Raw genomic sequence first — 65,206 nt, 5'->3', positions numbered from 1 at the left:
TAACAAGGTGCCCAAGTCTCGGTGTGGCCCCTGGTAGGTGCCTTTAAAAATGAAATAAAGATCCCATGGGTCGTAAGGAGAGTTGAACCCATCTGAATGCTGTGCCCAGTAACTCTCCAGTTCCTACAGGCTTCAAGAGACTAGAAACTTTCATGGGCCTTTGCAGAACAAAGACTTTCACTGGCAGCTCCACTAAGATAAACCCACCATCCTGCCCCAGCCAGGCAAAGGAAGCAAACACCATGAGCCTCACAGCCCCAGGATAGGACAGCGCTTTCCACTGTTTGCATAAGACAGAATATTTCCTGGTTTGCAGGGCGCGGCCAGGCAAGGGGAATGGTTCATTTGGTTTAATTAATTTTGGTGCTATTTGTATCTGCACTTTCTGTAACAGTTTCAGGTGCATTAGTTATCATGAATATCTGCTCCAAGGTGTAAGCAAGCAAAGTTCTCCATCTCTCTTCCCCTGTGGGGTTTTAAAACCTCTTCTCCCAGAAGAGGTACCAGGCCCTTTCCCACAGATGCTCTGCAGCAGAACTATTTTGATCACCAAAATACTATGACCACAAAAGCAGGAGGGGAGGGAAAAAAAGAGAAGAAAAATGCAAATAAAAGATAAAACCCCTTTCAAATCAAGTGGATAAGCCCAGGGAAAAAAATCCAGACTCAAATCAGGTCCCCCATCCATTTCATTAATGGCAATCCTCTCCAGAAACACCCAGCACAGCACAAACCTCTCTAAATGCCTTTTTACAGCTCCTGCAGCTGCCCCTGTCCTGCGGGATGTGGCTCTGGCTGGGTCCCCACAGAGGACAAAGCCGCCGCCGTCGGTGGGCAGGGGTGTGTGCAGAGCAGCCACACTCCCCAACTGGGGCCTTGCTCCAGCCAAGCTTTGGAGCAGACCAGATATTGTAGCAAAAGGAGCGGGACTGGTTGTGCTTTGAGATAAGATTGTCTGCAGGGCTTTGTTGGAGGCAGCCTTGCTGATGCAGGAAGGAAAACAAGCTGTAAAGATGGTAAAAGGAGAAGAAAAAAAATGCCCCGAGGGAAGGAGCACTGGCACAGGAGACCACAGCTCCTCAGCAGCACAGGGCACAGTAACAGAAACAAACATGAACAGCACAAGTCAAACAGCATCACATCCTGCCTGGGGAAGCCCCCCACCCTGCTTGTCTGCACCATTCCATATCTCCTGGGGCAGCTGGTGCTGGGACACGATGCCTGGTGCCTTGGCATGAGATAGGACAGCCTACCCATGTCCCAGCTGCTCTAGCCCACCTTGCCTGCAAACCATCCCAAAGCAAACAGCCAGGATGCTGGCTGGGAGGCCACCTACATGAGGAGCTGCTTACAGTGACAAAACCCACCCAGGAGACAAATTGTGGGGGCCGGTGTTTCCCAGGCAGGTTCAAGCTGCTGACCTGGCAGATATTTCTGGGTGGCAGAGAACAAGGACCTTCCCAGAGGGTCCATGGAGACTTAACAATTCCTTCTCAATGAGAGTTTTGCTGCTTGGATGCCCTGCCTCAAGGAGAGCAAGGATTCAGGGGGAAATCCTGGTTTCAGTTTAGCTTAAGCTGGTCCTACATGGCCCAGCCTTGTGCATCCCCTGACCAGAGGGTGTTTTGTGCAACTGATTTCCATATTTCCTTCCACCTGCTTCTCATCTTTTCTTTGTTGCCCCAAGCCACAAAAGGAGGATGTAGTCCAGCTGGACAGCAATGATGGTGTGAGGTGGGGAGTCCAGGAGCAGCTGGATTTTCCATGTGGACGTGGGGAACACACAATGTGCTGCACTGGTTCTCCATGGTCTGGAGGCTAAAACCAGCACCCACAATCCCACAGGAGCCCTGCTGAGCACACAGGGAGGAGCTGTGGGGTGGGAACTGGCACAGTCCTCTTTGTATAGAACCTGCTGGTGACAAACTCAAGTAAGCCAGACAAGACCTGAGACAAGATCTTCTGCAGCCATGATCTCTGGTACACACCCAACCTCAAGCACAGGAGCAGCAGTTGGAGGGTCCCCTCCTGGCCAGAGCCACACACCAGCAGCTGCGCAGCCCCAGGGACGCAGGGTAGTCAGGCTACTTTCAGCCAAGCAAGGGCTACTCCTTTGCCCCCTGAGGCTTGAGGTCTTTTTTTCCACAACAAGGAAAAGAGACTTGTGCTTAACACCTCAGTTTTAACCCACCATAGAGAAACAAAATCCTGAGAGGCTCAGAGCTCCAGTCTTTGCTCTATCAGGCTGATTTCTGGGTAAATAAACCATCAAAATTGAAGTCTCCACTGAAAACATCAAAACACACTAGCTGAAGCCGATACATAGTTACTGTTTGGCAAAGACAAAGCATGAATCCATGATTATTGTAAGATGAGTCACCTGGAAAAACCAGAGCAGCAGCCAAAAAAAAAAAAAAAACCACCTTTGAATAACTTAATGAGAGTGAAGATGCCTAAAACCACACACATTGGCAACAAGACACCGTCAGCCCTGTAGAGGACAAGCCCAGCTCTGTGGAGGACGTTGCAGACCCCCCTCAGTCACCTCTGCCAGAGGAGCCCATGCCCATCTCTCCAGAAGCCCATCCCTGGATACCAGGGCAGTCAAACACCCATATTGCCTCCGTGACTCACAGGACTGGAACAAGCCAGACTTTTGCAGACAACAAAAAAAGATAAAAATCATATTGCTTGGGGGAGTGCCAAGCTATTATTTCACCCAATTAGTGTCTTGAACTGCTGAAAGTTGAAAGGATTTCCTCTGGAAAGAACATTCCCCAGCCAGAAAGTCTCCAGAAAGGTACAGGAGCAATAACTCCTGGTGTTCAGCATTAGGAAATAAGCGTCTAGACAAAGGCTGCTTTTTTTTCTGTTTCGTCCTTGCTGACACATTTAAAGGATGCTGGAGTTCAGGTCCTGGAACTCGGGCTGCTATTTTTACACACTCTCTACCTGTGACAGATTCACACGTTCAGGACATGCTGGGGATGCCCTACACACCTTTGGCTATTTTCTTGAGCAACCACAGCCGGAAGGCTCTGCACCCCCGGGGTTAAACTGGACGGGTATCGCCATCGGGATGGATGTCACTGTTTGCATAGACGCACCAGTCACCAGCAACAGGAAACAAGAGCCGGCTGCACCCATCCCCAGAGCCGAAACTGCCTTCTCAGGAGACCATGTGTGCTTTAGGCCCCATGTCAGTCCTGCTTCAGAAACCTCAGCTGGATATGAGGAGTGCAAGGAGCTCCCACCACAGGGGTTGTGCGGGAAGATGCCCGACACCCTGGTGCAAAGCTCCGGAGCAGCATGGGGCACAGCAGGGTGCTGGGGATCCTCCCCCTGCCTGGCATCTCCTTTCCTGTGACTGCCTGCCTTCAGCTGAGCAAAACCGTGGAGAACAGTACCAAAGGGCAAGTGGTGTAGTTATGGTGTGCTGCTGTACCCAGGTGGGTGCTGACAGGCCCGCGTGGGGCGGAAGCGCGCTCCTTCGCCACGGCGCTGCTCATTATTGCTTCAGCATGTCGCAACACACCCGTTGTGTAACTGGCAATTCTATTGCATTTATCTTCACCTCCAGTGCTGCGTCCACAGCTGTATAAATAACAGCCCATCGCCCATGCACAGTGGTTTCCATTTTGCACGGCCTTGCTGATGCTGTGGCAGAGGCAGCCCCAAAGCCTGAGCTTGGCTTTCAGAGCTGGCCCCCACTGCCACACTGGTTTTAGAAGGACCATTTTAACATGTGTTTCCAGCAAACCTCTTCACTACCACCACGCAGAAGGAAGCATTACTTGTTTTGCTGCAGCCAGTTTTGATTCCTCCTGTGAGGAGGAAGAATTTAACATGGCTGCCCTGAGACTGGCTGCAGCTTTATCAAGAGAGACTTCATCGTGGACTTAGACAACCTCGCTTGCAGCCATTGTACTGTCAAACATGTTTCCTTCCTCTTCTTCACAACACTTCTACATCACATCCTAGTTAGAGCTCTTCCAGTGCTTCATAAATAATGCAATAGTAAGAGCCCCGCACACTTAAGGGATTTGGGAGGCATTATCTCAGTTTTAAGAGGTGGAATATGAAGATCAGAGATTAACAGTGGCAAACCCAATGGGCAGGTATCCAAACGGGAGTTTTCCTGTCTTGCTTCCTAGAGTCCTTCTTGGCTTCCCTGCTTCTGCCAGCACCGCTCTCCCACTTCTGTCCCAGCACTACCCCATCCTTTCTCGCCAGGGCGGCTTACAAGTCTCACACCAGCACACACCTTGTGTATTGCTTGGGGTCTGTAGGGATAAAAATGTGGTTTCCATTAGCCAGTAACTGGGATGAGGACTTGGAACACCAGAAAATCTGAAAACATGGAGTCATTGAACATCAAGATGCTCATTGCTATGAGAGAAATAGCCTGTCACTTAAGAAGTAAGGCAGAGCGTTAAGCAAGTGAAAAGAAAATGAATGCTCAGAGCTAGGGCTCACCTGTGGAGGATGGGGACTCAGCACAGAAGCTCCTGGATTTCTAACAGGGGTTAATTAATGAGTATAAACACAGATGGAGCCTTTGGCAGTAGTCTGTGCTAGCCAGTGGCAGCAGCCTCTTGTCTCTGGGCACCAGCAGCTCCACAGGAGCAAGGCTGAACCTTGTGCATCCCACTCTGTGGCTGGAGACATGGGGACCAAGCAAGATTTCTATTCCAAATTTTAAGCTGCTCCAGAAGATGACATGCTGCTGTGCTTCTCCCTGGGGAAGATGGGAAGCTACTGCTGAGCTGCCTGTCATTTATAATAAAATTACTCTTTTCCAGAGAAAGTGAAGCCTTGCTGCAGGGGCACGCCGGCACCAGGATGCAGCACAGACAGCAGGAAGCCGACTGGTGAGTTTTTCCATGTGCAGGAGAGAGAGCTGGAGGCTTTACCTGAAAAACAATGATTCTGTCCTTCCCCAGCAGGCAGCTTCGAAAGCCCAAGCAGCACCTCCCATGTCTCCCTGTCCATCTGAGCAGGCACCTCTCATTGCAGGGGCACATGAAAGCCCAGGCTGGCTCTGGGGAGCTCATCCCTGGAGCAGTGCAGGGTGCCCACCCATCCTGTTCCCTGAGGTGTGGGAAAACAGGGTCCCCTCTACTTGGCTTCCGATGCCCAACAAGGGCACGCTGCTTCACACAGGCACACATGTGGGGAAGATGTGCACAGGGTGTGTGTCTGTGGGTGGCAGGAACAAATTGTGGATGACTGGAGGAAGTGGGATGCCTGTGGGCAGCAGGAAATGCCTGAAAGGAAGCACACATCCTTACCATAAACACTGGGGCAGGGGACTGCTGCAGGCCAGCACAGGGCTGGGGCCCTGAACCCCCCAGCAGTCCCACGCAAGTCACCATGCACAGGGAACACCACCAGGCAAACTCCCAAGTAGCAGAATAAAGAAACCATAGAATTACAGTCTTAGCATGAAGAAAATACTTTCACAGCACCAAGCAGCTATGACAAACCCCAGATGATGTCTCTGCGGTTCAAAGGTGCCCCAGCAGGAACAGGCAGCAAGCAGCTCCTGTGCTTGCTGACATCCTCCCTGCATTGGGATTTTTCCCAATTCCAAAGCAGGAAAAAAACCCAGCAGAAAGCTCCACAAAAACAAACCAACCAGCCAACAAGAGACTTAAACACTGCTAGGCGCTCAGCTACTTGGATGCTGCAGCTGGAAGCCCAAAGCCAGCGCAGCTTTCCTTTGTGGTCAGCATGAACAGGGAGAGAAGCAGGTAAGAGCCCCTGGATCCAGGTTGTCACTAGCCTGGACAGAAGAGCTGTGCCATCACCAGACAAGCATCTGGCTGCTCCCCAAAGGCTTGGCTGGTAGTTGCTCCCCTTGCAGCATGATGGAGAAGCTGTGTGTAACCTCTCCCCCAGGAGGGATACAGCCTTTGCCTGGTATGGTCGGTAACCACAGAGTCAATGGGACTTTTGGCTACTGGTGAAGTATTAACCCAGGCTGGGAAGGAAGGCTGCCCCTCCAGCTCTCAACCGACACAGGACTGGATTTTCAAAAGCACTGTGAGCACCACCCCCGTTACATCCCAGGACAGCAGAATCCAGGACAGAGGGTTTGAGTGCTTAAGGAACCCATGCGAGAGACTTCCTCAACCACCCCTTCAAAACACCTTCATTCACCCTCTTCTGGGCTTCGCCTCAATTCATCAGCAATTTTTCACTATTACCTTTTAGAGTAACCCACACTACAGCCTCTAAGGACCATATAAAACCATTTTAGATGTTTTAACAGATCTCACTGTTTTTCTTCAGGTGCCACTGTCAGGCAGGCAGGCACAACAGGCTAGCTGTTCCTTCTGTACTCGGGTTAAAGCACCTATCCTTAATCAAACATCAATTTTGGTGTTTTGCTTTATCAATAAGACTCAAAATAATAGAATGTATTGGGTTGGAAGGGGCCTTTGAAGGTCATCTAGTCCAACCCCCCTGCAGTATGCAAGGACATCTTTACTAGAAAGCCATTTTTGGATGGATCAATTCCCTCACAAAGATTAGAGACCGATAGTACAGGCTCTACATAAATGTCCTGATTATTTCTTACAAACGAGAGTACAAGCCCCAGGATCGAAACTTCTACCAGTAAAGATCAAAAAGCTCAAGTCCCAATTAAGGAACTGTCCTACTTCTTGAGTAACCACCTCTGTGCAAAGAGCCTACAGTCCTTCCCAACTATACCTGTAGGTTTTGTTATTATTCTTTTAGGATGCAAATTGTAAACAGATGCCCAGGCTTTTTTATTTTGTGGAAAACCATTCTTAGCTGCTTGAACTGCTAAGCAACTTGGAATGGCTTACAATGACCAGGGTCCATCACCACTGTGTTTTTTCACCAATCATTCTTATACTTAGCCCTTGAGTTGAACACACTTAGCAGTGTTTCAGCAGCAGCCCTTTGGCATATGAAGCTCATTGTTTAAAAAAAGGAGTGCAACAGTTCAAACCAGAACCCAGAGTACTTATTGCCTTACCTGCTTAAAAGAGGTGGTGGCAAAAAAGCTTAAAACTGGCTTCCTTTCCTCTACCTAGTATTTCTGGGTCACACACATCAAGCTCTCAGTGCTTTTTCTCTTCAAAGCAGGTTTCATTCAGGAAAAAACCAAACCTACAGCATTTCAGAAATGTTGAAAGAGAATGAAGCAGCATCTCTAGTTAATTTGATACCAAAGCAAGCCCTCTAAGACTGGAGCAGGAGGAGAGGCAAAGACACGCTGCGGCGTGACTAAGCTCCAACGGGCTGCCCTGGAAGAGGGAAGCTGGCCTGCACTGGACACTGGCTTGCAATCAAAGCACTGAAACGTGCTCTGGGAGAAGAGGTGAAGCTTTTTCCCTTGTTACCAAAGGAGTAAGTGGCCATGCAAAAATAACTTCTCTCCATTTTGATCCCACTGATTAGACTTACTAAGCAACTGATGTTCATACAAATTTTCTGATTAGTGCAAATTATATAGGACAGTCTATGAGCAGCACATACATAATTTATCTGATACTTTTGAGGAAGCAAGTACATTAACAGTTCAGAAGAAACTGAACTCTCATGTCAGTAAGGATTTCTGTTTGAAAATGCATTTACAATAAAAGACTGAAGGCACTAATAGCCAAGTCTCCCATCTCTTTATGAAGAATTTTAACGCCTCTGCTGCCTGCTCAAACATTTCTGCTTAAATTCATCTTACAGTCTAGCAAAAAGCGGATTCACTGGAAGGGTCTCTCTAGTCCCAGAGAATCCAGAGCTCTGCATAGTAAAACATCAGTGGCTGCAGACAGTGCAACAGAAGGCTCCACAGGGAACACCTAGGACAAGAGGTGGCTGCAGTACGGAAGCACAGTCCCAATACGCTGTTTCAGGACACTCCTTGACCAGCCTCTCAATCACAGCTGTTAAACTCTCTGCAACCTTCCTCAGGAAAAGTGCAGCTCATTCCTGAGAGCAGCAGAACTGCATGAATAGGCACATTACCCATTTTGCCAGGGATTTGGTATATCCACTTACACCAACCAATGATCAAGCTGCAGGCAGTTACATACCAAGAGCTGGTAGTAAGCTGCATTCCACAAAGAAGCACCAGCTGCACTGCCTGCAGTTACCAGATCTTATGCAGCTATGGTCGTCATTCAGGTCTACCACTGCACCTAGAAAAGCACTTTGATATTAACCTGATAAGCATAGTTTAATAAAAGTGGTTTCCTTTTACAGCATAAAGCTTCAGGAGCTTTAGCATCTTGAACATTTGATGGTACTTCAGTGCATCTGCATCCCCTACAGAGAATGGCAGAATTGACAAATGGCTTATTTCTGCTACTAATAAAACACACTCGTCTTTTCAGCTTCATTATTGGATAGCTGAAGGAGTCACTTTGCCCTAGGCTTTCTTCTCCTCTCTAAAAACCAAGTGAAGAAAGTTGCCACTATCACCACAGAAGCAATTTGGAAGCTAATTCACATTAGTTCAAAACATGTGTCTAAATCTTGTCAGTCAGTGTGGCAAAGCCAAAAATGTTTGAGATGGTTAAAGAGAGCGCTCCCAGGAGAACTACAGTGCAGACTCAGCAATGCACCTCACCTGTTCAATGCATCTGGGATATTATGCAGAGATTTGTATCAATTCTGTGAAGAACTCAAGAATATGATCACCTTTGAATTCTTCAGAGAATAAACCACAACAGAACATCTACACATTTAATTTTTCCCCCCGATTATTTTTAAAAAAAAAATCTCAGCAATAGTGCTGACAGTGGTTAGAAAACCAGCAAACTTTGAGAGGCATAAAATTTCCATAAAAATGTTTTTATTCCTCATCAGTGGAGACTGCATGTGAAAAGAGGATTGATTATGAGCTTTTCAACAAAAGAAACCACCAAAACCCCAGCAATCCTCTTACGTGAGACACTGGGGTATGCTACTGCAGGGCAGAAGACAGCTATCAAATCCACCTCCTTGCTCTCTTGCAACACAAGTTACAGGTTTCAGCAAGAGGCTGAAGAAATTATGTCAAGAAATGCTACTCCGAAGCAGCTGCCCAAGGTCAATGTTTCCCCCCTGCTCCTCAGTCTTCATCCTCCTCTTTAGTTTTCTTCTTTTTCTTCTTCTTTTTCTCTGCATTCTGCAAACAAACAAACGTTGCTGTGAACAAACCATAATGGAGAAGCAAAGCAACACATGTAGCTAGGCAACCAAGCTCACACTTAAAGCATCACAGCAGCTGCCCTACTCAAAGCACAACCCAAGAGACGTCCTCATCCTCTACCACTAACATACTCAAAGTTTACAGCACGGTGGGGCCAGTGGGCCAGGGAAGCTGTGTCTCTGCCATACCACCAGCAGCTCAGCATGGCACTCAGACTGCTTCAGGCAGCGTAGCTGCCCTAAACAGAAGGGAGAAAATTAAATCCCACACTAAGAAAAGGATTTCTAAACTGCACAACTAGTTTGGTTTGGTGTCATCCACTCTGTCACAGCTTGGAGATATCAAATGGTGCTTTATCAATTCAGCAGCTATGGCCTCTGCTCCCTGTGAGTCCTGAACATTAGCCAGATGCCTGCGGATCAGCACCAAGGGACACTCTCCCCACTGGAAAAGGTGTAGAAACAGAGGACATTAAAGTGGGGGGGTTTTATTCTCTGATAAAATGATGCATTAGTCACAAGTTTCCCAGACCTTATTTTGCAATGCAAATCTTCCTGGACATTAGTGACAGATATCAAGAAACTAGAGCAAAACTGCCCTTGCACACCATGGGTTATACAGACAAGAATATTCCCCCCGCCCCATATGCTTTAGAGGATCCACTCCCACAATGGAACAGTTAGTTGTGCAATTCTGCCTCACCTCAGTTACGGGGGATTCCTCACTCAGTACCTCTTCTTCAGCTTGCTTTTCCTTATCCTTTTTCTTTTTCTTCTTTTTCACAGGTTCATTATCTTCTACAGCTGTCTCTTCTGCACCACAGGATTAAAAGTGAAAAGCAGGTTGTCAATTATTAGGGGTGTAAAAGGCAAAAGGAAAAGCTCTCTATGAGATAAGAGGATACAACAATGACAGAAAGAACCCAAAATACCAAACTGTCCCTTTCTTTATATCCTTCTACACCTATTTTCTCTCCACTTTGCCCTCACCTGCATGACTATTCCCTGCTATAATCAAAATATACAGCTACCCAAGACAGAAGTGACAACATTCAGACAGCACTATTCACATCTCCTGGAGCCAACGCTGCTCTACACACTGCTCACCAGAGTTTAAAACGAGCTTGCACATTTTCATTTGTCCACCACGTTATCTTTGAGTATTCTTTCTGAAAACAGACTCTCCACAGTTTGGCAACTATTTTCCCCAGCATCATGGGGGCAGTGGAAGGACTGTAACATCCACATTAGAAATGTCTCCAGCCAGCAGCAGCTTGTTGGCACACAATTTCCCTGCCTTGATGTTGGAAATCTGCTAAGAAGCAGACCAGTTTTCTTAACTGTTTAGACTGGCAAACACAAAGATCTCTTAATGCTGAGCTAACATAAAGCATTTAACACAGAAGCAGAAACTGTTTCCTGTCCTGGAAGACAGGAATTGAATTATTTATATATGCTGAGAGGAATGTTAACCCAAGGAAACATTTACTAATACCTCCTTGCATTTATTTTTCAGAACTGTTCATCGACCCTGGCCTATCTAATCACAGAGGTAAAGGCACTATGACTTACCACTCATTTTCTAGAATACATACCACAGTCTTAGGAATCTCTAGGTAAAGAAGCCAAGCAGAAATCATTACTAAGCTGACAGCCTAGGCAGTAGCCAGGCTGTTATTGGATCATGGCCAAGCTACATTATTTGCACAACTGAGTCAGTGCTGGATACCAAGTTCCTTAGTACTTTGTACTCCTGAGTTCATGACGTACCAACTATGGCCCTTCAGTAGCTACAAAAGTGAGATGCTGAAGCCAGTGGTGTTTGTGGTGTGTATGTTTGCTACTGGAGGTATGACTCAAGAAGTAATTTTCTCACTGCGTTCCCCCTAAAAGCCAAGGCAGTTTAATTCTGAAGCACACTTACCACTTACAACAAATACAGAAACAAAACCAGCGCAATTATAAAAAACCCCAAACACAGAACCTCCTAAGATCTTGACTGCACTTTGTCACAAATTTAGCTCCTCAAGGCAGCAGAAGGACTATGAGACAAAAACACACTTCAGTCTTTGCCTCTAACAAGCTTCAGACAAAAAAAAAGTTGGCTTCAGGGTAAAAAAATTTCTACACGTGTCTACAGGAAGATACAGCCAGCTAACACATGCAGTGTTCTGACATTAAAAAAAATGCCAGAGGCAAAACAGCAAAGGATTCCAGATAAAGGAACCTGTAAATATAATTTACGTGGATTCTACCATACACATTCACAGTGAACAGTGTGCAACCATAAGGCATTCAAAACACTTGTAAAAATAAATATCCTCACCTCCCTACGTTAGACACAGGGAAATAAAAGTAGCTGGAAAATAAGCACAAACTACATTTAAGTACAAGAGGAGCATACACATCACATTTTGCTATGCAACACATTTTCACTCAGCTGGATTGGTAAACTATGCATTTTCAAGTGAAATGTTGGGTGTAACCTTGGAAAAGGAGCTTCTTGTTATTACCCTATGTGTCATCAAGCCTGACACACCAGGCAGTGAAACCTGTCACAATTTACAACCGCAGATGATGCCCTGTGCACTCACAGGCACTGTCACTTCTCACAGCCAGCAGCACGCGCCTTCCTGAAGACTTCAGTTGCTGCTTTCTAGCAAAGCTCATCACAAGACTTCACTGCAGACTGAGGGTAAATGCTCCAGGGGTGCTGGTCTTTTCCCTCCAGGTGCAATACTTCTAAGCCACTTAAACCCAGTGGGGTTTCTTTGTGACACACAGCAGCTGACAAGCAAGCCAACATCTCTTACTGTCAGGCACCAAGGCACAGAAAGCAGCACTAGAAAAAGCAGGTCGACTGATGGCCCTGTGCAGTGCTGGAGGTCACCAGCAGTAGTTCCACTTGGCCATTTTCCAACAGTTGTTGCCCAGCTGTTACATACCACCAGTCTGATACCCTCCCTCCTCCACACAACGCTGGCAAGTACAGAATCAAGTCACGTTGCCTATCAGTAGAGACATGGTGTCCTGATACTGCCATCACACAAGGCTTTGTGTCTTGCAGGGTTCACTTCATTAATTTATGATGATAGTTATCTTCTCCAGAGAAGCCTTTCCAAGTGACTGGCTGCTACTACTTGCGTAAATTTAAGCTGAACACTTCACTGGGGGTGCTGGCTAGCCCTATTGGTGGTATGAATTCTGTCTAGTCACATTCTACTTCAAAGACTGCAGTCACAAAAGTACCTGTCCTATTCCCCCTTCTCCCACCATTAAAACTGGTTTTAAACAGAAAACTTAAGTTGATAACTTGCTTCAGGCACTACCCTTCCACTTGGGTTTCTCTTTAAGGGTAAAAGTGTCTGAAGTCATGCCTCACCCCTAAACTCCCTGCCACTTCCTATCCAAATCCTCCTATACATGCACCCCAAACAGGGAGAGAGAAAACACCACACAACTCATCTTGCAGTAGCATTTACATTTCAGGTTAGCACAGTTCAAAACACTGTCCTCCCCCTTTACAACAAATATTAAAGCAACAGTCTGACAAAACTTTCCAGCGGCAGCTTTCCAACTTGTTCCTGTCCCTTACCTTCCTCTCTCAGTACAAACCAGATTAAAGGTGATCTGGCTGAGAAATTCCCTTTTTCCCCTGCACTGCTTTTCCACCACCCCCATTTATCACAGAGCAGCAAAACAGCATGGGAAAGGAGAGGGCAGAGACTTCTTTCACAACGCTAGGTCTGGATGTGTAATCTCTGACCAGGGAAGAGCTCCACAGAGCACCGCACCAAAAGATACTGAGCCAAGAACAGCAGAAATTAAAGGCTCATCCGCATTCAAGTGGGCACACAACATACTTCCTAATGGTGGGACCTTGTCTACACTCCTCTGTGAATTCCACAGCTTACTGAACTCCTCAAGCTTCTCAGACCACCATCCCCTCAGCACACCATGCAGTCACACCAACTACACACGCTGGAAAAGAGCAAGATCACCGTCTGTCTCAGGGAAATCCATGTATTTGCTGGGGGGTCAAGTACAAGAATTTGCAAACATAGCGTCAGTGCTGTTTTGTAGGGTACAAGAGGACAGGCTGAAGGGATCAGTTCTGTTTGCAGGTGATATGAGATAAATAAGCCCTCTGAAAGCACTCCTGCCATAGCTGAAAACAACTGGCACAGTTCTAATGCGCAAGTACCCAAGTACAATGATCCTGTTCATGTGAAGAAAGGGGAAAGAGCAGGAACTATGAATCAGACATCTGAAGGGTGCTCTATTTTTATTTTTCTTTTCAGGAAGAAAAGCAGCATATCTGAGTCTTGCACTTGAGGTTTTGGAAAGTTAAAAAAACCACAACACAAACCCACCCCAAATAAAAACCCCCAAGCAAACAGAAAAAACAAAGCCAACAGCACAGATTACAGTAGTCCACAAGTATCCCAAACACCACCCACTGCTCAAATAGTTCTTGGTAGCTCAAGAATACCTGCTAAGCTCCATCCAATCCCTAAACCAGGGGGCATCAATGCCCAATAAAGCAAATGAAGCAAACAAGCAGGTTTGCATATAAAATCATGAACTGTGAAATAATATCTCTATGAAGAGAAATCTCATACTGCAAAGGACCAGGCTGGAAATGAATGTAATATTCCACCTGTGAGGAGCTTATGCCTGTGAGATGTCAACACTTGCTTTGATAACAGAAGAGAAGCCCAAGGGAACAGTTCTGAGACTACAGAAAGGGAAATTAGTTCAAAAGATTATCAAAAGCAGTAGCTGTAAGAACACCCATTCTCCAAAAAGCAACAGGCAAAGTTCAAGCCTCCAATGTGCTCATGTGTCCTTGTCTCATTGCGGTAAGTACAAGAGAACAAGCTGGGGCACAGATCTCAGCTTTCCAGCACAAAGGATTGTCCCTCTGGTGTATCTTTAATTCTCAGCTAAGTTTAAGTTCCTACAAGTTGCTCCATCTATGCACACCATGAACAAAACAGCATCTGGTTGGACCACACCACCTCTGCATCAGCTGAGCACGAAGGTACAGAACCAGCATCATTACAGTGATACCCTAGAGCAGAGGAGCACAGAGAAGGACAAAAAGGGAAGGCTCTGACAGCCCTCCCCTGCTGCAGGCAAGGGTAGGTGACAAATCTTGCTAGTAGTTCATACCCAGATCTGACTCAGGATCTCACAGAAGTGACCTAAAGTCACCTCCCTTTAGCTTTTTCTGTTTTCTTCAAAGTTACCCACTATAAGAGCAAGTGTCAGGCCAGCCATTCAGAGGTGCTGAAGTGCACACCGAAGAGATGCTTTTTCTTAAAACAAACCATACATAATGAGAAAACAGATTATTTTGAAGTCACAGTCCAAAATTTTTCTTCATAGTAACTTATCAGAGAAAGAAAGAACAACTGTAGCCACGGTTCAGTTTTAGGTCTCCAGAGAATAACAATTGTTCATGTATTACGTAAATTCAGTCAGAAATTTCCAAGTGTCATTTCACTTCAAATCCTGATGTTCAATGTTTCTATGTTGAAACATATCAGAAAGCATTTCTATACAAAAATAAAAGCTTTGGGGTTTTTTCTAAAGAAAATTGGGCAAGTTCTGGTTTTACTGAGAAAATTTCTTGCTCAGAATCTCAGCAAAGCTGCTGAGCAAGAAATTCTGCAAGAACAGCAGTAGGGTTTTTTTGTTTTAAATTATCTTATATGCTCACAACTGTCTAAAAACAGATATTTAAAGCAAATGGACTGCAACCTGGTGTCAGTCCATAAAGGATTCTTTTTTAAAATACGCCATAATTCCCAAGAATAACAACCAGGTATTGTGGCTGGCTGTAAACATTAAACCCCACTGTACGGTGCACACAGCAACATGCCAACAGCAGCGATGCAGCAACTAACCTTTCATCTCTGCTTTGAATTTCTTGGCTTTCACAGCAACCCCCGTGTCCTGGTCGTCCACCTCCTGAATCTTTCGTTTCTTTGAAACCGCAGGAAGCGTCGAGTCGCCAGACGGGTCAAACACTTTCACTTCACTGTGATGAAGAAAACAAGTCAGCTGAAGTAAGAGAAAGAAGAGCTAGCCCCCAGGTATTATCCTGCACTTGAGTATGAACTTTCCAACAACCTTCCAAAAACACTGGCAAGTCAATCTTGCTCAGCTAACAAAGCATCTACAGGTAGTGAGCTAGCCCCTTCTCAAATCTGCCAGTGGCTCAACAGCAACCCTGGCTGCAGGAATTACCCCACAAAGTGCAACTGTCTGATTTGAACAGAAGATACTAGTTAAATATGTTTGCTTCTGCTTTATATCTGCCTGAGGCTCTACAGAGCACTTCAAATTACCCATTAGATTGATCTCTCTGCTGCAGAAAGCCTGTATCATAGCTGCATAGTCACAAGGACATAGCTCCACACAGTTTGTAAAGTCCATGTAAGTCTACCCTAAGGGTAATATATATATATATAGGATTAGAAGTAGCTTTATTTTTGCATTTTCTGTGCTGCCTCTCCACCAGTATGTTTTACAGGGCACAACTCACAAGGCAGGGCAACACTACGACTCATCTCTGTATCACTTGGATCACTGACTTTATGGGACATGCAGATACCTAATCTGTGTCTGAAACTTTGTTCAGCTCCAACCTCCTCCACAGTCACCTTGCAACCTGGTGCTGTTTAGCTGGACCTTTCCAGGAGCAACTGAATCATCTACTAGCAATGATGCAATTTCTTTCTTTTTCTTATTCAGAGTAGAATTCCTACTGAAGGAGAAAGGAGCTTTACAGCTTTCAGTTATTCTGAACTATTCCCCCCAGCCACATATCAAGCATCCAACCTTCTCTGCAACAGGAATCTGAAGTAGCTACCTTGCACAGGTTACAAAAGCATCAGAAGTGACTAGACTGGGAAGCACATGGTAATGCTAGCAGACAGCACCATCAATTCATCCTCCAAGCATCAGAAATTATTCTTACAGGTACAAACACTGCATATTGCTTTGCAGAAATTGGTTATGCAGCCTTTTGCAAACATTGGACTCTGCTTAAGTTAAACTCAGGCAAGAGCTCATTGGCCTCCTTGTCATTGTCAAAATAATACTAATAAAGAAAACAATCAGTAAACAAACATGCCAAGGATAGGTAATGTATTCTCTCATCTTTTTTGGAAAGCATACCAAAATGTTTCACTTGAACCTCATCCCTAAACACTACACCACAATTAACTTCTGAAGCATTACTTTAATGTAGACAATTCATACAGGATCCATAGTTGCACACCAGACTAAGAAATTCTTGCTGATGTCCTTAAAACACAAGCTTAGCCCTTCCAACAACCACCACAGAGCAGCAATCCTACCATTTTTGTACTATAAGGACAATCTGACAGGGTCTGAGTCACTTTCCCATTTAGGCAGCCAGACTAAAGCCAAGCAGCCAGTAGTTATCTTCCCTCTCTCCCCCAAGCCTAGACACATTTGTAAAGCATGTCTAAGAAACAACATGTTCTGGCAGGATTTCATGACTCCATTTCAGTAGGTCAAAAACCTGCACGTATGACACCTCCCTCAACACCCTCCTGCCATAGCTGCTGCCTCCTTACATGTTCTGATGCTTCATTTACTGACACAGTCTTTTGCAAAAGCTGCTGCAGTAATCTCAGCCATCACTACAGTTTGAAATGCCTGGCATATGGAAACAAAAGCTACAACTAGGCTTGGGAAAGATGTTTGGGGACCACAGATGGGTGCTATTCCCCCCACCCCTCACATAACTCACACCCAGCACTGGTTTTGCCGAGCACTTGCCCTTTCTGCACTGAAGGCTCAGCAAAATAAGCAGGCCGAGCTAAGAAAGAAGTCTGCAACCAAATTAAGTGAAAAACCCAGATGTCACAGCTCAGACTAATAATAACCTGTTCCAATCTTTAAATCTTCAGCTGTCCCAGTTGCAGTTTACAGTGTCACTTCAGGCACCAGAAACCACACTACATGTCCAGAGTACAGACCTTGCCTATTCCTTAAGATACACACCACTCATATATGGGACCTAAACAATCAGCTGAAGCTTTGCTCAAAACAAACAGTGCTTTTTCTCAAGCCTGAGAAGGTCTGTAGGACCACTTCCATGTCAAAGAAGTTAATTCAAACCCTGACGCTGTCTTACTTATTCAGACTTGGATTAAATAAAGCTGCTACATATTAACTTCACAAACTATTTAGCTTTTCAGGCTGATAACATAGCATCTAAATATACTTATCTGATTACGTCAGTAATTCACTACTGGAAAAATCAGGGCTGTTTCTCTAGTTCACTGGCTTTACCACAACAGTAAAACGAAGGATAAAACAGAAAATGCCATTAACAGTGGGACTTGTCATCAAACTTTGAGAAAACATTTTCTGTACTCTTAATCTTGAGTCAAACTCAGCCCACAACCAAAAAGCTTCTCAGAAATGAAAACATGGAGTGTTATTTATACTCAGCCAAGCAGAAAGGAAAAAATATTCACCTCTTGTTTTGATACTTGTCTGTCCTGGCCAAGGCTTTTCCAGTGCCACTTATTCTTCTTATCTACAAGAAAAAATTAGACAATAAAACCAAATTACTCATAATGAAAACAAGTCACAACACAAGTTCTACAGCTCCTGAAAGGAAATAAAAAATGGAAAGATAGACGTATACTATTGGTCAGGCTCTTGTGTACATGTATGAGTCTTATACCTGGGACCAGATTGGTGATAGGGACGTAACTGAGATGAGAAAGGCATGTGCTTTTTTAATACTGCTTTTCAAGAGCCTAATTCAATTAAAGGGCATCTTCAGTTTAGCACTGCATCAAACATACCACAGCCACATGACATACATCATACCTCTGAATTCCCAACACCAGCTCAAATCTGTGTCATTTTCTTACTTCGCAAGACTAACTACATGTCAGGGCAGGTACCCTATGCCTGGCATAAAGCCAGCTTTAAAACCACAATACAGGCCCTGAACTGGATTTGAATTAAATTTGTACTTGTCAGATGATCAGTTTGTGTTTTGGCATTAACATGTCTCCTTGCCTTTGTTTCAATGGGAAGTATTACCTCCTATTAAATGCTCAAGGAGCAGCAGGCAGGTTTTTCTGGATTTTTCTTTTTTGTTCTAGCCATGTCAGTTCTACAGCATTAGTATCAGATCTTCTAGCTCGGACAGCTGAACCTAGTCATCATTTGTAAGCTCACATACAGCAGGAAAGCGAACCCCACGTTCTCCTGGCTTGCTGCGCCGACAGCAACAGATGGAACAGCAGATATAGAGAGACAGAATGTGCATTAGATGATGGGAGAACACCTTGCTTTAGCTACAGAGAAAGCTCCATAAGACTAAATATCACCAGTGTTCAGATTTTGGGGAGCCATGGGGGGGAAAAGTGCATGTGTGAATCCAAAATTGCACTTCCTTCTAAGCCGCAGAGAAAGAAACTATGAAATAATAAGCATATCTCTGCTGTTAATCCAGAAATGTAATAGAACATAAAGACATGGCCTCATTAACATCGATTAGACTCTAGATTTTTTCAGTGTAACTTAAATGAAGACAAGGGTATGTAAACAAGAAAAACTGACATACAAATGCATGGATGCAGGAGCCAGCTGACAAACCCCTTCTGCTCCGGCCAAGGTTGGGAGAAACAGGGATCACACAACTGAGTGAAGGGAAAAAGACTCAAAAAGCAGTGCATCAGAAAAGCCTACCATAAACAAGAACGTCAGCTTCACGCCACACTGTCAGACTTACCCCTCTCTCTTCCAAAAGCCTCATTCTTGTCTCCACTTTTAGTCTGTTCTCAGCTCCCATTTCAGCACTGGTATCCTCTCCAAGGGCGTCGTAACGGATAGTCAAGGCGGTCTTTGCTGCCAGCATTCGAGAGATCTAGAAAAACCAAAAGGAGTATTAACTGCCAAGACTTAACATAAGGTACCAATTCACTCTGATCTGAAACCATACCCACAAAAGAACACAGCAACCATTTACTACCATTGTTTCGTCAAAAAACACACAAGCCCAAACCCAGTTAGTACAACATTCTTTTAACTGTTAACATAATGCTTTATCTTCTTGATAAACAGAGGGAAGCATCTGAGACAGCAAGTTAGTTACACATATCCCACTCTAGCCCAGCCTTTAGGTTGGGTTAATTTCAGGTGTAATTTCCAGCTGAAAAGCTTTCTCCACAATTTGAACACAAATTCATCCACCTGCATTATTAAAGCCCATGTTCTTCAAAAGCAAGCCACAAACCATACTACACTTAACACAACAATAAGAGCCTGATTTTCTAGCAAAAGTAAAGCCCATAACACCTCAGTTTACTACCACGCAGAACAAAGTAGTAACATAGCCCTTGAGAAAGCTAGTATTCCATCATAAGCCAGCAGGAATGCATCTGTTATTACTCAGATGTGTCAAATCATAGAATCATAGAATGGTCTGGTTTGGAAGGGACCCCAAGGATCATAGAGCTCCAACCCCCCTGCCACAGGCAGGGACACCAACCTCCAGGGATGGGGAATCCACTACCTCTCTGGGCAGCCTGTTCCAGCACCTCACCACTCTTTCTGTAAAAAACTTCCCCCTAATATCTAATCTAAACCTTCCCTCATTTAGCTTTAGTCCATTCCCCCTTGTCCTGCCATTATCTGCTCTTTTAAAAAGTCGAATCCCCTCCTGCCTATAAGCTCCCTTCAGGTACTGGAAGGCTGCAATGAGGTCCCCCCGCAGCCTTCTCTTCTCCAGGCTGAACAAGCCCAGGTCCCTCAGCCTCTCTTTGTAGGGCAGGTGCTCCAGCCCTCTAATCATCCTTGTGGCCCTCCTCTGAACCCTCTCCAACAGTTCCACATCCTTCTTGTATTGGGGGCCCCAGATCTGGACACAGTACTCCAGATCGGGCCTCACGAGGGCAGAGTAGAGAGGGACAATCACCTCCCTGTCCCTGCTGACCACTCCTCTCCTGATGGAGCCCAGGATACCATTGGCCCTACGAGCTGCAAGAGCACACTGCTGGCTCATGTCAAGCTTCTCATCCACCACAATCCCCAAGTCCTTCTCAGCAGGGCTACTCTCAAGAAGTTCTTCTCCCAGTCTGTATCTGTGTCTGGGATTCTTCCGTCCCAAGTGCAACACCTGACACTCGGCAGTGTTGAACAAATGAACAATCCCATTCCCCTTTTTGAACAGGAATGAATGACACCCGAAGATTTGTGGGACACTGGCATTTTCCATGTAACCATGAAGCAATACAGTAAAGCAAGCCACTGAAAGAGCCTCTCTGAGAAGCTCAAGCCATCTCATCAACAGATATTCACACTCTCGAAAACCCACGCTGGTAAACATTTCTGCATCTCACCTTTCCTTTGTTTTTGGTGTTGGTTTGTCCCACCAGGGAAGCATGGTAGATAAGGCCAAACTTCGGTGTGTCCCGTTTAGTTTTCAGCGCTCTGAAGAGCGCCTTCTCAGCACCCAGTAACTGAACTGTTGAAGCTGGATGTTTTGCCAGATTCAAGAGGGAACCTAGGAGGTAACACAACAATAGCAATCTGTAAGATGAGCAGCCAGATAAGCAGGAGGCTATATTCCTATGCTACTCACAAGTAGGAAGCTCAGATTCATCTATTTCTATGAGAGGTGCTTCATGTTCATTTCTTGAAGGACAGATAGGCCATTTCAGTCTTTCATGCTTCAACTAACTCTGTCTTGGTTTGACTTCAGCAACAGGAAAGAAGGCTGACTCAATAGAACATATCCCATTGGAGTAATATCTACTCCTGACAAAGTCTGGCAGCAAGTACGTGTCATTACAGAACTGCAGCATAGTTGACTGAAGTAAGGCTGCTACCATAAGCCACAGCCTGACTATAAAGGCCAAATGCCAGTTTGACAGCATTTTGCCTCAGAAGCAACTACAATCAGCAGGAGGCTCAGCAAGTGTCTCAGAAGAGGTAGTGACTTAAGTTGCCCTCATATTCCAAAAAGAATTCAGGCCAACTAAGTACATCATCACAGACTACTACTAAGCTCATGCTGGTACTCTGAGATTCCTCAAGAGCTACCTTCCCCCTCTTTACCACGAGATGTTCATCAGGGCCTTGCACAATGCTTTTAGCAGACCAGCTCCTCTGAGAACACCTCCAATGAGGTCATCTAAGTTTTATTTACAGTTATCAGTGTAACCCACCTGCATGAGCAATGAGCCTTGCTCCAACCAGTTCACCCACCATGACAGTGAGATTAGGAGCAATGGCCATCATTCTGTTCTTCAGATAGTCATACAGCTGTGTCCGATACTCAGAGATTTCAATCACCTGGCAGACAGACAGACTTTGGTTACAGGAATCAGCTTTAGCTGACCAACAAAGAGCTAAAAATACTGAAATGAGCAAGTGCTGAGAATTCCATTGGAGGAGATTAATAAAGTGCAACATGCATGAACAATCATAAGCCAGAGTTATAGAAAGCTTTATACAGGCATATTCCCAGAGCAGAGCTCTCTCCACAAAATAGATTGGATCTGCATTGCTCGCTCCCTTAGGCAACTTATTTTCTCAGTGAAGTGCCTGGTAAAGGAGCTGACAACATGCCAAAGACAGCGAAGCAGAACAAAAATACTTAGTAAGGACATTTTCTCTAGTACAAAACCCTGGAACATTCAGTTTTCACATAAATCTTTGCCACCATTCTCTTGAAATGGGATAAGCATTCTTTACTCATTCCATAGAAATACACACAATTAGAACACACACAAAAAAGCAGCCTGGTCTAGACCAAGACTAAGAACTTGCTACTCCTAACACTGCCACTCCCTGGCAAAGTCGAAGAGATCCAACTGGAACCACTGATGTCAGAGGGAGTTTACATACAATCTAGATGAAAGCAGGATAGGGCTCCTAACTCTTCTGGGGAGCAATACACTTTTAATCAGGGTTTATCACCTAGCTTCAGAAGTGACAGATTTAAAAAGTTCTACAGTATCATTACCTCAAGGACTTAAAAGCACAATAATGGCAAAATTCCAGCCAATAGTAAGACTGACACTTTTGGAAGACATTGTGTAGACATCAACTGTCTGAGATGGCTCAGATGAGGTAGTGACTGTGCACCCTCATGTCTATGCATCAGGAAAGCAACAATAAGGGAATCATCACTGCCATCAGAAGTGCATCTGTTAGCAACGTCCTGGGGAAACCTCTCCTCAGTAGAGCAGGCTCCAGTATGGCTAACTGAAGTGGAGTTACTATCGCTCTTCATCCACATGTACGTACCTGATCACACAGATGGATTATGTTGTTTATATCTTCTTCTGATACTTCTGTCCCCATGGAAATCTCAGCAGCAGCCTTCACTTCCTCTTCAATCTCCTCTGGTAGGATGTCAGAAACATCAGAGGTAGCAAAATTGCTTCTGTCTCCTGTGGAGGACAGATGAAAGCATGTTTGTGCTGGGGGTAAGATGAACTAGTAAAAAGCACGAGAAACAAAGATAAAAGGCCAAAATAACAACAGTGAGTCAAATCTGATGTCATCCTATTCTAAACTCCCCAAATATATCTAACTGTTCTAACTTCATGTCCATACTAGCTGAGAGTGGCTGGAAACACTATATTTGATGCTAAGAAAAAAGCCCTTCCTCTGTAACATGCATACTTCACCTTTGCAGTACTTGCTCGCTGCAGTGTATTCAGCCACAAGATTACAAAGGAAGAATTCCAGGAAGCAGAGCAATTTACCACGAACCAAACCTATGTAATTCTTCCTACAATTCAGTAAAAGGTCCCTTTAAAACCACAAGTCTTTCTGGACTGCAAACTTCATTATTTAAAGAAAAAATAAAATAGTAAAATCATCAATACAAAGCACATGCTTAAGAGGCAGAGCAAGTGTTCAAAATAATATAGTGGTCATTCTTTCTGCTTTTACAAATAACTATAGGAGTTTTAGCCTCCAAGAGCATCCACAAACAGTCGGCAACTCTCTTTACATCAGTTCCTGGGAACAAATTTTCAACCTGGTCTGCTGACTAATTCTAAGACACACAGGTGGTCCACGAATAACTGACCAGTGATATGGTATTACGCTGCTTCTATCCTTCAAAAAGGTAAATTGCATCAACACACTGAGGTACGCATATGCCAGCCTTCCACAGCCCTATTTACACGGCTGGTGAAGACAGGATTGTATTCAGGGTTACAAATAGCTGGATGAGTGGCTGGTCTACAAAGCAGTGCCATTAATGCACTGTACACTAACATGCAACGTTACGCAGGCTTTATGCCTCCTCATTACTCACCAACTTTCCGCACACATTTACAATACGTGAGGTTATCTGTGATGATTTTGCCCAGTTCAGGGAAGTGCCAACCATACCATTCCCTACAGCGCATGATGTAGTTATTCAGTTCTTTGTCCAAGTCATCAAGAAGTGCTAAGGAAAAGAAGAATGGACTACTTGTTTTTTTTCCCTATAAAGGTAATCTAAAAATGGAAAACTCTCAAATCATCAAATTTTAATAGTGTAGAGGGAGATAAGCTGAAGTATTTTGTCCCCTGAAGACTAGAAGGAAACATAAGGTGCAGTACATGAGAGTCCTTTGCTTTTACATAAGCCCAGGCACAATATTATAGAAATACTAGAATTCCCACAAGTGTGGCCTGAGTTTCATCACTGGGACTCTCTTGCACAGGCTCCTTTAGCAGCTCTAAAGCACATTCCCTTGGAAGGGGAACAGCAGCCAGCTGTTCTTCCTTTCAGTCAGCCAGTGCTACACATGACATTGATGTAAGACTTGGCCATCTAATAAACTTCAAGGAAAAGCATTTCAATGGTGAGAAACTGATCTTGGATCCAATTATTTGATTTGAAAGATTGTATTAAGCCCTTTAGTTGTCTTTAAATATAGCCAGCACAAACCCAACAGGCTTTTTACCAGATATGACCAATAACCGGATTTACAACCCAGAAGTATAACACCCACAGCATACATTGCTACAGAGTCCTGAGGCCAAAATATTTCCCTCTAATGCAATACCAACATTCCCATCTGTTGTCTCAGTGGTAGTGACGAAGGAACTGAATTAAATCATTAATTTCATCTTAACTAGGTCTCATCATTGACAACAGTCTGGGAATTAGTATTCCAAACAGGATTCCTCACCACTGCTTCCCAGCAAGCACGCTGGCTGTAATGTGGATGCCTTCAAGGAAAAATGGGGAATGAGCTTTCCTAGCTGTGTTTACAATTTCAGTTTGTTTTCCGTTAGGAAAGCAAGGATATGGAATGCAGCCATTACACACTCTGGTGGGTTTTACATGCCAAACACAAGGGTCTGGGTCTGTACTGCCCTCTATGCATGACACTACCAAAATGGAGGGGCAGAAAATCCTATCCTGTGGGGACCATTCTCTAAACACGACTCAGGAGGGAGGCCTGTTTGATAGCAAAGTCATCAGAGGACTGACTAGCACTTTCTTAGCATAGAGAACAGCTTAAATAGGCAAAGTGCACAACAGTTTACTGTGTCATCCTAAAAGTGTTCTTGCTTGTGGAAAGCCCTCTAAAGAAAACACACCTTATGCCTAGCTGAACACCATGACCCATTTACTGAAACACAGTAGGATGAAGTTGATGGCAATACTTTTCTGTAACCAATGTAAAGAAGTCAGCTATCCTAAGCCAAATCCCATTAATAATTTAAGCTCTAAATATACTTACAAATTGCCTGGATAATCATGGTATCTACTTTGTCTGGGCTGAATTTCAACTTGTATCGGGAAAGACTGAGGAGACAGAAGTACAGTTTTGTCAGCATCCTGCATCTCACAGAGCGTGTCCCACCTGCTGCTACTGTACATTAGTACAGCTGTCCATACATTCATTCATACCAACTCAGGTTTATGTCCCTGAGTGCCCTCAGCTGTGGCAAGAAGCTACCCTGACAAGTTTCACAACAGCTCTGACACGTGTACATCCATATACCCCACCACCAGGGTGAAAGGGAAAGTTACAGCCATCTGTACCACGTGCAGCAGGCTGAACATGAGCGCTGCGGCAGGAAACTGGCTGTTGGGTTGGGGTTTTTTCCTGCATGATTCCCCACAAAAAAAAAGTATTTGTCAATGGCACTTCCAGTTTTGCAGTGGCTGGAGGCAATCCACAGAACTACCTACCCAGCAGCAAACAGCAGCAGCGCTAATGTCAAGCAATAAGCTTCCTGGAACAGATACTCACTGTCTGAGAAATACATTAAAGCCAAATGGCAACGGGGTATTTCAAATTTCTCACTATGCTACTGTAAGATACACTTGGTATCAATGAAGACTCGCATATTCAAAGACCTTTTTCAATATTAATGTCCATTTTCTAAGCATACATCTATTTTTAGGGAATTAGCTACAGCAAAGCAATCCTGCAACTTGCCAATAGCTCACGGACAGGACAAGCTCATGCCAGAGTACAGATTAAATGCTACTCATGAATGAATGCTTCACCCCACACTGACCCAACAACTTTCTAAAACCTAAATCTAAAAGGCAGTGACAGCAAGGTGAGAAGACATCGCCTTTACTCATGTAATGTAAATGTTATTGATTCCAGCATAAATCAACAAATCACAGTCTTCACCTTGTCTCTCAGTTACCCCCTTTGACAGAGGCATTTCAAACCAAATTCTAAAGTATGTAACATGCATAGGAAAGCTATCAACTTCAGGTGAAGATAAAGCCTCTCCCTTCAAGGGTGAGTGCCAACCATAAAGCTCTTCCTTTACAAAACAATACTTCATCTGAAATTATACAAACGTATCAACATACAGAGTGTGAGACTGTCAGGTGCTCAACATGTGTCCAAGTAACACAGCACAGCCAAAGACATAGGAATAGAGCTGCTGTAGGAACTCACCTGTGTGCCAGGCCCAGACACATAGCTGCCATCTCTCGAGAAGGAAGACCTGTGATAAGCCCTTCAATCTGTGAGCGAATTCCTCTCATCAGCTCCGTAACCATCGGGCTGTGTATACAACTCAGATTCAGCTTGTCCTGCAGGATGGAAATGGTTGGTCTGAAGTCAGACCCGACAAAAATGCTCCTCTAAAGCCTTTCTTCCAATCGCCTTATCTCATTATACCTCATTTTCCCACTGCAATCCTGTGATCACACAACAGTCTCGGGCATTTTTGATGCTCAAGGTAGTGAGCATCAAAGACACCCTTAGTTCCCCACACAGTAACAATTCCAGTTCAAGGAAGAGTCTTCTAATAGTCTGTCTGCTATGCAGACACGTGAATTATAGATTCAAGATTTTGCAGGTTACAACAGTCTGGCCACAGAGAGAAAACTCAGAGGTAGAGGTTTGGGGGTCTTTTTCAGAGAACAAAGCTGAACAATTAGTTCAGTCTCCTCAATATTACTCACTTTAACACTAAACAATTTTTCAGCCTACACCAGTCTCTTTAATACCTCATGAGGTCCCCACTGGAATAGGGAGCAATCAGACATGAGATGGGAACCTGGTATTTTACTCCTAGAAGACACTGGAGAAAGCAGTCCAGCTCTACTGTACTTCCTTCCTCAGGTAGGCAAGGACTGAAGGATGTCCACAACTGCTTGTAGACTGAGGAAGGCAGAACAACACGTACTCACATGGCAAGAAGTCACCACCCCACTACTGCTGCATCTGCTAGCGAGGAGTGTCTGGCTGGCTGGTTTTTGTTTGGTTCCTGGCTCCCCTCCTTTTTTGAATGTGATTATGAGGGAATTTAATTTTGTAATCTGTTGGGTTTCTAACCAACCTGAACACCTCAGTGCACTGTTGCCCTATCATTCCCTTGTGCAATCAAGAATGACATTTTCCCAGTATACATTTCACCGTAAGGATTCTGTATCTTTCACACCTCAAACACAGCACTGGCAGCACATTCCATTGCTAGTAATTGCAAAATCTCCAGAACCTGACTTCAAGATTTCAGTAGCACGAGACAAAAGGAAGACTATCACCTTTATGACACCTCCAAGTTTGGCATCTGCCACAGCTAGCTGTTCATGGGCATCTTTTGCAACGAACTTCTTAAGAATTTTCTTCAAGTTCTTGCTGAGCTTGCCTTCTACCAGAGCTGTGGATGCTGTATAAAACAAAGACATCAAAGATGCAGTTCTTTTTTTCCTCATAAACGTGTAAAAATGGTTCTCCTAACTTGGCATTTTTATTTTAACTCCCCACAGCAGCTTTTGTCTGAGCTGCAATACTACTTCACCATGCAGCACCTGAAATCAAAGTAGAAGAAAATTATATACTTGCTCCTTTGGAGGCTTAAATCAAAACCCCTTCTCCCAGTTGCCTCTCCTTCCTGCTCGTGGTTTCAGTGCTATTTCTGTCAATTTTGTTTAAGGATCTCTACAAACAGAATGCCATATGCTTTAGATACAAGTTTAACATTTCTGAAGGCAAGGTTGTATGGGAACATTTTGTGTGTCGTTTAATTAACCAACCATTTTCTAGGTCTTTTAGTCAGCAACCATGACATCCTAAATAAAGTAATGGCTTACTTGCATCCTCTGATCATGGTAATGTACTACCTCCTAAAGGCCAACAAAGAATTATGCCAAACACACCGACTGGGTAGCTGGACACAGACCCTTTTAATATACTATGTGCCCTGAAGAATTTTAAGAGGACGTTTTTCATACTCAAGTATTATTAGATCTGTAAAAGCTTTACAATCCCACACAATATATTTTAAGCAGGCACTTATACAACTCTTTGCAGGTCAGCTCTGCGCTCCACTGAACTTCTGATTGATGCAATATCTTCATCACAGTAAAAAGAAGAGGAGGCAGTGTTTTTTTATTTCCAGAACCTTAATGAACTGCAGAGGTAAAAATTAAGTGCTATGCCAAGTTTTCTCTCAGCCTTTCTACCATGGAGATAAAGTTTCCACCTTTCAAGCCAGCTAATAGCTCCTAACTCACTTAAAACCACATACATGGTCTTCCCTTCAAAACAAATATGACATATTTGAATAATCTCTCCCATTTCACAGGTAGGTCAACTTGAAGCAAAGTAGTAGGTATTTGGTCAGGTTTGGGATTTTTTTGTTTGTTTTCTTCTGTGAGTTTGGCTGGGGTTATTTCATTAGCCTACCTATACATGATCTGAATCCAAACCTATGCAAAAGCAATATAATCCAAAAATATGCCTGGGAGAGGACTACACAGGAGCTTCAATCTCAGTTGTTTAACCTGCATCTCAAGTATGATGGCAGTGTCTCCTTTCTCATTCCCTTAGCTTTTTCTGAAGCGACACAGAATGAGGTTCCATTATTTAGTCACGTGACCTGGAACAGCTACCTGCTGATGTCATGTAACTCACTCAGCAGCAACACCATTTATGAATGATTAGCTAGAACTTCTATCGCTTCTGTTTAAGCTCATCCAGAGCATCAAGCACTTAAGAGCTAAATTAGTAAGAGTTACTGTATGTGGGTGTTTCCATTTTTCTAAATTTCTTTTTTTTTTAGTGAAAAAAATACAGGCAGACTCTGCATTCATGAAACAAGGACAGTTGTAAGATATATAGTCTAATACCCATCTTTTGTCTCAGTGGTAGTGACGAAATGTTGACTCAAATCAGTTATATTCAGCTTCAACAAGAATCCATCATTGACAACAGGCTACTGGCAAAACCTGATACATGATGCTCATTAGTGATGAGCACAGTCGGAAAAACACTAAACCTCATCACATCTCTACTGTACTACAGACGACGTGGGTGACACGACAACACAACAGCAACATTTGACTTGGGAAATCTGTAATTTAAAAACTAATCAAAGAAACACTAATGAGTGAACTAGTGTATGACAGGGATTTTTTTTTTGTAAGAATGTTAACTCACTCACCAGCAAGTGCTTCTGTTGTGTCCTGAAATTTTTCAAAGTGTTTCAGCTTTACTCTAAAGAAAAAAAAAAATACAAGTGTGTAATCAAATGTACATTAACCAGATAATAGAACCACTTTACTTTTTTCCTGCCTCTGCTATTACAGTTCTCCTCTTCTCCTCAAGACTGCAAAAGAGAAGTCAGTATCCATATCTTTAAAGAGAAGGAAGAGCACTAAATCTGATTCTGAACCTGATGTGACTCTTCAGATGGGTCCCACAAACTTTATTTTTTAAATAAGTAGACATTTTAATTTGTTATTTCTAGGACCAACACAATCAGAAAACCTAAGCCATTTTTTATTTGTTTTGTAGTTCATATTTAAAGTCAGACATCAGCCATCTAAATCCTGACACTGCACCTTAATTAACTAGGTGTCACTGCTGACTGACTGACAATAGCATCTTCCAACTCACATGCAAAAAGAAACCTTCTGCCTCAGTGGAATGCATAGCCTGCACAGCTCAGATTTAACATGCTTTCAAACGAATGGATCTTCAAAGACTTCAAAACTGAAGTGATTCATTGTCCATGAATCTTCAAGTCCTCCTTTGTAATTAGAATACAAGTTTGAGCTGAACTGAAAACAAACAACAGAAAATCCTTCCGTGCCAAAGACGACACAGCCAGCGCTTATCAGACAGCCTTTATCCACACACTGTGAGATCCTCAGGCCCAGCTTCCCCCTCCTCCTCACATAGTCCGTGGTGTTGATATTTAGAGTTACAGTTAAGAAGCTATCTCCATCCAGTAAATTCCTTGTCAGGGACAGGCATTTGACTAATCCAGTTCTGATTAACCACGGCTCTATGAGAGTCAAGTATCTGCAAAGGAAGCAAGGTCACAGGTAAAGCTGAGTGCTCGAGTTAAGCACACACACAGCTCAAGAGAAGCTCCAAGAGCTTACACTGATGCCTTTTTAGAGAGGCAGGAGAGAGAAGAATTACTTTGATCGGAGTAGATACCCATTAAGAGCCACATCCTGTATAGCAATTGGCCAAGATGCTGTTTCCAAGACAAGAGGCACACAGTGCTAACCCTCACTGATGGCATGGGCAGTAACACTAACTCTTGATTCACAGGTTATTAGTTTCAGCTGGATTCAACTTTTAAAGGATTTTCTGAGAGCACAAACCCCTGTCATTTCAGCCCGTTCCAGCATTACAAGCGTGGATCTTCTTGTCAAAGCATCCAGAGCTCCTGAACATACTGTTTAATTTCTTGCTCCAGTGGCACATGGTAATGACTTCCGCAGCTTAATTACAGTGCAAGGAAAACAGTTTAGGCTTTTTTTCCCCACTTTGATATTCCAATTTAAATTTCTCAGTATCTAACGTCACGTTATCGTTCACAGCTTTTACAGTGCAAAAAAAAAAATAAAATCAATACTTTTTTCTGAACCTCAGATGCACACAATTCTGCAGGCAGTCAGGCCCTTCCAAAAGCCAGGCTGCTGTCCCCACATAAAGCTGCTTACATTTTGTTGGCTTTTTCAGGAGTTTCAAATTCTTTCCATAAACTGTCAACTTCTTGGAGCTTTTTCTCATTCAGAACCTGCAGAAGAAGGGAAAACAAATAAACAAACACACCCACACAATTATATTTAAAGCACTTTTGAACAACCTTCAACCCTGCATTCAGCAGAGGACCTGAAGCATTTTTATGCTATACCCAAGTACTGGAAGTTAATACTTATCAAGCCAACAAACTCAATTTTGGTGATCTCCAGTTTCACCATTGTCTCTCAGCAGCTTTATCCCACTAATACACAGCTATGTTTACAGCATTTTTACTGTCAACTGAATTACAGACTTTGCTCAATAATGGCTGGGTCCTTCTGAACCTGCACGTTAAAGTGAAACATTCCCCTTGTTTACCAAAGCCAGACTTGCTCCACATCCTGTACAGGACTCATTCACAACCCCAGCAACCCAAAACTAAACCTGCCAGTACTATGGGAAAATACAGATGTGTCTGGGATGCCCAACAGGAAGGAGTGGTCCCACAGATTATTTTCATTGATCTGAGCTAGCCCAAGGAAGAAAGAGGACATCTCTCTAAAGAAGACGCTTTCCACCACAGCCTGGTAATCTGCTAAACCAAGAATTACCCAAGAGACAGCAATAGCTTCAACCCATCTCTGTACAAAGGGGATCCCCCTCAGATTTTAAACAGCAGGAGGTTAACAGTTACATCAGGAGAGCCAACAGGCCTTTCACAAAACACACAGCGTACTCCAAATTCCTAGAAAAGTGCTCAGGGGAACCATACGGTCAAGAGCTCGCCTACATCATGTTTTCTACACCCCACTCAAAAATCTTGTGGTTTTGTTCCCACAGCTGCAGTTCGACTTGACGCGGCACAGAACTCGTTCTTGGGATTAAGATATTTTGCTCCCTTGCAGATTTTTAAACCCCAGTCAAAGGAGGCCGTCTTTTTTTAACCTCAATTAGCAGCTGAGCAAGTAAACATAGTAATCCATTTTCCACATGACTGTGAGGCACATAAAAGCTTCGGGGCAGCTCTTCCTTTCCTCAGCCTGACGATTCTTTCCTTCCATTCATCTTTCCCATACCAAGACCTACAGAATTTTCAGCCTCTAGAAATAGACATGGATACATAGATGGGGAAAAAAAAAAGACCATAGAAGCTGCTAAATCAAGTCTATTAGCATCCAGAAAATATGTGCCTACAGATATTTTGTGCCCTGCAACATAATAAGAATGAGCTGGAAACCCCTCCCAAGATCTAGAAGACAGCTATGCCCCATTAGCCCTGACTAGACTCTTTGCATCTAGGAGGGAATACCTGAGAGCCACCCAGCTTGCAGAGGACAACAGTTCTCAACCACCAAGGGATGAAGGCAGAACACAGTTAAGGACATCTGTGGGCACTGCTGAAAAGGGCAGTGGGTGGCCATGACTGCCTCCCAAAATACAGAAGCACTAATTCTGTCCAATCCTCAAGCAGCTGAAAGCCAAACAAACCTAACACAACCCTTCCTCAAAAGACACAGCGGTGACAATCTTGAGAGAAAGCTTTATCTATTTCAAGTTAAATTTTGCAGATAATATTTTGGCATGGAATGAATATATTAACCATGGCACAAGTTTCCAGCTGAACTGCTACAGCATCTGGGAAAGGAAAGCGAGGTGACTGAGAGCCCTACCCTGCTGATGCGCACTGTGGCTGGGGTGCATGGTACCCGGCGTCGGCAGCCACAAACAGAATCTGTATGAAAAACCAAAGCTTGTCTCAAAACATGTGTTTTAATAAGATACTACTTCTGCTCAGTTGCGGCAGAAATCTGTCACCTCTCTCCCTGTGCAGTCCGCTGCCTCTCCCAGGGAGGAGATGGTGTTTAAAGCTGCCTCTGGCCACCGCCGCTTGGTGCCTGGTGCCCTCTAGCCGCTCCGCACACACATCACAGCCACAGCCCGGCCCCAGCTGGTGGGTGACACCGCAGCGGCATCCTGTGGCGCTTCTGCAGACACCTCTGCGCTTCTCTTCCTGCCCCTACACCCTGCCTTTGCTTTGTGCCTACCCTGCTTTCAGAAATTAAAACACGGGTCATTCGCAGCACCTCCTAGCCCCTGTGAAACAAAAGGCGCAGGAGGCTTGATCCTCCTCAATAGGTAGTTTGGGGGGTTGTGAGGCTTTTGGGTTTTTTACTAACTCAGAAGGCACAGGGTGAACTTGCTGGTACAAACACCCAGTAAGCAAACCCGTCAGGGATGCTGCTGTGTATGTCACCTCCCCATGCACCGCAGAACAAACCCGAAAACTATCTGCTTTTAGAAGCATTTGTCTTCCCCCCGAGGCTCACATCCTCTAAGTCCCCCCGTCCGAATTGCACAGCTGCACCCCAACGAGGAGGAAGGATTTCAGGGCAGACGAAGCGAACCGAGCGCTCTGCGGAGCTCCAAGGGGGCAGTTCCACGACAGGTTCGGGCACAGCCAGCCAGCAGCTTGCTCTCGGGCCACAGAGGAGCGCGGCACCAGGGCAGCTCCAGTCTGGACTTGCTCAGCCCGCCGTGAAACTGCGGCCTTTGGGTCCCGTCATTGGGAGGCCAGCAAAGCCCTGAGGGGGGCCTGGTCCTCCCGGCACACGTCCCGGCAGAGCCGAGGGAGTCAGCAGACACGCTGCACCTGCGGCCACGCTGGCGCGGCACCGCGCTCGGCCAGCCCATGAACCCCGCGTTTGGCAACGCGCTCGGGCCGGGGCCGCCTGCGCCCCCGCCGGGACCGCGCTGCCCGTGCGTCCCGCGCCCACGAGGGCGGGTGGGAAGAGAAGGCGGTCAGCGCGCCCCGGGCCGGATGCCTCCGGGGACCCCAAAAGGGCCACGGGCACATGGCCGCCGGCAGAGCCCGCCCCCGCGGGCGGGAGAAAGCGAGCGCCGCGGGCGATGCTTAACAGGGCCACCGGGGAACCGGGGCTCTTCGGCCCCTTTCCCGCACCCCTGGACCTGGGCGCCCCTCCCAGCCCGGCCTCCGCGACCCGGCCCGAGGCACCGCGCCGCAGGCCCCGAGCCGCGCCCGTCCCCCGCTGCTCCGACCCTCACGGCTGCTTCGCCGCGGGGAGGCAGCCGCCCCCCACGCCTCACCTTGAAGATGGCGTAGCCAGCGGCGGTCTCGAACAGCACCAGCATCGCGGCGGCGGCACCGGCGGGGGACGAGCGGGGCGCGGCCACGTGCGACAGCAGACCGGACTGCCCCCCCCCACCCACCTCCCGGGTCAAGCACGCGCGCGCCGGAAAGGGAAGTGACGGCAGCGGAAGCACGCGCAGGGGATGGCGAGGCGGTGGAACCGCCTTCTTCGCGCCCTCTCGCGAGCTGCGTGACCACGCGCGGCGGGGGGGGGGGAGGAGGAGGGGGAGGGGGGGCGGAGGAGGGGGAGGGGGGGCGGAGCGTGCGCTGGGCTCCCGGCTGTCCCCGCCCCCCGCGCGGGCCTTGCAGCGCGCGGCTGCTTCGACGCCTCGCGTTCCCCAAGGTCCGGGCCGCCCCGCGCGCGGGGCTTCCCCGCCGGCCCTTCGCGGTATCCAGCCCGTGTCCTGCGCCGCCATGAGCCCAGTTCCGCTTCCCGCGGGCCAGGCAGGCGCCGCGGCTGGGAACGGGGCTCAGGCCCCCGCACCGGTAGTTTCTGTTCCCCGAGGGAACCGTGAGGCAGGTTTGAGCTGGCGGCTCCGGCCTGCCCGGCCTTCCCGCAGCCTTCCGCCTGCTCCCAAGACCTCGGCTGTGGATGTCACGCAGCTACAGCCTCTAAGCTGAGCGCAGCCCCGGGCACTGGAGGCTCCGTGTTTCTGGCAGCAAAGTGCTGCCTTACGTCCATCCAAAACATTAATTTTAAAGGCTGCTGTTTTTTTCCCAGGATGCTGCAGCACCCCCAGGATACTGGCACTTCTGCTCAGGGCAGGTATGAGCCAAAGGTGCTGCAGCCATCTTTTTGTGCCACCCGCAGGCTTCTGCCCTGGCAAAGGGTGTCTTGGTGTGGGCTGCTGCCTCTGACGTGCACCTGGACCAGGCCCTACTCAGTAATTGAAAGGCTGCGCACTAACAGAGCCCAGGCAAAGAGCAGTGGTCCTTGCTCTGATCATTTCCCACTTGTTTCCCCTAGAGGGCTACCTGCCCAAGCAGGTAGAGGCAGAGTTTTTCCTGACTGCAAGAATCGTAAGACTCATAGGGGTTGGAAGGGACCTTGAGAGATCATCGGGTCCAACCCCAAAAGGAAGAGAGGCTCCAACCAATGCCTTCAGTTCTTCTCCAGCTTCTCGTGCAAGGAGTATGCTGGAAAGCCAATAGAGAGATTGAGGAATTCCCATCATGCTTAAGATTATTTTTTTTCATATGCAAAGGCTTTGGTGCTTTAGCTACTGTGAACCAATTTTTGAAGTCCTGCAACTAGTAATACTGTCAAAGAAATTACATTAAACTAGAAAGAAAATCCAGGTTCCCCCTAGTTTTAAAGTACTGGTTCTAGTTCTATGCTGCAAAGGGTTACTTCTTACTAAGAGTAAGTAGTACTTAGGTGTATGACTTAGATCCCTGTATAAATATTTTTTGCCAGCACTAACTGCTCATAAATATGCTGGCATTATAAGATTGATCGTTCTTGGGCTGAACTCTAGTGTTAAAAGACACTTGGTATTTTATGAACTGAAGAGTCTTATACACAGGCTAGGTGGGCTAACAATTCTAAGGAAAATGCTAACAGGTCTTACTTCCCGAACCATACACATGGTCTTGGAGAAGTCAGTGAACAGTAACTTGAAAGAACAGAGGTGAATTTTATTGACTTTGTGTGACAGATTAGTTGCAGATGGGGAATTAAAGAGTTTCTCTACTACATGTCAATCACCCAAGTGTAACAACATTGAGGCAGTTATCCAGCACCTGAGAGAACTAGCTGTATAGGAGGTAATTTATTATGATCTGGACAACCCACAGTTTCCCTCTGATCCTGATGAGGTCCTATGCACCCCAGATACGTGGTGTAAGGTGATACAAAGTGCACCAGCAGGGCACACCAATTCATTGGCAACAATGGACTGGAGTGGGGCATATACCGTATCTGAGGTGTCCGGCCAACTCCGGAGATATCAGGACAATGTTTCCCTCTCTGTGATCGCAGCAGTAGAGAAACTGGTCAAGCGACTTGACAAAAATGTGTCCAACTCCCAACCTGTATGCAGCCATGTTGCAGCTATTGGGAGAAAGCGTCCATCGTCCCAGAAGGGAGAATGGACCTACCTGGAGTCTCTGGCAGAAAGCACAAGGGGAGACTCGAGGCCAACCGCTGGGGTTTTGGAGTCGGGCCTACAAAGGATCCGAGGCCAATTATACTCCAACCCAAAAGGAAATACTGGCCGCCTATGAAGGGGTTCGAGCCGCTTCAGAAGTGATTGGAACTGAAGCCCAGCTCCTTCTAGCGCCCCGACTTTCAGTGTTGGGCTGGATGTTCAAAGGGAAGGTCCCTTCTACACACCATGCCACTGATGCTACGTGGAGCAAGTGGGTTGCACTGATTACTCAGCGGGCTCGAATAGGAAACCCTAATCGCCCAGGAATTGTGTAAGTGATCACAGACTGGCCTGAAGGCAAAGATTTTGGGATGTCACCAGAGGATGAGGAGGTGACACGGGCTGAAGAAGCCCCACCTTACAACAAACTGCCAGGGAATGAGAAGCAATATGCCCTGTTCACTGATGGCTCCTGTCGCCTTGTGGGAAAGCGTCGAAGATGGAAAGCTGCTGTATGGAGTCCGACAAGACAAGTAGCAGAAGCTACTGAAGGAAAAGGTGAATCAAGCCAGTTCGCTGAGGTGAAAGCCATACAGTTAGCTCTGGACATTGCTGAGCGAGAAAAGTGGCCAATGCTCTACCTTTATACTGACTCATGGATGGTAGCCAATGCCCTGTGGGGTTGGTTGCAGCAGTGGAAAAAGAACAACTGGCAGCGTAAAGGCAAACCCATATGGGCTGCTGACTTACGGCAAGATATTGCTACCCGGTTAGAAAAGCTTGTTGTAAAGGTACGTCATGTTGATGCCCATGTACCTAAGAGTCGGGCCATGGAGGAGCATCAAAACAACCATCAGGTAGATAAGGCTGCTAGGATTGAAGTGGCTCAGGTAGATCTAGACTGGCAACGTAAGGGTGAATTATTCCTAGCTCGATGGGCTCATGATTCCTCAGGTCATCAAGGGAGAGATGCAACATATAGATGGGCTCGAGATCGAGGGGTGGACTTAACCATGGATGCTATTGCACAAGTTATCCATGAGTGTGAGACGTGTGCCGCAATCAAGCAAGCGAAGCGCTTGAAGCCACTTTGGTATGGAGGACAGTGGATGAAATATAAATATGGGGAGGCCTGGCAGATTGATTACATCACCCTCCCACGAACACGCCATGGCAAGCGCTACGTGCTTACAATGGTGGAGGCAACCACTGGCTGGCTAGAAACATATCCCGTACCCCATGCCACTGCCTGGAATACAATCCTGGGTCTTGAAAGGCAAGTCCTATGGCGACACGGCACCCCAGAAAGAATCGAGTCAGACAACGGGACTCATTTCCGAAATGCTCTCATAGACACCTGGGCAAAAGAGCATGGCATGGAGTGGGTGTACCACATTCCTTATCATGCACCAGCTGCTGGGAAAATTGAGCGATATAATGGGCTCTTAAAGACCACCCTGAAAGCGATGGGTGGTGGAACATTCAGACACTGGGATACACATTTAGCCAAAGCCACGTGGTTAGTTAACTCTAGAGGATCCACCAATCGAGCTGATCCTGCTCAGTCAAAATTTCCACGCACTGTAGAAGGAGACAGAGTCCCAGTGGTGCATATGAAGAGTATATTAGGGAAAACGGTTTGGATCATCCCTGCCTCAGGCAAAGGTAAACCCATGTCTGGGATTGCTTTTGCTCAAGGACCTGGTTCTACTTGGTGGGTAATGCAGAAGAATGGAGAAGTTCGATGTGTACCCCAGAGGGATTTGATTTTAGGTGAGAATAGCCAATATAATTAAAAAGGTAGAAATTGTATTATAATAATTGCTCTGTACATTCCTTATTGCTATTATTGCTATTATTGCTGTATGTTGTTGTATGTTGTACCAATGGAGTTACAGCCAGAGTCATACAAGTCAATGAAGGAAGAGTGCCACGACGACGGGACCAAGACCTGGTGTTCCAAGAACTTTTTCCTCCTTCCCTTTGAAAATGAACATCTTTGATTCACAGAATAAGGACATGGACCATGTCAGATGTGTCGGCCGAGAGCCTGAGATGCAGCATACAACGATCCAATGACACATACTGAGACCATGAGAGACTGTTACAACGAATGAAGCCTGAAAATCATCATGGACTAAATGTTCATTCACTCAACAAACTCAGAGGAATGGTCCATGGACTAAGGGAATAATACCTGTATGCACATGTGTGCATATACATGTGTACATACATATATGTGTGTCTGAAACAAGAAATGGTTGGATTTGGTCATGACGTAAATGGTATGGAATAAGGGGTGGATAATGTCCTGGTTTTGGTCAGGATGGAGTTAAATTCATTTGTAACAGCGGATGGAATGCTGTGTTTGAGAGTAAAATGGGAGTAGTGCTGATAACACCCTGATGTTGTTAGTTGCTGTCAGACAGTCAAGGACTTTCTCAGCTCTTCATGAGAAAGGAGGGGCGAAGCCAGGACAGGTGGCCCAACTGACCAAAGAGAGTATTCCACGCCAGTTACGTCCTGCCCAGGATATCGGGGGCTGACGGGAGGAAGGCCTGGGGCGGCTTCGGGGACGCGCGGTTCTTGGGGGACGGTCGGGTTCTGGGATGGCTCTGGGTGGCACGGCCTGAGTTGTGTGGTTTGGTGAGAAACTGCATTGTGTATCAACAGCTTCATATGTTTTTGCTCTGAAGTCCTGTTAGCATTGTTGTATTGTATCTTTCTGTTATCTTAGTAAACTATCCTTATCCCAACTCACAGGCCTCTTAATTTCTTGATTTTGGGGTTATTTGCCCCTTCCTCTTCCTTTTCCCTTCCCTTCCCTTCCCTCTTACCCCCCTCCCCCCCTGCCCCCTTCCCTTTTCCCTGCTCTTTTTTTCCTTTAAGGAGCAGGCAGCTGCGTGGATCTCGGCCCTCAGCCGGGGTGAAACCACGACAGACAGATTAGTTGCAGATGGGGAATTAGAGAAGTTATAAACCACCTGAGAATTAAGTGAGGTTATTAGGGTAGGCAGTGTTGCTGGTGGCTGTGGTAGCAGCAGGGATGATAGTGGGCTTTGTGGGAAGGAGCTTGTGTAAATACATTTAGTCTTTTTGAAACGATTTTTTGGTTGTGTTTTAATTTTGAGCATGCTGTGTGGTGAGTTGGGGTAGCCAAGGAGGAGCAGGGGGAGCTTTGCTGATGTATTTCCACACTTCTTATGGGCTAAGTGGGGACTAACTCTAGATGTTGTAGGTGTGGAGCTGAGGAGGTAATGTATCCACACACAGTTGAGTAAGAAGCAAGTAGATAGAGGTGACTTTTCTGTTCCTTAGTGTTTATGTAGCTGTGACTGTGTCAACATTGTGCCTTTCTTGCTGTGTATAGGTGGTGTGGGTTTGTGTGGCAAGGCTCTGATGGTGGAGGGGGGCTACAGGTGTGGCTTCTGTATGAAGCTTTCTGTGTGTCCAATACCAGCTGGCTCAAGGACAGACCTGCTGCTGGCTGAGGCTGAGTCAATCAGTGACAGTGGTAGTCTGTGATAACGTGCTTAAAAAGAAAAAAGTCTTGCAAGTGGCTGCCTTTTGCTGCTAGAGAAGGGAGTGAGAAAATGTGGGAAACTTTGCAGACACCAAGGTGAGCGAAGGAGGAGAGGGAGGAGGTGCTCCAGATGCCAGAGGAGAGATTCCCCTGCAGCCTGTAGAGAAGATTATGGTGGAGCGGAGCAGGCTGTTCCCCTGCAGCCTGTGAAAGATGATGTGGAGCAGAGGCCCTACCTGCAGCATGTGGAGGACCTGGAATAGGTGGAGACATACAAAGGATTCTGTGGCCTGTTGGGAAGCCTGTGGTGGAGCAAGCTCCTGGCAGGACCTGCAGCTGGTGGAGAGAGAGGCCTGTGCTGAAACAGGTTTGCTAGGGGAGTTGTGACTTTGGGGGGGACCAGGCTGGAGCAGCCCAGGCCTGAGAGCCTGCACCCTATAGAAGTGACCTAGGCTGGTGCAGTTGGTGAAGAGCTGAAGCTCTGGGGGTGTCCTGGTTTCGGTCAGGATGGAGTTAATTTCATTTGTAACAGCAGCTGGAATGCTGTGTTTGGGAGTTAAAATGGGAGTAGTGCTGATAACACCCTGATGTTGTTAATTGCTGTCAGACAGTCAAGGACTTTCTCAGCTCTTCATGAGAAAGGAGGGGCGAAGCCAGGACAGGTGGCCCAACTGACCAAAGAGAGTATTCCACGCCAGTTACGTCCTGCCCAGGATATCGGGGGCTGACGGGAGGAAGGCCTGGGGCGGCTTCGGGACGCGCGGTTCTTGGGGGACGGTCAGGTTCTGGGACGGCTCTGGGTGGCACGGCCTGAGTTGTGTGGTTTGGTGTGAAACTGCATTGTGTATCAACAGCTTCATATGTTTTTGCTCTGAAGTCCTGTTAGCATTGTTATATTGTATCTTTCTGTTATCTTAGTAAACTATCCTTATCCCAACCCACGGGCCTCTTAATTTCTTGATTTTGGGGTTATTTGCCCCTTCCTCTTCCTTTTCCCTTCCCTTACCTCTTACCCGCCCCCCCCCCCCCCCCTTCCCTTTTCCCTGCTCTTCTCCTTTAAGGAGCAGGCAGCTGCGTGGATCTTGGCCCTTAGCCGGGGTGAAACCATGACAGTCTTTTTGGCACCCAACGTGGGGCCCGAAAGGTTGGGATAACGGTAGATCTGACCCTGACCTGATTGTAGTTAAGTCAAAGTTGTGATAAGTACTTTGATTTAAGCAGTCTCTGGTCACGATGCTCTGGTATTTACTGACATCGTTGATTGTGAACTTGTGCTGGTATGTGTATAAGATTTTGCTGCCCTGTCTATTCTTTGGACAGGGAGGGATTAATAATGGCAGCTGCGTGGATCTTGGCCCTCAGCCGGGGTGAAACCACGACAGGGGGGAAAGGACTCATGTTAGAGAAGTTTGTTGAGGACTGTGTCCCATGGGTAGGACCCCATGCTGGAGCAGGGGGAGAGTGTGAGGAATGCTCCCCCCCTCACAGAAGGAAAACTTCTTGTGAGGAACTGACCAAAACCCCCATCCCTGTCTCCCCCTGTGACACCTGGGGCAGAGGAAGAGAGAGAAATCACGAGTAAAGTTGAGCCACTGAAGAGGTGGGGCGTGTGTGTGGTGTTCCAAGATTTGGGTTTATTTCTCATTACCCCACTCTGCTTTCATTGTGTACGGATAAATTAGATGGATTTTTGTTCTGTGTTGTGACTGTTTTGCCTGTGATGGTAATTGCTGAATGATCTTTCCCTGTCCTCATCTTGACTCCTAAGCCTCTCAATATTTTCTCTGTGGTCCAGTTGAAAGTGGGAGTGATAGAGCAGCTTTGGTGGGTATCTGGCCTCCAGTCAGAGTGAAGCCACTACAATAGGAATAGGTGACTGCATTCTGACTCATGTGTTAGCTTTTGTTACAAGATTGCATGGAGAGATTGGTGAAACAAATAATGATGTTCAAGTTTCATGCCAGAGTTCAAGACTTTAGCCTTATTACTATAAGCTTGCTTTTCCTGCCTCTTAAAACTACTTTCATTTCTGAATAGCAGTGATGTTTAGGACAGGGTAAGCATTTGTCAGTTTGTTTGTTAGTATCATGTGGCTTCGAAACCCTTGGCTGGCTTACTTTGGTTTATGTGGTGTTATTAAGCTCATAATGAGCCCTTGCTGGGAGCTTGGCATAGTATGAACACATTTCATTCTGCTGCCTACTAGGCTTTGCCTAAGAAAGGTCATCTTACTTCTGTAACTCTGTGTAGCATCCGCTTTGGTTATATTTAGTGTTCAAGTTGCCCCCCCCCCCCCCCCCTTGTTAATTCTGAATCGTTTAACGTTTGTGATTAAAGCAAATGTGTGTGTCTACTGCATAGCTTTGCTGGGTAGTGAAAGTGCATCCCTTGCCATAGCTGTGTTTGTAACACGCTGTTCAGTTAGTGAAATGCAGCAGTGCAGATGCAGAGTGCAGTGCTGTTGCTTTGGTGTTACTATGAGGGAACATGGGAAGCAGAGTGAGAGACTGTCGATGGATGTGCTCTGCCTGCAGAGAGTTCTTACCCTTCCCCAGAGGTAGCTGGTAGAGTTAAACACCGATCTGATAGCACCCAGATAAAAAAAAATTCTCCTTCAGTGTGGCTGACTGTTGTTGATCTGTTTATTTTACAGTAACCGTGTTCTTCTATGGTTCTCACATGCTTTTTCTCCTTACTGGACCCTCAAAGCCAAGCATGTGCTTATTCCAGCAGCAATGCCATGCAGAGGGGCAGGAGTTGCCTTGGTTGCTGTAGAGGAATATTAGGACTGCATGCTGCAGTTCAAACAGCTTGCAACCTAAAAGTAATCTTTTTAGGGTGCAGGTGCTGTATGTCATGCAAACCTCTGAATAGCTGTGCTGATGTAAAGCAGGACATCCATCCTGTGCTAGTGCTATCGCTCGGAGCTTGCGCGAGTGCAGCTGCATCGCTGCAGGTTTGCCTGCCATGCTGTTCCTCGCCTGGCTGCGGTGATAAGAAAGTGCCAGCTATGCATGAATGGCTCAATGTTGTGGTTAAATCTCTTGGCAGAAACCTGCGCGAGTCGTGACGCAGAGGGACGATGGGGGTGACTTCTGCAGTGAAGCCTGCTGTTGTGGGGTCATGCGGCTCGGCTTACGCCCTGGGGTAGGGCAACAGGGCCCCGCAGCGCCGGCTGTGAACCGCCCCGTAAGGAGCGAGTCCTGCCGAGCACTTGCTTTCCCCGCCGGGGCACGCCATCGGCGGCTTCCTGCAGCCGGGCCTGCGGAGGCCGCCTGCGCTCGCACAGGTCGCGCCCGGCTGTGGGGCCTCCGTCCCTGCTGGGGCCTGGCCAGCCTTGCCCTACCCCGGGCCGGTGCGGACGAGTCCGGGGGACGGCCCCTCCAGCTTTGCAGCGCGGGCCGCACCGGGGTCCCGATGCAGGCTGGGAGGAGCCGGCGGGCGGGCCGCGCTGCGCCGGGCGGGAAGTGAGCTCAGGCGCACAGGAAATCCCGCCCGCGCCGCGGCCTGTGTTTGCGCTGCGGGCAGAGAAAGGAGCAGAGCGCCTGCAGCGGCCCAGCCGAGCCTGCCGTACGCAACGGGGCCGAGCCATGTCTGACCAGGTACGGCCGCCGCCGGCCCCGACCGGCCACCGACCCCGGGGGGGAGCTCCCGCCGGACGCCGGGGGATGGCGCGGCGGGAGGCCACGGCAGGCCCCGCAGCCCCGGAGTCGCGGGAGGAGCTGCCTGCGGCCCATCGCCCCCGTCGCCGTGGGGCAGCCCAAGCCGGGCCCCACGCTCTGTGAGGGACGGCCCGGGGCGAGCGGAGCCGCGGCCGCCCGGGAGGCGCTGGCGGCATGTCCCCCTCGGGGAGTGTGTGTGGGTGCCAATCTCCGAGCTCGGCCAAGCTCTGCCCCTCCCTCCCTGAATTTTTATCCTTTTTTTTACCCCCCTCCATTTCGCTCAGGGTGTTTTGCGAGGAACATGGGGGCGGGCTCCAGGTGGGGGATACTCGGGGGCCGGCGTCCGGCCGGAGCGGGGGCTGCTCCGCGGGACCCCGGGCCAGGATCACCGCCGGGGCAGCCCCGGCGCTGTAAGCCCGGGAGTGCAGCGAGGAGTGAGCCGTGTTGCACAAGTCGTTTCCTTTAATTTTCCATTTCCCGTGTGTGTGGTAGGATGCTCTTCTCCCGCAGCAGGCTTTGTGCGGGTTGGGCTTGACTCTTTGCCTTAGGAGGCTAAAGAAGGGGAGAGACCCCCCGCCCAGGCTTTCCTTAGCTAGGCGTTAGTTAACCTCTATTAAGCACCCTGTCCTACGCCATGAGTCTGTCCAGCCCTCAGTCCTGGAACATCATTATGTTCATGTCAATTCTGACTTCCCAACAGACGACTTAAATAGTTACTTGTCCTGCAAGTTCCTGGCTTGCTTGGTGTGGCGTGTATACAGTCCTTTGCTTACAACTATTGCTTTAGGCGATGTGACCTGCTGGTGGAAAGTTAAAATAGCATTCCGGTTTTAATTTGTGTTCTGTTTTGCTTTATTTTTTAGATTGCCTTCATATGGCAATGTTTTCTAACTTTGTCATGGCGATTTGACTTTGGGAAAATGAATGCCAGCATCTACAAATGTTTTTTTGCAGTTGCTGTGAAATAAAGAATAGGAGTAGTGCCAGCCAGGAAATTAAAAGTATGCAGAGACGAGGCTAAGCTTAGCCTATACTGCGTCTGCTCTGAGGAGTAGCCGTGATACATTACGACCCGTGAATAGAAACCATTGCTCTGTGTGTGTGCTGATCGTCTTCCTCCCCGCCCCCGACTTTCAAGCACAAAGCAACTCTGATGGTGCTGCTGTGAGAGTGCAGCTAGGAGCACAGCTATTGCTGGCACCCATTAGGACGCCTTTCTAACCTAGTAAAATGCGTGGAAGTGGCTGCATAGAAAGGCAAACTCTGAACTAGATTTTTGTAGACTGATCTTCACGTGACTGCTCTGTAGCTCTCTGCGTTTGTGAACTAAGGCATGTTTTAACACATAGCAGCTTTCATTAGGTAATTCTTTCTCCAAGCAAGTTCTGCTGAAACACACGTTTGTTCCTGACGTATGTAAGATTTGTTGCACATGATGACCTTTTTTGGATACCTATCTTAAAGGCCTTTGAATAAGGATCCCCGTTATTTTTTTAATAGATAAGCTAAACATAATGTTGTGCCATTCACTTTTGGGGAGACTGTGCTGCAAAAGTTACAGATGCTTAGTTAGCAGTATAACAGCAATAATACAACACTGTAATTTGTATTCCCCTGTTACAAATCCTACAGGAGTAATTGGGTTGCCCAAAATTGTGTATTGCTTACAGTGCCTTTCTTCTTGATCCTGGAATTAAGAGGACATAATTTGTCACCAGTTGTGACTTATTTTTTTCCCACCTTTTTCGTGTAAAGAAGCATACTTAATTTAGTTACTTTATTTTCAATGGGCAAATAACTTTCATGGTAAGTAAAAATACTTGCAAGAAGGGCAGACTTAAAAAAAAAAAAATACCCAACCAAACCCATGTTGCTGTTTGGTTGGATCTAAGCAGAAATGGAAGAAATAATTTTTCCATTTCCTTCAGGGGTCTCAGGCTGGTCTTGTGTGAATTCAGTCTAGGTGTTGGCATTTTGATCTGTTCATGTACTACTAACAGTGTAATTTGCATGCATTTTTCCACTTTCTAACACAGCAAATAAACTCTTACATTTGTTATAGAAGTGTTTCCTCTTCCAGGTTTTTTTTTTTTAAGATCTAAAGTGCTCTGAGTATAGGTGGGTTTTACGCTTGGAAATTGAAGTTTGAGCACTTCAGAAAACTGAAGGGTGAAACTTGCAATATGCTGCCTTACAAAGCTGGTTTTGTGGTTTCATTAGTGGCAATAGCAATGCCACTGTGTTTCATCCAGAAAACTTTGGGTGCTCTTTATGGTCACAAATTTGATATTGGTATATGAATGTGAGACAGTAATAGGGGCCTCATTTTGTGCTATTTAGGAAAACTGGAGTGAAACCCTTAAAACTTGATGCATCTAATGAAAGGTTAGAACTTGGAGTGTTAAGGTATTCCTGTTCTGTTTGTATATATTCTTTTTTTATGTGTTGTTTCATGAGGTAGCCTAAATACCAGTACTTTTCACAGTGTAAGTAAGTCTGGAGGCTTGCTTGCAGATTGCTGACCCAGGATTTTGTTAGTGAATGCTTGTAGTTTAGTAACTTTGCATTCTCCTTGCTTTCTTTGTTCGTAGGTGTTTTTGTGTTGGCTTTAACATTTGATATTCAATGGCAGTACAGTTCACTGACAAGATGTAGGAAGCTGTCTCAGACTTGCTGGGTCTTGCTGTGTTCTGATTTTAAATATTTGGCCTTTTTAAAGCATCAGTTACTGTAATTGTCAATACTATATTAATGTATCTTATTTATCTTTTCCTGAAATCACAGCTTTCTTTGCTCTTATTTCATGGGTGGGATGTTGTTGGGCCTTTAAACAAGCATCTTTTTGGAATGATGTTTCAAGACTCCCAGCTCCCTCTGCATTTTCTGTTTGCTGCTTCCCCTATTTGTTTTTAGTATAAGAGACATCTTTCCCTGAGGGTAGGAATCGAGCATCTTATGAATCATTTCTTTCCACTCATACTGGCCAGAGGCACTGTCATAGTAGGAATGATTTGTAATACCTTGTGCAGGATAATTTGTTTTGGAAAGCAAAGTAGGTAGATCTGTTACAATGCACAGAACTCTTAACTACTACAAATGCCTCTACAGCTGCCATAATACATTGCAGTGCCATTTGGTTCTCATGCAAAGCAAACTGAAGACAGAGACTGACCTGAAATGCCATGTAAAGGGACAGGATGTTCTTTCAAAGTCTTTCAGGGATAGCAAAACAGGAGATGGTTTTGAAGTTGCAGACTTCAGATCTGCAGAGATCTGAATCTCTTTCTGATTCCTAGAGATTAGTGATCCTGCATACAGACCATAAAAATGCTGTTTGTGCAAGGTATTGGAACAAGTTACAGGTTCTTGATTTTCTTACAGTCAGGAGTGAAAACCAGTGCATTTTTATTCTTCTTAGTAGTCCTGTGGGGTTTGAGTTCAGGTATGTTAGAAGGAGGAAACTTTGGTGGGGAGCACAGCTGGGGTGTGGTGCAGTTGCTGGGTGTTACCAGGGAAGACTCCTTTCACACTGCATAAGTGACTTGCTTGGAGACCTGAGAGTACCTCGTTTCTTGAAAGCTTGGGGTCAGTTTTTGGGTTTGAACTTGAAGGGTGATGAATCTGTCCCAGCAGTCTAGGTTGTGCCCAGGTGGGTATTTAAAGAAAGTATTCAAACCAGGTGGAGTCTCTGACTCATACTTTTTTTGTCATCGAAGAAACTGGCTTGAGGTGGTGAGTCAAACAGATACAAAGAGCACTTCCTCTCCCTCTCTCTTTTCAGACAGAAACTGGTACATACAGGGAAGCTCTTAGCAGGCTTTTTCTCCTGCCCTGTCCTGAACTTTTAACAGTCAAAGAAATTGATCCTGTTTAACATCTTTAAGGAAAAAAACCCCAAACCTACCAAACTTGAAAAGGCTTGTCTGCCATTTTCCTCTGTAGATGTAGACCTATCTGGATGGACTTAATATAGAAGGTTACTATGTGGGCTTGGTGCTTGATCCTAAAGTTCAAGTCCAACCATAAAAAGGATGTTTCTATATACTCAGTAAAAAGTCCTTTTAGGGCTGGGAAAATGTCAGTGGTAGGCACTTGTATGTATTTTGCTTATTTCATCTACTGTGTTAAGTAATAAAATATAAAAGGAAGATTTGAAACATGATGAGCAAGGTATCCTTGTTTCTGAATACTTGGGAAGATTCTTTGTCAAGCACCATCTGGACCTGAGGCATTGTTGGTGTAAAATCCCTTCATGCTGTAATGGAACACAGCTAAAAGCCTGATCCTGAATATATAGTGACAGGCAAGGGAAGGAGGTAATAGCACCTGGTCTCTCACTTGTCTTATCTATCAGCAGCAAACTTTTTATGTCCTGATTCATGTCTTACAGAACATAATGCTTAAACCCTTTTAATGAGTTTTAGTGCTTGAGCTGTTGAACTTGTCTGTAGAGTTAGTTCATGCCCTGGAAAGATAGCAGAACACTATAGTTCTTATAACTGCAACTTTTAAAAACTGTGGTCTTTAGCATGCTAGAACAAAGCTGATACTTGATGGTTTTCTGTCATAGAAAATAAGGTGGCTGACCATACTTTTGGAAGTAGTGACTACTGTTGATGTAATCGACTGAAAAATGTATGCCTTTACACTGATAGGGTGTTACAATTGCTTTCAGTTTACTCTCCTCATGATATTCTTTTTATTGTCAAATCTCAGCCTCTTTGTGCACTCCCTGTATCTTTTTTCACAGTCTGTTGGCTAGGAGTTAGTGATAGAAAATCATATTTCCCGCTTTTAAGTCTGTCATCTGTTTGCAGAAGATCCCTCTCTCCTCTCTTTCAGTTTTCAGTGTTTCTCTTCCATCATTCTTTAAATTTTTCAGAGACAGCCTTTCATAATACTGTGTAGCTATTTCTTGCACACAGAAAGGAAGAAATAACGTGCCTTGGATAGTCTGACAGCTGTCATACTGTCCAGTGAAAATAGTGTTGAACTGATCAGAATTTTTTAATGTTTTTCTTGCAGGAAGCAAAGCCTTCAGCTGAGGACTTAGGAGACAAGAAAGAAGGGGAATACATTAAACTCAAAGTCATTGGGCAGGTGCGTTTTTTACACAATTGCTTGTTGACATTTGGTGGAGGTATGAGGCTTTTATATTGTAGAAATGAACAAATGAAAGCTGATGCTTTCAGTTCTTCAATGTGGATCCTCCCCTGCTGTAAAACATTGCCAATTGCCAGTAATGTGTGTTAGTATACTCTCTGGTGTGCTTTTTTAAAAGCTTGAGTAATTTATGACTCAAGATTTGGTCAGTGTGATTTTCCCCATCTAGCAACTAGAGGAACCTGATGCTCCAAGGGATTAATTTATCAAAGGATATGGATGAAATATGTGGCAAAATCAAAAAAATCAGGTCTTCAGAGTTCATGTAGGTGTACTAAGTATTAGGTCAACTTTCTTGGATGGGGTAGGAAGGGGATTCTGTTGGCTGGCATGTTGGTAGATGTGAATGCTGGATTATAAGCCTGAATTCAAGTTGTGTTGGAATGTGGATGTTGAGATCCTTCTTGAACAGAAGTCCTTCTGTGCAAAGAACCCATAGTGCATATGACAGTGTTTGTGGGAGTACTTGTGTGATTGCTGAGCTGATGACTGGAGATGGAGGACTTAAAGCAGCGTTAACTCAAATTTACCTCTTGCTGGCTTAATTGCCGATGATGAGAAAGCAAACAACAGCTAAATGTGACATGCTTTTTGCACAGATCTTCCTGCACTGTTTTATCTGTTGCCATTTTGATAGTTGTAGATCCTACCAGCCACAGGACAGGAGTAAGGACTGTAGAATAACAAGATTTAAGATTTCTCCTTAGGTTGGTACTGTGTTGCCAAGTTTGCTTGTATCTGAACTTCTAGATTTACCCTAATTCAATGAGGTTTTGTACGTATTTTTTTGGAATGAACTTTGAGTGTCTCTCTTGGAATCTTAAGAGCAGAAGTCCCTGCATATGTATGTTTGTATTTCCTAAGTACCTCAGCTGGGTAAAGATGAAAGCACAGACTGAACTGTGTATGGTTTTTAGTACTTTTTAAATCCAAAAGTTCCATAGTGAGCCTAAGGCTATACTATGCCATCTGTTTTAAAATACAGCTTCCTGTGGAAGTGCATGATGAATTTAGTGACTGAGAGATCAACCTGGAGGTTTGGGTTACAATGCACCAAGGTATGCGCAGTGCTAGTTAAACTGCATTCCACAGTTAGCTTTACATAGGCTTTTTGTTGTGAAAGTCTTAAAATTAGCATTGATAAAGGGAGGCAGTTACTACAAAGAGAATAACTTTTCTCTTTTCTGTTCTTAGGACAGCAGTGAAATTCACTTCAAGGTGAAAATGACAACACACCTCAAGAAACTCAAAGAATCATACTGTCAAAGACAGGTTTGTGAAACAGTGATACCGCCTAACACCTCTGCTTTACTCTAACTGTTCTTTCAAATAAAGATGACTATAGAGACAATCAGCCTTTCCTGTAGTTACCAGTAGGACAAGTATCTGACAGTACAAATATAATTAATCACGTCATTTCTGTTGACAAGTGAAGATACTTCTGTTTAATGAAGTTTTGAATTTTGTAACAAGTTAAAATTACCATTTGAAAATATGTAGTGGCTGCTCAGAAGACATAGAATTTGCCTTTAAAAATGCCCAGGTGTGCATTTTTATAGTTATTGTCAAATCTTCTGTCTCTAAGCACAGTTCTCAAACCTGTAGAAAACTGGTTTGGAATGAGAGCTGCCTTAGGCATTGTCACAGCTATTAATATGGCAATCAGTTAATGCTAACTGTTATGCCCTAAGTTAAATCTGCAATGTTAACTGTGGATGTAGGTAAATAGTAACTACTGTTACAGAGGAAAAAAATGTATTTTCATTTCTGCATTCTGTAGCAGGTATTGTGGATTCACTGCTGCTATTTCCAGAAGCCCTGGCCTAGTTTACCTCCAGCTTTGGGGATAGATGCCTTGAGTGGCCTTTTCTTGAGTAACTGTGTTGGAGTTCGCTTCAGGAGATAGAAGAAATATTACTTTGGGGTTTTCCTTAATACCTTGAGATGAGTCAAGCTGGTCAATTGAAGTGTTCATTTATAGAATGTGCTCTCTTTTTTTTTTTTTTTTCCCTGTTCTTCAGGGCTAGGAGGAAAGAAAAGATCAAACAGCAGATATGTTTATAGCCTAATCCAGATGATTAATGCTGCGATTCATTTGAAAAACTTGAAATTTTAAAATAATATCTCGGAAATAACTTACGTAGCAGCCTTACTGGCATATAAGATGCATGTATGTGGAATTCTTTTTTTGTAAGAAAGAAAGAATTGTTTAAATGAATAAAGGTGTATTTATCTCCTGGTCTGAATGCTGGAGAATCCTTAAGCAATAGTCAATATGGTTTTGGTGGTTGTTTTCTGGTAAGCAGACTGTAAACATCTGTGCAAAGTTGGCCAGAAGGATTGTAGGAACAGTCCTTACTTCCTGTAAATTTTTCTGCCTAGTTTATTTGTAAGCAACGTTTCTGTGTTTTAGTTGACAAAGCAGGTCGCACTTCAACTGTGCTTGTTTTTCTTCTTTCAAATGACCAGCAAAAGATGAGGTGCTTGCCTCATCTGTTGAGGTGAAGCATGAAACTGTGCTGTAACACAGGCACACTGTACAGCAGATGTACTGCAACTTTATCTACCACTAGGATGCTCCTTTGTATCTGAACGGTGTTTCTTCTTCCCCAGCTCTGCTCTTTTCTCATCCCCAAGGTAGAATTTTGCGGAACTGATAACAGTAAAGGTTGCTGTTCCTTACTATGGTGATACAAGGGTGGGAAGGAAAGGGTTAGGAGTTAATGAAGTAAACATGTTCCTCCTGTTATTGGATCTTGAGGAAAGCTGATAAGCATTTGGAAAAAGGCAGGAGCTTCATGTGTAATATTGTCTTGGGAGAAATGGTATGGTCAGTGCTTTATAAATAAAAAAAAAAAAAGACTGGGGTAAAAAACTAAGGAAGCCTCTACATTGTTGAGCTAGAACTCCAGTGAGACTCTGGAATAAACAGGCATTTCAGCACTATCACACTTCTCGTAGCCTGTGTGGCTGCAACAGAATAGTTGAGCTCCCTGTGTAACAGGAACTAACACTTTTTTGACTTTCACGTGTGGTGTTTTTTATTAAAAATGTTTTTCTTCTAGTTCTATACAAGTTTCAGTAAGTTTTTGTTGTACATCTGTTTCTCTTTTTAGGGTGTTCCAATGAATTCACTCAGGTTCCTCTTCGAGGGTCAGAGAATTACTGATAATCATACCCCCAAGGAGGTGAGTTTCTTTCTAGAAAAAGTGTTGCATAGCTGAGTGGAGAAACTAAATACCAGATTGGTTAGGTTCTCTGCCCTGCTAGACTGTTAATGACAATGAAGGTGTATCTTTAAATATAGCCAACTTTTTGGATTATAGTCAAATATAGTCTGACTATATTTGTCTAACTAGAATCTTTAATAAGGCCAGTATGCAATTCAGAAAGAGACTGATTGGACCTTCATGTGCAGTGTTGTTTCAGAGACTAGGTTGTAGTTGCTGCTTACCAGAGAAGGGGGAGGGGGAAAAGCTTCCCAGTTATTGACTTAGAATTCTAGTGTGACTTTGGAATAAATATGTATTTGGTTTCCCATTTATTAGATGAAAGTATAAATAAACAGAGAACAGGTTACCTTTGTTCAGTGACTTCCACCAATTGTTACCATAAAGCAGGAAGAAACACTGCTATAATGGCCTTCTGAAAAATCAGGCAAACTTGTGTACTGTGAAACTGAACAAGTAACAGTATCACAGAACCCTCTTAAGAGAACAGTTGTCAACTGGCTTTTGAGTTGCAAGCCATATGTCATAGCACACTATGAGCTCACAATACAGCTATATACAATTCACATGGCTGTATGGCTGGTGCATTCACTGGTGATTACGTTCCTGTGCATTTGTTCCCCAAGAAGAAAAGGATTTAGAGAAAGGTAAAGCTAGCAGCTTCCATGCTGAATTGTACTGCTCACAAGCAAATTTAGACTTCACTGTTAAAGTTTTTGGTTTGACTGAGCTGTTTAAGACTGAAAGAGAAGGACTAAAAACCATAGATGTTGGGTAGTGAGATACTGACTGAACTTTTTTCACCCCTTTAATGAATTCTGATGGGAAAGAGGAACAAACCATTGTATTAACATGTCTAGAGCCTGCTCTGAATTTGTACAGGAGATTTGTAACAATTATATGCTGTTTTTTGTGTTCTCACAGCTGGGGATGGAGGAGGAAGATGTGATTGAAGTTTATCAGGAACAGACGGGGGGTCACTCAACAGTTTAGATCCTTCTGTTTGTTTTCTTTCCCCTTAATCCTTTTTTATTTTTAAATAATAGTTCTTTTGTAATGTGGTGTTCAACACTGAATTGAAACTGGCGCCCCATCTCTGGGAGTTTATTTTCAAGCGTCTGGTATCTTGAATTCTCGTGCTCATTATACACTATTGTTTCTGATTTCATTGTGCTGAACTTTTGTGATCCAGCTGCAGCCCTGCTCCCCTCTTCCCTTCCACCCTCCCCGTTAGAAATACACGTACACACATGCGTTTGTATGTTCACTAGGTTCGTGCATTTCAGGCACGAAGGTTGTAAGATCTGCCAGGTGGGCGATTGTTCCTAATGACTTCCATATCTGCCCTGAAGTTTTGATGTGTGACTGTTTCACTCCTGGACTATAACTTTCAGTGCGAGATGAAGTTTTTCAGAGAACTAAACTGTGGAGAAAGTATGTATCCATAACTCAGAGCTATTTTGCTTAACTTGTGCTGATGGCCCAGCGAAGAAGATTATCAGTTTGGAAATGGAAAAGCTAGAACTGTTGTCATCTGTACCTTGCTCCAGAGATGGCTTTGCTGAAGACGTGAAATTGAAACCCCTAATGATTCTTAAATCTTGCCAGAAGAGCCCAGAAGCATTTTAACTTCATATAGCAATTAGTACACGCAGGTATTCATGCAAGAATGTTCACAGCAGGCAACCAGTGTTACTTTGACACTCTTGTTTGTACCTTTTGGCCTGGGACGTGGGTTTTGAATGGACATTGTCTGTACCAGCTTCATTTAAAATAAACAAGAAAACCAATTTTATAAACAACTTGCATTTTCTTTTCAAGTGTTTGGAAATGAGCAAAAAGCATAAAAAAGTTATAATTAGGGCATGCTTTTTCAGTAACTGTTGAAACCAGAGGGGAAAAGAGCTCTGTAAGCACACCTCTTACAAAAAAACACCCAAAAAACCTGCCGAACTCTTCTTACTTGCCCTAGTAAAATAATGCATCTGCTTGGTTTGCAGCTGACTACTTGAGGTTACTAGCTGTTACTTTTCTTGTTAGAGAATTTTTGCATGGTTACGTACAACTTCTTGGGCAAAAGTTAAACTGAAAGTGAAACTTGGAAGGAAATACAGAGGTGGTTTTTAATGTTTACGTTTCGTGTGATCATGGTACCGTAAGTAATCTCTGATGGATGACATGCTGGTGTCGTGATAGTTCATCAGGCATCATTATGGAGGTCCACTTCATGTTTTAGGTAGTTGCAGGCTCTAAATGGTCAGTTTGAGAACATGTTACTAGACAGGAAAGCTCAGATGGAAGGTAATGAGCAGGGTAGTGTGGAGAAGACACTGTCCCTGCTTCAGCTTTTCTGCAGATAAATAGGATTTCTTTCTGACTTGGTAAATGAAGTTCACTATGAATGCCAGCTTCATTTAAAGACACATTTTAGTGCTGGCCTACTTGGAAGAAATTGCAGATTTTGAATGATGAGTTTTTATGGCGCTTGCTGTAAAGCTAGAAATGCATTTTCTTTCTTGTTTGTAGTTTGTGTCCTGTTTCTGATTTAGTAATACTTTTGTACACATAGTTGCACTAAGCAATTTTTTAAAGATTAAAATTTTTCTTTACAAAATGTCAGAATATGGACTTTTCTTGAAATATTCTCTGTAATTCAATTCTTAGGGGGAAAAGGGAATGCTATGGTGGTGTGGAGCAACATGGCTTCTTTGCACTATCTCTTAATGCTTGTTGGAACACAAAATATATCTGCTTCAGAATACCAGATATAAAATAGCTGTCTGATTATTATCAGATCCTCTTCTAATTTAAGTTTATATAGGGTTCTTGTTGGAAAAATTACTGTTACCCCTCTTGTGTAAGTTAGGAATGGAGGCACAGTGGTGGGTAGTTTACTCAGGTCACTCTGAAAGCGGAACTGAGTACGGAATCCAGATCCCCTGGGTTTGGTTTGATGCTAATACTCTAGTTGCTGCACCAACTTTCTTTGCTTCTTACTCCTCGTTTTCCCTTTCCAGATCTGTTTTGTATGCTCGTTTATATCAGCTTCCCAGCTGAAGCATTGCATTTAGTTCTCTTGAAACTATGGAGGAGGGTTTCCTGCAGAATGCAGCTTCAGTAGGACAAAGCTCAAGGTGAAGATTTATTTCTATTGTGTAACCTTGTCCAAAAATGTATCTCTAGATAGTGGATATCGTACCAGTGACAAACCAATCTGACCTCTTAAGCTTGTTGTGAAGCCTCGAAGAGCTGATGCTGCAATGGAGCTGCTGATCTAAAGCACTCTGTACTCTTGTAACTTGGTGGAGCAGTAATAGCAGGATAACTGTACTCTGTCTGAAAGATGACTATGTAGAACTTCACGTAAAATGAGAAGATACACGTGCTACACAGATGTGCTAGTACCCTTCTTAAGAAAGTTCATTCTTCGAAGTTGCACATTGAAATAAAACCTGAATTTTGAAGTCAAAGAGAAGACAGACTTGAGTTTTATTCATTTCTTTGGAAGAGCATGCTTTCCAAAGAATTTATTTCTGAAAAGATGGTCTGGAGTGGAATTTCTGAACCGCTCATAGCTTTGAGGCATGTGACTGGAAGCTAGGTTGGCCTTCATATGTTGGAGAAACACAAAAGAAATTTTTTTCTGGCAGGTTATATTAGTATGGGGCTCAGGTGTTGATGGCTGGCTTTAAGTGTTTAAAAAAAGAAGTGGTTGCGGGAGAATGAAACCATCTTCTGAGTCAGTTATGCAGTGGAAGGTGGAAGCTAACACTTGCTTTATATCGAATTGTGAAGATATTTAATATTCAATTCACTATGGTAGCATGTAAAAGGTGTATTGATAAGCAGTTTACAAAACTCAGTCTCAACAGATTTTCTTAAACTGGTATGTTTAAAGGATTTATGTTTTTAAGTATAAAAATGCCTATATGACTAATTTGACAAAAAGAGTTTTTTATGAAGTTAAATGTGGAAATGTTGGCAGGATTTGGACTGCAGTTATGATGTCAGAGAACACTGAAATTTGAAGTCTGCCACAAATTTTGACTGGGTATTGTTCTAGAATCACTACAACTAAATATATTTGGTTTTAGCCTTTCCTACTTTAAATGGAAACTGTTTCTAAGAATGCAGTACTAAAATATCTGTGCTGACTTGCACATCTTCTGTATGTACTTTTGAATTAGTGCCATTCAGGTAAGTTGTTTTAAATTAGATCAGCCAGTGAGATGCCACACAGAAAACTGTAGGAATTGACCGAGTTGGAAGTAGTGTAAACTCATGTTTGTTTTGCTTTCAGAACTGGTACTTAATGAATATTTAATTTAATGAAGCTCAGTTTCAATTTAGAGACTGCAAAAATTTATTACTCTTCTCCACAGGAGATTACAGGAACTACAAAACAAACTGGATCTACAAATGTTAGAGTTTATGTTAGGTAGTATTAGAAAATGAAAAATAAGATAAACATGATTTGTAAGGAAGATAAGTTCTTATCTTGCTATAGTTTCTCTGTTGTCTTATTGTTGATGTTGAAATCTAGACTTTTTCTTAAACAGTAGCACACTTACTGGTTTGGAGGATTCCTCTAGAAGTCAGCAATGAGTTCTTTCATACCTTTTATAGATTATTACATTAATTTCTCTCCTAACACAAAATGGACTAAAGAATCTGGGATGAAGCAGCAAAGGATAAATGTATTCTGGCATCTCAAGAGATCTGGCCAGATTAATTTCTGCTGGCTGATAAAACACAAATGCCTTTCCTTACTATTGGTAGGGTGTATATACAGACTACTGCTGTGATCTGGGAAAACAGATTTGAGAATGAGAGTAACACCTCTCCTGCAAAGGAACATTTATTCCTCATTTGAATCAGGTTGGAACCTTGATTTAGACTCTGAAAGGTCTCTCTGCTAGGATCCATTCTTGGCACCAAGCATTTATGTGTTCTCTTGCACAATTTTCAGGCCTAGCTTTTCAAGCAGCTGAAAGTAAGAAAACACCCATGGATGAGGAACACCTTGTGTGTGTTCTGGTCTGGTAGCTTCTATTAGTTGTGCTTGTTGAAACTGCAGGATTTGTTCCACATCTGCTCTTTGCCTGCAAACAGCGTTAATAAGAGGGGAATTGCAACAACATGATTCTTTCTTGGGTTAGAAAGCTGGTGCTTTGACTTGAAGCTTACACACTCTGTGGGCTTGTTGCTGGTTCACTGGGGCATTGAGCAAGGACAGGAGATTGGACTTTCCCCAGGCTTTGAGCAAGGATTGGAATGGTCTGGGAAAGAAAATGTTGGCTTGTACTAATACCCTCTTGTGGGTCAGTATGTTTGCTTGCCCCAGGGTATGACTAGACCAAGGAGAAGATGGTTACTACTGCTCAGCTGTAGTTACCATGTGCCCCCTTATCCCCAGTAGTACTTCGTGGCTAATTGATGTAGTTATGCCATTTGCAGTGTTTTAGTATGTGGTACACAGACTCTCGGTTCCTGAGCTCTGAGCTGCTGGTAGGAACAAGTTTGGGAAGCACTCTATGCTGGAGTCTGCTCTGATGGTCCATGTAAAGATAATCTTAGTTCCAGATGTGTGGGGAAATTAGCTGGGCTTCTTTCTGTAGTGCAAATGGATGTTATAAACTTTAAAACTGTAACGTAAGGCAGATAAGGGGTACATGAATTGCTGATGGAATTTGGAGAAGCATTTGAAAACTGGTTAAATAGGAAAAGAACTGCATTGTGTCTTGGAGTTTTAATTCAGGAGAGCTTAACTTAGGTGCCAGTGCTGCTTTTGATTAGTTACTGCACTGACAGAACTCCTGACTACAGAAGTGATTTTGTGAAGGCTGGTGGTATTTTTGTTTTTTCCTCAGTAAAAACAGCTTCACTCTGATGAATAGCTACATACCTGATTAAAAAGCTGTGCTTGTGTTTCGTTTCCTCTACAGCTGGTCTAGCATCTTCCTGTTCCTTCATCTGCTCAGCCTTGTATCTTGTCATCTTCCAGTTTCTTCTTCATACTTCAGGCATTCTTCTGCCTTCTCCACCAGCTGCTGGCATTCCTCCTCTAACCACATTGCTCCTTCTGCATTTTTCTGCCTCTTGGAAACAAATCACCAACAATTAATTGTTCATACACTTCCTATTTAGGAATTGTTTTTTCATCAATTATAAGAAGAATATAAAATGCTGTTATAATACTGACATTACTAGTACTTACTATTGTCTCAAACACATGAGTTTGTCTGACATTATAATTGGATTTTTGAAAATCTGCTTTGTATTTAGGTTTTCAAGCTTAGGTTTTCTGCGACCGTTAAGTAGAATACTCTTTTTTTTTTTTTTTTCAGCTGTGTAGTTAGTGGGACTTGGGCTTTCAGAGAAGATATGTGATGAAAATAGGAAGAAATGAACAGATGTAGCATGAATGTTATTAATGCCACCATTTTGCACAGTTGCATTGTAGCTAGGCTGTGAAATTTCTGTGCTTCAGAATGCAGGGGCTATGGAATAGATGACTGTTGTTACCATATCTAATAGATTTGCAGCAGCATGTTTGGGACTTAGTGCCACAGGAATTCCGTGGCTAAGCCTGTGTCTTGCAGAAGTCATCCATTCAGATGTTATCTGCAGCTAAAGTAAGCATTAACCTTTCTATAGACAGCTGCTTGCTCCTCTAGCTGTCTTATGTTCTAGAACTGCAGAAGCTTTCACTGATAGTCCTCCTGCTGCTGCCAATTAGCTCTTGCACTGTTTTCTCTAATTGTGACTTCTTTCCTGCCACCGCCTCCTCCTGGCACCTCCACTCTTCTAGTTTCTGCAAACTAAAACATAAAATATTATTAATTGCTATAGCAACCTTGGGTTTGCTGAACATTCTTGCCAGAAGAGCAGGTTCTAGCTCAAAGAGCAAAGCATATTGCCAAGATGAAGGGGAGAGAAATTAGAATGAAGAGAGAACAGGTGCTGTTTAGTGATACTTAGGATATATCTGGTTCTGCACATTAATATTAGGAAAAAAGCTGCTGTCTATTTTCATTTACACTAACTTTAAGGGGGTAAAACCCTGAGTTATTTTTATATGTGCTTTTGAGGAGCACATGAGGACTTTGAATACATAGTTTACTTGAAACAAAGATGTTGAGACAAGCGGGTGGAGGAGAGCACAGGGGCAGCTAGAAGAGTTCGGAGACCAAGAGCTGGAAGAAAAGGTTGGAATGCATCTTTGTGAAACAAGAACCCAGGCTATGCAACAGGCAATGCCTTGGTTGAGATATAGATGTAAACAGAGTGGAATTCAAAATGAGCTATTTTTTTGCAGGAGGATCCACACTGAGAGTAATAAGCATGAAAGAAAGGAAGGTTTATGAAGCAAAAAGAATATTCTCCATATTTTGGGAATGGCAAGTTAAGGACATTCAACCTAAAGGTCTTCTGCTTTGCCGAGTGCTGTTGAGGGTAATTTGCAAAATAAGGCTTCTTAATCCAGCAGTTAGACTTGAGTACCTACTTGCTTTTACTGAAATAAATTTAAGCAGGGCATGGCACTAATCTTGAAAAACGCGTTAAGTTAGATGTGCCCTGTCTTTTCAGCCATCTAATTAACAGGTGCTACTTCTACAAATCTGATTCTTAGAAATGCTGTGGATCCAGAGTTTTCGATCATTTCTAGGTAGGCTGCAGCTCATCAAAATCTCCCAAGGAGGTCGCTGTTCTCACCGGTGAAACCATTTTTAATGATAAAGTGAAGCAGTAAGTTGATATCAGAATATGTTGGCTTGTGTAAGCAGAATATTTCAAAAAGTGAATGGAAATGTGATAATTATATTACACCAGAGCTTGTTTCTGATACTGATGGGTTTCCCAGAACTTTACCCTTAAGCATTTGGTTTTTTCTCCCTAACGCCATGTCAGCTGAAGTAAAGAGCAAAAATGCCCTTACTGCATTTTTTTGGTAGTTTAAAATTCTTGTATCATTAAGGAATAACCTACATTGCTATGAGAGATCGTTATAATCATGTAGTTGTAACCATGTTGAGGTTTTTGTCGGGGAAAATGCTTAGTGGTTTTGATGCTATATCAAAGTGTAAAATATCTTACTCAATGAACTCACTATAAGCTAGGTATAACTGGTTGAAAACCTGAATTTGTTTAATGACTGGTTCACTGTCAGTACTGATTTTTCATTAATGACTTGGAATAATTTTAGGACAGACTCAGAATTCAGTATAATGATAAATGGATGAAAGAATTTTTTAAAAAGTTGTTAGATTAGTAGACATATGCTCAATACTAAACTTAGGAAAAAATCTAATATGCTGCTAGAAGATGGAACTTCATGTATGCATATGCTTCAGATGAAAAGGTCTGTGATGTTATCCTCTGATTTGGAATTTGCCCTGGTTTGCTGGATCAGTTTGCTGGCTCCTTTTACACTCTTACGTGTTATTAGTCTTTTATTGTATTAGAAAATGCTTTTTTACATGTATGCTTCTTCATGCTGGAACACTGATGGGTTTGGATGCATATGCCTGGCTGACAAAAAGGAAAGCAAACACTGCGGTGGTTCTGTGTTGTAATTCCATTCAAATGTTCCATTCTCAAATGAGAACATTATCTTCGTTTAACAGTGTCTCCTCTGTGCTTGCTTGCTTGTTCCTTTTCCAGATCTGCCTTCACTTTTTCCATTTGGTTCTACTGCTGTTTCTTTTTCCATTTCTGTTGTTCCTGTTCCTTCCTCTTCTCCAGTTGTAGCTGCCACCTTTCAGCTTTTTCTACTCTTTTTCCTGTGCATATTTCTCGCCTTGTAATTTTCCAGGAAGAATCTAAATAGGAATATATTTAATAATACATTTAAAGTTGATGTTCTGTGAGTGATGATTTACCTGTTATTGAGATTTAAAATTCTTGAAAAAGATATGCTTTATATACTTATTAAAGTAGACTTTGCTTATGTAGTACCTTTCCTGTCACCGGAGCCAACAATGCCTGTTTTCTCTACACTGTAAATGTTTTACTATTTTTCTTCCAGTAGGTACTTGTTTTTGTGATATCTGATGACTCTTACATTCATTTCCTAGTACTTAGTGTCCCAGTATGTTCCTACTTAATCTGTATTCTATGAACCTCTGCCCATTTTGTATTTTCCCCTGTTTTTTTTTCCCCTATATGTTTTGAAGTTGTAATACAAAAGTGAGCAGGCACAGGGATTTCTTCTAGTCTTGGAAGAGACACACTTGGGGGAAATGGGTGAAGTCTAAAAGTCTGGTAGCCGATCTGCTAGCCAGAGGATCACTGTGCTGAAATGGGAAGGCTGCAAACAGTCCGTATTTCTCCAGTTCTAAACCAGGACTGAGGAAAACTTTTCCAGGAGCTGCAAGGATTTAAGATGCAGCTCTGGAGCGTATTCGACTAGCCTTTTCACCTTGGTCCCTTTAAAAAAAGTCATCGGGGAGTTATTCTGTGCTCCAAGGGTTTTTTTTGTTTGTTTGTTTTCACATGGCCTCTGCACCCCCTGCTTACCGCGCCTTTTCACTGGCTCTCCTGAGCGCTGCTGCCTCTTTCGGTTCTTGGCGGGAAAGCAAACATCATGGGTGTGCTGTGTGGGTGAAAGCCGCCTTACCGAAGGACTGTAAAGAGCGAACTAGAGAGTGTGAACGGGATCCTGCCTGGGCAGGAGGGCGCCATGTCTGCTAGGGCTTCCTGAGAGGAAGCTCCAGTTAGTGGTAGGAAGGACAGCTTTGCAGCTGACTGGGTGGAAGAGGAGGTTGGGTTAGGTGAGGAACCAGTATGTCTTACCTGCCTGTAGGCAGGATCTGAGGCAGTCACTGGTTGTGTGTTGGAGTGGTTGCCTGCTTGGGCTCACCCACTGCTCCTGTCACCCTTAGCCAGGCTGTCATGGGACACTCACTGCCCTGGCCCACTGCAAGATGGAGGGTGGGAACTGCGCCTTTTCTTTCAAGTTAACTTGTCAGCTTCATCCCATACCTGTGTGTGAAGATGATGCTCAGGTAAATAAAAAACAAAACAAAGCCTGTTGCTAATGAGGATAAATGAGTGTTGTGGGGGATGACCTGAGCTCGGCTGCTCCTGTGCTTGGGGTGAAAAAACGAGCGGGAGCTGCTGGGGGGCTCTCTCAACAGAGAGAGGCAGCCCAATGGGCCAGGCGTTATGTGGGGAGGTGCTGCCTTGTGGGATCAGCAAAGCGAGAGCTGGGGACAGGAGCTCCTTGTGCCATGCCCTCTGAGGGGAAGCCTCTGGCAGGGTGGTGACAGGTTGTGCTGCGAGGGGATTGCAGGGCTGGGAAAGTGCCTGTGAGCTGGGTGGGCCTGGTTCTCCCTCAGTGCTGGGGCATGGACACCCTTGGGGAGGCAGCCATGTTGTGGTGGTGGAGGCTGATGGCAGAGCTGCTCTACTGCAGTAGCAGGTAAGAACATGCCAGGTAAGTCTTTGTTCTTGATTTTGTATCCCCATTACATGAGTGTAGCTTCAGTGCATGTCCCTGCCAGCACCCACAACTACCATTTATTCCCTCCACAGCCCCACTGCTCCTGCAAGCTGCTCTGTGGGTGCTGCTGGTAGGGGTGGTTGGAAGTGAGTGGCCCAAGCCAGGGGAAGGTGACAGCTGTCTGTGGGGCTGTCATGGAGGACTTAATTCTCCCTGGGAGGAGTGTAGGTGGGACGGGCTATCGCCACCTGCCTTGTCATCTCCCTTCTCCCCATCGGCCTCTGGTCATTTTGCTTGGCCTTGTGCCTTCTCCTTCCCTGTGGCTTTCTTATCTTTTGGTTTTCATGGAAAAAAACCACAGGCTTTCTAAGCCTATCATGGCCAAATTGCTGTTGAAGTGATTGTTGTTGATCTGGGTGATATGCTTTTGGATGCTGTGGATACTGTGGTGTTTGTTTGTTCAGAGTACAAATGTTTCAGTCTAGAGGTAAATGTTGTTTCTGTCAATGTGTTTATTTGGGGATTTATGTAATATTCTTGTGATAGGTGAAAGTGTTAGGACAAAAGATAAACAAGATGAAACTTGTGTCTTATCTAGAGTGAGATTTACATTAAGGGAATTTTCTGTGATGCACCTTGGTGACTTAAAACTTTTATTCTTGGTCTTTCTGCCTCTATTGTTTCCTGTTCCACCTGCATTAGTAAAATATTCCAAGAATCTTATTTTGAATCTTCATTATTATAGTCAAAGAGGTGCAAAAAATGCAGTCTCAGGACTGCGGTCAACTTCAGACCCAAAATTGAGGGAAAATGTTAAGGTTTTGGAGACAACTAATAATCTGTAAGAAATTATCTTGTCCTAATAAATGGTACTGCTGCTCTGACTGCTCTCCTAAAGGCTGATGCTCTCAGCTTTCTGTCTAGATAAAGTGTTCACACTTAATCTGTTCTGAGGACACAAGATAGAAGGCCATGATACCCAGCAGGGGGGAACTGACAAGTGAGTTGTGAGCTTCTTGCTGCCTCTGGTCTGCTAGTTAACTTCATACAAGTTTTCTTCATCTCCATAAGCCTACAGTGTAAAATCCAACAAAATACAACTTGGTTTTGAGGTACCATGCGAATGCAGACAGGAATGCCTGAATAACCTCAAACCATATTTATTTTAAGTACATGCTCTAGTAGACATACTTCAGGATTTTTCCACTTTACCAGTGCTATATTGTCTGCTGAAATAACTGGAAGGGAGTAATGATGTTGAGCAAGATGCTAAAAGATCTGCTTTTTGATCATTGACTTGACCTACAACAAATTCTGCTCTGTGGTGTTGCCAGTCTCTCTTACTGCTCTCTTTTTCTGCATTTTGGATGCTGGACCCACCTTTGTGAACTTCTGACTGCTCTTCATTGCTTTAATCTCTTCAGCTCCCACGTTCTAGGGAAAAAAGTGTCAAGGTATATGTGCTTATGATATATGGTGGTAAGAGGTATCAAATTTAACTCCTGACAAACAACAAATGCTGAAATTGTTGTACCATTTTGTTAGTTACCTCGCAAGAGTTGCAGCTAACAGGATAATTGTATCCCTTCAGGATTTACGCATTAGGACTTCACAATTGCTGCAGTTCACTGTTGTATGAGGACTCCAGTATTCCTTTGCTGCTGTGTCTAAAAATACTGCATGAAAACCTGAGCCAACGTGAGGCTGCTCTATGTACTCCCCAATGGTGAACAGCTGAGGGAAAGAAAAAGGAAACTATTCTAATCTGTAAGTTAGGACTTATGCTAAAAGCTAAACCAATGTCTATTGATTACACAGAGCAAACAGCAATTCAACTCTTTATGTGGTTTGTTGGGATTTGGTTTTGTCTGTTACCTGCTGTTGGTGTAACTGCTGCAGTTCCAAATACCAGGTGGGCTGTTTACTGTGTGCTGGAACCCCACTTCACCCTAAGACCAGTTGTTGAGATCTCAGAAGTCTTGATCAGATTCAAACTCTATATCCTGTCTTGAAAAAGTTGGGAGATCACAACAATAAGATTAACCATAAAAATTTAGACTTCATTCCAGTTAAAAAAAAAAAAAAAAAAGCTTGGGAAAGTATAAAAAAATCTTGAGGTTTGTTTTTGCTTCTGCCTTAACCTCTCACCGTGTTTTGCACATCTGTAAGCCTGAAGCTCTTCAGCACAATTTGTCATTACTGTATAATGAACAACCCATGTAATTGTTAATGGCCCTAGCAGGTAGCTGCTACTCTCCTTGGAGATCACTTGTCTCCTCATTACTGAGGAAAGTGAGTCACATTCTCTCTTATGCTGCAGTGAAGATCCAAAGACTCATTTGCAGGTGCCTTGCATATTTAATAATGGTGAATATTTTAATAATTGCAGCTTCATTTCTGTAACCTTTATCCAAATATCTTGAAGTATTTTAGAAGCTCATGGTCTGATTTTAATTTAGGAATGAAGTGAATTGATAACTTCCAGGGACTCTGGCAACCACAGTAGGTACTCAGTTTCTCTGAAGGTTGAGCTACAAATAACAACATTCCACGTTTATTAATTTCTGTATAAATGTTCTGTGAAGTCCTGTTTGGAATGTAGTTCCTGAATATGGCTTTGAGGTACATTTGTAAATCAGTAGCATAATTAATAGGAAAGAGTGGCTTTATTTTACTTCTTGTCTTATGGTTGGTCTAGAGTGGACAGTTGATTCTGATAGGTGTGACCTGAATATAAGGACTTTTTATAAGAGTTAGCACTGTCGTGGTGCATTGGTGCTCTTGCCACAATAGAGAAGTGAAAAAAAATGTTCATTCTGAGCATGAACTGTAATAATTGTTACATTCAGCTTAACCAAAGTTCTGTGTAAAATACATATATCACCTACACTTAAGTAAGAGAGAAGGAAAAAAAAATCTTAATCCTAGTTGGATATTTTATTTTCATTTTGGTGTAAAAACTGATTTACTTTTGAAGTCATTTGGTATAAATTCCACTGAAGACCCTCTCCTTGGGCACCTACTGTAAAATAAATGCTGAAAGACTTGTCCAGGCCTATATGGAGAGTTGTAGAGAACAGTGTGTGTCTTTTCCTCATGTTTCCAGAGTCCCTGGTACTTAGCATTGTATCACTACTTAAAAGTCACAAACCTGGCTTGACTGGCCATTTAAAACTAATTTACAGTTGTCTTGTATCATCTGAGCAGCACAAAGCCTGCAGAACTTAACTGTCCAATTAAGTTTTCTGCAGTGTCTCCATGCATCTTGCTTCTGGTACACATCTTCTGTGTAACTTGCT

The 65,206-nt window shown here is 44.3% G+C and overlaps 2 protein-coding genes across 2 annotated transcripts; one reads left to right on the top strand and one right to left on the bottom strand.

The window, feature by feature from the left end:
* Positions 1–8,817: 8,817 nt before the first annotated feature.
* On the bottom strand, positions 8,818–33,870 carry NOP58 (NOP58 ribonucleoprotein). The gene is made up of 15 exons (XM_084265766.1): positions 33,753–33,870; positions 30,626–30,702; positions 29,110–29,162; positions 27,209–27,333; positions 26,115–26,251; positions 24,930–24,994; positions 23,507–23,641; positions 22,483–22,628; positions 21,399–21,525; positions 20,571–20,734; positions 18,962–19,096; positions 17,688–17,749; positions 15,078–15,211; positions 9,869–9,978; positions 8,818–9,142 (listed from the first exon to the last, which is right to left on the bottom strand). The coding sequence occupies exons 1-15, from the start codon at positions 33,795–33,797 to the stop codon at positions 9,086–9,088; spliced, it is 1,572 nt and encodes a 523-aa protein (XP_084121892.1). The 5' UTR covers positions 33,798–33,870; the 3' UTR covers positions 8,818–9,085.
* A 9,043-nt stretch (positions 33,871–42,913) lies between these two features.
* Positions 42,914–53,319, top strand: SUMO1 (small ubiquitin like modifier 1). The gene is made up of 5 exons (XM_084265103.1): positions 42,914–43,010; positions 48,096–48,170; positions 49,428–49,505; positions 51,350–51,421; positions 52,388–53,319. The coding sequence occupies exons 1-5, from the start codon at positions 42,999–43,001 to the stop codon at positions 52,454–52,456; spliced, it is 306 nt and encodes a 101-aa protein (XP_084121229.1). The 5' UTR covers positions 42,914–42,998; the 3' UTR covers positions 52,457–53,319.
* Positions 53,320–65,206: the final 11,887 nt, after the last annotated feature.

This window comes from Gallinula chloropus (assembly GCF_964237585.1).
Source record: "Gallinula chloropus genome assembly, chromosome: 5".
Lineage (NCBI taxonomy): Eukaryota > Metazoa > Chordata > Aves > Gruiformes > Rallidae > Gallinula > Gallinula chloropus.
Note: the sequence above shows the minus strand (reverse complement) of the source record. Positions and strands in the feature narration are given on the sequence as shown.

Bases quoted from the DNA above. Each gene is read 5' to 3' on its own strand.
- NOP58 (XM_084265766.1), bottom strand. From the start codon at position 33,797: ATGCTGGTGCTGTTCGAGACCGCCGCTGGCTACGCCATCTTCAAG. The intron at 23,642-24,929 runs GTAAGTATATTT...TCTTTTCCTTAG, and splicing joins CATGATTATCCAGGCAATTT to CACTTCTTGATGACTTGGAC. The intron at 22,629-23,506 runs GTGAGTAATGAG...TGTCCTCCACAG, and splicing joins TAAATGTGTGCGGAAAGTTG to GAGACAGAAGCAATTTTGCT.
- SUMO1 (XM_084265103.1), top strand. The intron at 48,171-49,427 runs GTGCGTTTTTTA...TTCTGTTCTTAG, and splicing joins AACTCAAAGTCATTGGGCAG to GACAGCAGTGAAATTCACTT. The intron at 49,506-51,349 runs GTTTGTGAAACA...TTCTCTTTTTAG, and splicing joins AATCATACTGTCAAAGACAG to GGTGTTCCAATGAATTCACT.